General features: G+C 38.0%; 5 protein-coding genes and 3 long non-coding RNA genes across 8 annotated transcripts; 6 read left to right on the top strand and 2 right to left on the bottom strand.

Annotated features, from left to right (window-relative positions):
* The first annotated feature begins 5,616 nt into the window (after positions 1-5,616).
* On the top strand, positions 5,617-6,588 carry LOC105675603 (uncharacterized). The gene has a single exon (XM_012372880.1). The coding sequence runs from the start codon at positions 5,617-5,619 to the stop codon at positions 6,586-6,588; it is 972 nt and encodes a 323-aa protein (XP_012228303.1).
* A 4-nt stretch (positions 6,589-6,592) lies between these two features.
* On the top strand, positions 6,593-7,815 carry LOC105675596 (uncharacterized). Its single transcript, XM_067353848.1, has 2 exons — positions 6,593-7,254; positions 7,338-7,815. The coding sequence occupies exons 1-2, from the start codon at positions 6,593-6,595 to the stop codon at positions 7,813-7,815; spliced, it is 1,140 nt and encodes a 379-aa protein (XP_067209949.1).
* An 11,685-nt stretch (positions 7,816-19,500) lies between these two features.
* On the bottom strand, positions 19,501-21,969 carry LOC136999613 (uncharacterized). Its single transcript, XM_067353993.1, has one exon. It carries the CDS (start codon positions 21,888-21,890, stop codon positions 20,160-20,162), a length of 1,731 nt encoding a protein of 576 aa, XP_067210094.1. The 5' UTR covers positions 21,891-21,969; the 3' UTR covers positions 19,501-20,159.
* Positions 21,970-49,808: 27,839 nt separating this feature from the next.
* On the top strand, positions 49,809-51,892 carry LOC136999750 (uncharacterized). Its single transcript, XR_010890069.1, has 2 exons — positions 49,809-50,800; positions 50,915-51,892. It is a non-coding gene; the product is annotated as an uncharacterized lncRNA (long non-coding RNA).
* On the bottom strand, positions 50,896-52,516 carry LOC136999752 (uncharacterized). The gene is made up of 2 exons (XR_010890071.1): positions 52,383-52,516; positions 50,896-52,308 (listed from the first exon to the last, which is right to left on the bottom strand). It is a non-coding gene; the product is annotated as an uncharacterized lncRNA (long non-coding RNA).
* LOC136999751 (uncharacterized) lies at positions 52,302-53,800 on the top strand. Its single transcript, XR_010890070.1, has 3 exons — positions 52,302-52,894; positions 52,979-53,156; positions 53,310-53,800. It is a non-coding gene; the product is annotated as an uncharacterized lncRNA (long non-coding RNA).
* A 2,563-nt stretch (positions 53,801-56,363) lies between these two features.
* LOC136999749 (uncharacterized) lies at positions 56,364-60,805 on the top strand. The gene is made up of 5 exons (XM_067354395.1): positions 56,364-56,564; positions 56,742-56,868; positions 56,990-57,211; positions 57,843-60,210; positions 60,700-60,805. The coding sequence occupies exons 1-4, from the start codon at positions 56,553-56,555 to the stop codon at positions 57,875-57,877; spliced, it is 396 nt and encodes a 131-aa protein (XP_067210496.1). The 5' UTR covers positions 56,364-56,552; the 3' UTR covers positions 57,878-60,210; positions 60,700-60,805.
* LOC136999748 (uncharacterized) lies at positions 60,161-61,438 on the top strand. The gene is made up of 3 exons (XM_067354394.1): positions 60,161-60,461; positions 60,575-60,986; positions 61,107-61,438. Exons 1-3 carry the CDS (start codon positions 60,256-60,258, stop codon positions 61,296-61,298), a joined length of 810 nt encoding a protein of 269 aa, XP_067210495.1. The 5' UTR covers positions 60,161-60,255; the 3' UTR covers positions 61,299-61,438.
* Positions 61,439-72,089: the final 10,651 nt, after the last annotated feature.

Below are 72,089 nucleotides of genomic sequence, written 5' to 3'. Positions count from 1 at the left end.
TATGCGAATATTATTAATAAATATAAACTATTATGTTTTAAGCAAAAAAAAAGATTACTTGATAATTTACACTGTTAGAAACAAATGCGGAAAAAAGAAAAGAAAGTTGCGAGAAGCAAATCTCGAACACGGGATTTTTCATATTCCAGCCACTTGCCTTAGAAACACTTACTTCTTAGCATTTATCGTCTGTTTCGTCGGCTCGGTGGAAGGGAGACGTGCGTTCTCTTCCATTGGTCGACCGGGTCGAGCTTACACGGATAGGGTGACGTCATCGGTTCTCGGTTGAATTTGTGTGATGCTGCCGCTCGTTTCTGGCAGCACTGACGACACGGTGCCGCTGTTTGATGGCGCGTATTTGGATTTTTGTGTTCTAGTAATTTTCTCTTTTTTCTTCTTTTTTCTTACAGTATTTTTTATATAGGAGGAAATAAATTAATAATAGGGAGATAAGCATCAGGTAAATAATCCGTGTCGTTTTGATTGGTAAGGCTTGCGTTTTCTCTCAACAAGAGAAATTATATCATCTACTGTGGTGTAGGGAATGTGTCAGAATAGACAAAAAAATACAATGGTTACAAATTACTACATAAAAAGAACCTAACCATTAAAGCTAAAATACAACCTATTAGATATTTCTATAATCGGGATCGTGACGTTGAGCATAATAACAAATCTGTATTTGAACTTGGCCTTTGCAACATCTCTAATAACAACAAAATCTAGGTCGATATTACGAGCGACTCCTTCCAAGAGAGTCTTCTCACATTGGAAACATCAAAGAAAATTGGTTCGTCAATCTAACTATGTTAGAATTCCCTAAAAAAGTAAAACTTCTTGTGGACAACTGGGGGACAGATTTGGGATGCCCATCACGATCTCTAATAAAGATAAATCGTCTATACATCTTATTAAGAGCTTAGAAAAAAAGTTATATGAATTTGATGAGGAGACTTCTTCTATCAGAAATAAATGCATTCCGATAATTGAAAGATTTTACAGAAATGGACTCACTTATGATTTCAATGATATAAAATTAATTTCATGGTGGTCATCTACCAAACAATTTTTGAAACTAAATTCGGATGTCATTATTACCCGGGCAGATAAAGGAAACATCACTGTAGCTCTTGATAAGAATAAATATATTCACGATTTAGAATTGATGTTATCCGATTCTGACACTATTCTCTGCACAAAAAAGATCCTTGTAAAATATTTACTCGTAATTTACGCGAATTATTAACCAGGTGGAAAAGAAATAACTTTATTGAAGACAATACTTATAGACATTTTATGACGAGTGATTGTGCCCTGCCTAGAGCCTGTGGGCAAAAATTCACAAACCCAGTTGCCCTTTGAGAATAATAGTTTCTTCCATTAATAGCCCATTATACGCTGTTTCTCTTTATTTCCATAAAATCATTTACAATAGTTTACCTCTTCCAGCTAGTCATATTAAAAATAGTTTTGATTTTGTCAAGAAATTGAAGGGTCTGGAGATTAAAGATGAATTTATATTAATATCATTAGATGTAGTATCCATGTTTACGAACATCCCCATTGAATTAGCGATTAAAAGCATTTCCAAAAGATGGAATCTAAATTCTCTTAATACCGCCATCCCTCTTAATGAATTCATAAGGGGGATACATTTTATTTTGAACTCCACATTTTTCAATTTTAATAACAAAATTTATAAACAAACATTCAGTACTCCCATGGGCCTCCTTTATCTCCATTAATTGCCGACCTTACTCTTCAGGATCTGGAAGCAAACGATTGATAGGTTGCCTTTCAAGCTGCCCTTTTATTACCGATTTGTAGATGACATAATTTTGGCTGCACCTATCAATTCCATAAATTTAATCACTGACATTTTTAATTCTTATTATAACAGACTAAATTTTACAGTTGAAATTGGGGTAACAATCGCATAAACTTCCTTGACGTGACCATAATTTTAGAAAACAATAGAATCATTTTTGACTGGTATCAAAAACCTACTTCGTCTGGAAGATACCTAAATTTTTATTCCCACCACCCTACTTCACAAAAGAAGGGGACTATCATAAGTCTGACTGATAGGATCTTTTTACTTTTCCACCCAAAATTTCACAACAAGAATTTTACATTGGCGATTAACATCCTTTTAAATAATTGTTATGCTTTAAATTTTATTTATTCGACTATACATCAAAGAATAAAGTTCTAATCCACAATTAAAAAATTGACAATAATTTAATAGCAGTTGATTCCAACAATGACTCTGACAAGAATGACTCGAAGACTTTTTTAACTATTCCCTACATCTCATCTATATATAAAGACTTTAATTCTATTGCTAGAACCTTCAATTTTAAATTAGCCTGTTCAATCCCGAACAATTTAAAATGCTTCATAAAAACAGGCAAAGACAGTCGAAGCAAACTTTCACATTGCCAAGTAGTTTATATGATTCCGTGTCGTGATTGCAAGATGACTTATGTTGGACAGACTAAAAGACAGCTTAACACCAGATTAAAAGAACATAAGAATGACATCAATAAGAAAAGCTGTTCTCCTTCAGTCATATCTAAGCATAGAATGGATTTCTCCCACGACTTTGATTGGGATAAAGTAAAAATCTTAGACGGTGAACCTTCTTATTCAAAAAGATTGATCTCTGAAATGACCTTTATTAAAAGACAAAACGCAGGCCTTAACAATCAAAACGACACGGATTATTTACCTGATGCCTATCTCCCTATTATTAATTAATTTTCTCCTTTATAAAAAATACTTCTCCTTCCTTTTCCTCTATCTATTCCTTTTACCCCCACCTTCTCTCCTTCCCTACTTACTTCTTTTTTCCCTCCCTCCTCCCTCCTTTCCTACCATCACTCTAAATTTTATAATTTCTGTATCAAATCACTATCACTAAGATCTCAACATTTAAGATGTAAAGATTATCTGTTTTTTGCTTTTCCACCTCGTCCCCTTTACGTGGACAAGCTTTTTATCAACACGAAATTAATACAAGTATGTATATAACAGTTCTCAATCTCCGGTCCACTTACTTTTATTTAATCTGAACTTTCACTGTATTCTATTGCATTTATTGCAGTCCTAATTTATTTGTTACCGAACAACAATTTGATTGGAAAGGATTATCTATACGTCTTCCACATCTTTTACTTTATGTTAATTTTTGCGAGCGAATTTCTCTTTTTATTTTTATTAATGTACACTGAAAAAGGCCTGATGGCAGGCAGAAACGTTTGATTTGATGTAAACAATTTTAAACTAATATATTATAACCTTCGCACGAAGAACTAGCATTGTGGCTCTTTACGCTCCTACTGATTTTAATTGATTTTGTTAATCACTAGAGCCTTATATATTTATTAATTTTAATCATTTATATTATTGTAATTGTAGTTGTAAACTTCACTCATACTTAAAATTAGAACATATAGATAAATTAATAACATACATAAAATATTAAATATTCCTAAGCTTATTTTTCGCAATTAACTCATGTTAATGTTTTAATAAAAAAAATTGTTTTTTTACTAAAATTGTAGAAATGTTACTTGTTTTGTTAATATATTGCGATACATATAATTTTTTATTATAATAGAAAATTTATTAACAATATGTAATTTTTATTAGTTTATTCTTATTTTATACATTAATATAAAAATCATATTCGTATGCTGCCAACGCTGCCAAATCTTAACAGGAGAAAAAGTCGCGCGACGTCATCTCAAAACCAGTTTGCTAGACTTGGTGGGAAGAAAACGCAATACTTATGTCCACTCGCTCTACAAGCCGAAAGCCGAGCGCACACGGATACGTGACGTAAGCAGTTCTCGGTTGGTGAGAAATGGAAGCCAAAGTGTACAAATCTCCCAACACTGACGCAGCGTAATCCGATACCCCTCTCCCCTCCAAAAGTACTGACGCAGCGTAATCCGATGCTCCCCTCCCCTCCAAAAATGCTGACGCAGCGTAATCCAATACCTCCTCTTCCCCGCACCCCCCCCCCCTCAGATGCCTGAGTTAGAACTCTCCTAGCTATGCTACTGAGACATTATTTATTAGAAAACGGTTTTGGTTACAATTTTATATTAAATTGCAACATTCATGTTTTCATGTTACCCCGTTTTCCTTCTTTTATTCACTTTTAAATGAAGCATTATTTATTAAAATACGATTCTTTCGTTGTTACTAATTATTTTCTAAGTTTTAAGCGGGTTGATCCGTTTATATACACATTTAAATAATTCAAATATGATTACTATTAAAAGAATTTATATACCTTTAATTATTCGTTAAGGATACAGTTCGTGAAGAATATCCAGATAATTTAAATATATTTATTATTAAGAGACTCAAATGGTTCTATACGGTTCGTATAACTTCCCATCCATTGTTATAATTTCGGTTATCTTATTTTTCTTTTATCTTTTACCATTTCATCGGTTCGTGAATCTTACCGATTGAGTCTTGCGTAAAGGTGCGAACACTACGTGTGACCGCCACCGCGCCATGATAATAGGATAGCTTTGCGCAACAACTGACCTGAGTCGAGCGCCGAGAAGGCGTCAAACTTGACACCATGCCCGTGTTGAATAGGTTTGGGAAACCGAGATACATTAGCTATACTCTCTACGCGACACCAAAGCACATGACCGTCATAAAATTGTCAAATTTATTAGACCCGCGACCTAAGACGTTGTCAACCTGTATTCCGCCGAGTTTCAACCCTTCAATCAGAAGGCCTAGAATTAGAACAAACCATCCACCGGTCCATCTTATCGTATACCCTAAAGGCATCGAGATGGACCTCACCAATGCATATCAATACCAACCAGAATATGTAATATTGAAATTGACTCCCACCATATATGAACCCAAAACGATGCTGCTCCTCATTCGTTAGGGCCCTGTTTTCCCCATCTCAATCATAAGAGACATGGTCATCTAACCGCTAATCCTATTAGCTAAAAACGATGCCATCCTCTTACGCATTAAAATTTCCTTGTAAAACTAACTTCTATTTCACCCCCGCCTCGAAAACCTAAGATTTTTTTAAATGGATCCACTTCCATAAAAAGGGTATAAAAACCCGTGTCCGAGTCACTCCGACAAAGTTTTTTACAGTTTCTTATCTCATTTCATCGACATTTCGTCGAGAGTTTTACACCGTTCGTCACATTTCTTCAGTAGTAGTGCGCTTCGTGAAACAAAAATTAGTCGCTATCAAAAATAGAACTTATTGTTAGTAACTAACAGCCCGGGGGTTGAGCTACTCACCGGGCGCGTCTCCAAGGTGGCGGATAGGAGGACGCCCAGTAGGTGTGAGCTCTCTGAGGAGACTCAGTGCTGCTGGGTAGTGGCGGTTATAACCTGGCCCCACGGAAGTAAAACCCTGTGGAGGGTAAGGGAAGACCGTTGCCGCGGACCAGCTCCCCAAGCCAAGTTGTAAGCCATCGTGGCGATGGCTGCATGTCACTGGGGGAGCAGTGTCGCGAACGATGCCTCGGGGAACCGGGCGAAACCCCAGAATATCTAGCCGCATGCGGGACTCTGCGTGGACGGACCGTGTAATTCCCTACTCGTGGGACCATAATGGATATTGACATAATAAATTCAGAGGACAAAATGGGAAATCAGAAGGGCTCGCGTGACGGGTTTCCAAGGAAAGGGGCTGGGACGGCAGTGACGGACGGGACCCTTAAGGACTCCGGAAGTGAAGCCGGCCCGGCTGCGCGGCAGGAGGCTTTACCTCCAGTTAAGAAAAACCGGTGCGGGGCCGAAAGAAGGAGGGCGAAGCGGATGAGAGCAGGGGTTCTGGAAGGGGCTCGCTCTCTTCCCGTGGCTCCCCCTTGTACGCCGGCGGAGGTGGTGAAGGGGCACACCAATGGTAAACGTCGGAAGGGCTCCAATGAAACCCCTCCATCGGGCGGCCGTCCGTTGAAGAGGCAAAGGGCTCATGATGGGCACCATGCCTATGTGAACGCTGCTGACCTTCTGGCGAGGGCGATTGCGGCGGAGAGCTACCCCGAGGCGGAGATCACTGCAGAGCAGTTGACTCTGTTGAGGGGTGCGGTCTCGAAAGAGATCGACGGGATCCAAGAGGGTCCGGTGCCCAGATTCTACAGCACCTTTCTAAGGAGCGGTGCAGCGGTGGTAAGATGCGCGGACGAGGCATCGCTGGGTTGGCTCGTGGGGCGGATCGGCGGCATTATTCCGTGGGAGGACGCCAAGCTCAAGGTAATGGGCATGGACGCGCTTCAAAGGCAGCACAGGGCGATGGTTTGGGTCCCGGGACCTCCCGAGGGCGCGGCCACGGTCTTGAAGCGGCTGGAGAAGCAGAACCCGGGTCTTGTCACCGGGAGCTGGAAAGTGTTCGCGGAGGGAGTAGGGGCCACTAAGGAAGGTGGGAACCTAGTCCTCGGTGTCCCAGAGTCTAGTGTCCTCAAATTGAGGATGCTGGACTTCAAACCATTCTTTGGGCTCGACAGGATTGCCTTTCGAGTAAGTGGGGCCCAAGGGGGGGTAAGGGAGGATAAGGAGGAGCCCCCTAAAACGGTCTCGTAGTTAAATGGCGGGATCGGGAGGGGTAGCCTTCACCCAGATTAATCTGCATCACAGCAAAGGGGCCTCAGCTGTTTTGGCCAGGCAACAAGCTGGGAAGCAAACATGCATATCACTAATGCAAGAACCCTGGGTAATCCGGGGTTGCATCAAGGGCTTGGCGGCTTGCGGTAGGCTCTTGAGGGCCCCATCAGTGGATCGGTTCAGGGCTTGCGTGGCCGTCAAGGGTATGGAAGCCCAGCTAATACCTCACCTGTGTTCCAGGGACGTTGCGGCTGTAGAAGTGGATTTCACTGCTGACTCCGGTGACAGAAAGAAAATGGTTGTGTGCTCGGCCTACTTCTCTCATGACAAGGGGGAGGCGGTGCCACCTGCACCGGTAATAAAACTGGCAGAATACTGCCAAGAGAAACGGCTTTCCCTGATCATGAGATGTGACGCTAACGCGCATCACACTGTGTGGGGAAGCTCGGACACCAATGAAAGAGGAATGAAAGTGTTGGAGTTCCTAGCATTTACGGATCTGGAGATTCTTAACACAGGAGACGAGCCCACCTTCTGCACTATAGCGAGAAGAGAAGTGCTCGACATCACTGTCTGTTCCAGGCAGTTGTTACAGGAGGTAGTGGAGTGGAGGGTCTCGACGGAGCCCTCGCTCTCAAACCACAGGCAGATCACCTTCAGGATAACTAAGGCTAGAAGGAAGGAGATCAATTCAGAAACCAGAGGAGAACCAAGTGGGACTCTTATAGGGAAGACCTGGCCAGCAGTCTCAGAGGCTTCCCTAAGAGGCACGGGACAGAAGAAGAACTGGAGACCTGTGTGGACTACTTGCAGAGGTCTCTGGTAAACTGCTACGAAAGTAATTGCCCCGAAAGGGCGGTTACAAATAATAGAGGAACTTCCTGGTGGACCCCTGGACTGCAGGGTCTCAGAGTGGCGGCTCACAGGGCCTGGAATAGAGCTAGGAACACGGGCCGCCAATCCGACTGGGAGCTCTCTAGGAGGGCACAGAAGGAATATAGAGACTTTGTGGTTAGGGCGAAACAGGAAAGCTGGAGGAAGTTTTGCGAGGAAGTGGAGGGAATGCCCGAAACGGCAAGAATCTGCAGGATCCTCGCTAGGAACCCGGATGTGACCCTGGAAGCCATCGCACTCTCTGATGGGACGGTGGTGACTGGAGAGCAATGTCTGGAGCATCTACTGGAAGTGAGCTTTTCGGGCTTCTAGGGAGCCGGGAGAGCTATTTGCATATAAGGAGCCGGGCTCACTCAGAAGAGCCCGACAAGCGGATTGGCAAATGGCGGCCAAGATTGTCATGCCCGAGAAGGTCAAATGGGCAATTAACACCTTTAAGTCCTACAAGTCAGCGGGACCGGATGGCGTCTTTCCGGCTCTTCTACAAGAGGGACTGGAACAGATCATGGGCCCACTGACTCGAACCTTAAGAGCATGTATCGCGATGGGCTACGCACCCAGCATATGGAAACTGGCCAGGGTAGTGTTCATCCCAAAGGCGGGAAGAACGAGCTACACCAAGGCAAAGGATTTCAGGCCAATTAGCTTAACATCGTTTCTCCTTAAGACATTGGAGAAGCTGGTGGACGCCTATCTGAGGAAGACAACTCTGTGGAGGCATCCTCTCCATAAAAATCAGCACACGTATCGTCCGGGCTATTCCACCGAGACTGCTCTACTTCAAACGGTAGCGTTTATTAAGGAGCTGCTAGAAAGGAAGGGGGTGCTTTCTTGGACATAGAGGGCGCTTTAACAACACACCGCACGAGGTAGTGTGTGAGGAAGTCGCCAAAAGAGGTGTCCCGATGAAGCTCGTAGAGTGGATCCGGGGCATGCTAGGAAGGTGTGTGATGACTTCGCTGGGAACTGCGAAAGTTTGTGGTTGGGTGGGAAGAAGCTGCCCGCAGGGCGGAGTACTTTCCCCACTTTTAGGGTACCTGGTAGCAGACGGATTATTAAAGGCACTGGACGATAGAGGCTTCACTGCACAAGGCTACGCGGATGTCGTGGCAATACTTGTGCGAGGCCCCTTTCTAAAGACGTTTCTAGAGGTCATGCAGGGGGCACTGGAAGTCGTAGAAAAGTGGTGTCAGAGGACGGGTTTAGCGGTGAATCCACTGAAAATCGGTCTTACTGTCTTCACTCGCAAATACAACGTGGGCACCATTGTGGGACCCACTCTTGGAGGAGTAAGGTTAGTTCCGACTGAATCAGTGAAATATCTGGGAGTTATCCTGGATAGGAAACTGCTTTGGGAGGAGCACCTTCGTAGCCGGTGCAAAAGCTTGTGCCAGTATTTTTGGATGTGCAGAAGGACCTTTGGTCAGACTTGGGGTTTAAAACCAAGTATGATACATTGGATCTACACAGCCATACTTCGCCCCAGACTCACATACGCAGCCGTAATATGGTGGACTAAGGTGCGAAAGAAAACAGCCAAAGTTGCGCTGGAGCATGTCAAGGCTCTGATTTTGAGAGGGGCCCTGGGTGCTGTGGTTACAACACCAGTGGCGGCGATGGGCATAATGTTCAACATCGAGCCGTTTCACCAGGTGGTGGTGGCTGCTGCAGCAATGGCGGCATACGCCGTTCAGTATATAAAGACGTTAGGACTGTAATCAATATAATGAAATCAAATGAGAATTTGTGTTATAAAACGTAAGTTGACCGGAGATTGAAATAATTTGTACATACTTCCCAGCAAACGCACATGTAACTGATATTTCCTGTTATATAACCAGAAAATATCAATAAAGTATCATTGATATGTAACTTATTTATGTATATGATACGTAAAAACGCTTCTGTCTAATACATCTCATATATTATCTGTGGCGGCTCACCGCCACACCGCTACACTGACGCGGCATAATACGCCGCGGCGCCGCTACGCGCCGCAGGGCTCCTGCCAAGTTACGAGCTTGCGGATACACCGCCAGGTTGCGCAGGCGGTGAAAAGCTTTCTCGCGATCAAGCATCGATCGAAGCTGTATAAAAGAACTTCTCCGCAGATTTTTCTTCACTCACTCCAGTGCTGCAAGATCGAGCATCCTGCAACAGAGCAACATGAGGAAAACGGCCCCCACCATGCGGGCACTACACAAGCGAGAACCGCACGTCACGCGTCCGTGTGCGCACGCGTCAGCGTAGCATGCTATTTGTCACTTCCCTAGCCCACGAAAAATGCTACGTACGAAAAATGCTAAGAAGCCAAGCGTTTTTAATCGAGTAAGGCGAATCGCTTGAATAATAAAGATTCCGTCTTCTAGACCTGTATCTTGCAACTTGTTTTTTTTTTTTTTTTCGCATTTCTTTCTAATGCACAATCTAATGCACAATCGAGTAAATAATTAAATAAATTTTTTTTCTAAACAGTATTATTTTATATTCATTAAAAATATACGCATAAGTTAAATTATTAACTGTTGAAAAAGATATTAATTTGCTATGACTTGTCAATAGAAAAATAAAATATAATTTTACAATTTTTCAACAAAATGCAACTTTAACATATGCCAAGATTATTAATAAATATAAAATAATACTTTTTTGTCGAAAACATTATTAAATAATTTGATTGATTACTGTTAGAAACTCATGTGCAAAAAAAGTTGCAAGAAGCAATTTCCAAACACAATATCTTCAACATTTTAGCTAATCGCTTTACCCGTTTAGCCACGCTTGCTACTTGACATTTTCCTCTTTAAACTTAAAAGAAAGATATATTAATAATTTATTAGTAGTTAATAGTGGCTTTCCACGCCACCCATGAGGTGCCACTAATAGCGCACTAGATTTTTTTAAAGTGGAGATCTTCGCCTGTAGCTCTATTATACCACATATTATTGCAAAATACCACAAAAAATATATTACTATGTAAATATTATGTATATTACAATATAAAAATTATATGTATATTATAAACATATACATATATATTAGTATCATATTCACGTATAAATAATAGATGTGTATGGTACGCGCGCGCGCACATACACGCACATATCTATTACTTATACTTGTGGTCTGACATATATAATGCCAGACATGAAGTTTAAATGTTTAAAATATTATGTCTGTAATAGACATGATTTTCTAAACATTTAAAAGTACGGTCTGATATACATGATACCAGACATAATGTTTAAATGTTTAAAATATCATGTCTGTAACAGACACGATTTCCTAAACATTTATAAGTGTGGTCTGATATACATGATACCAGACATGATGTTTAAATGTTTAAAATATCATGTCTGTAACAGACATGATTTCCTAAACATTTAAAAGTGTGATCTGATATACATGATACCAGACATAATGTTCAAACATCCACTTTCATCTGTCAGTGTCAATGCTACATGCGTGCTTAAGTCAGCATTGAAAGCGAGAGGGAAAACAGCTGTAGACATAGAAATTAAAGAAAAGCATTTGTCTCTAATGTCCGCGGACAAATTGTATTCTGCATGTCCTAAAAAAGATAAAAGTCGTCTAACACTATATGCTGCAGATATTAATGAAATTGCTGGTCCCTCCTCGTCTAATGATACGCAATAATAATGTTTAAAATAAAATTTATTATTGCATTGCTCATTGCTAATATTTGCTTTGTTCAGATGTATAGAATATCATGCCTGATGTCACAGGCATGATATTCTATACATCTGAACAAAGCAAATATTAGCAATGAGCAATGCAATAATAAATTTTATTTTAAACATTATTATTGCGTATCATTAGACGAGGAGGGACCAGCAATTTCATTAATATCTGCAGCATATAGTGTTAGACGACTTTTATCTTTTTTAGGACATGCAGAATACAATTTGTCCGCGGACATTAGAGACAAATGCTTTTCTTTAATTTCTATGTCTACAGCTGTTTTCCCTCTCGCTTTCAATGCTGACTTAAGCACGCATGTAGCATTGACACTGACAGATGAAAGTGGATTTCGTTTTTTCGTTTTTATATCTGGCAGCAAGGAAAAGATTTTTTCTGAATCGGCATTAGAATTTGGTAGCGATCTTATAGCATTCAAAAGACACATTAAATTTGGATATTGATGAGTGTGTTAGAAAATTTGTTTCCACATGTCATCAAAATTCAACATTGATAGAATATCTTTTTCTGCTTCTGTAAAGCTTTGATGTAAAGCAAACCATTCTTTTCTTAAACCGTTTTTGTTAAACCCGCCAATAGTCTGAGCGACAAAAAAAACATCATTAAATGAAGTTTCTCTATTAATATCACGTAAAGCTGTGTCCGGTTCAAAAATTTTTAATTTTGATAAAAATTTGTCATTTATTGGTAATCTTTTACAAATTTCTTGGGCAGCAGTTATGTAAAATTGCAAACAGTTCTCTCGAACTATTGTAACTACGTTTGCGTGTCCCTCTGTTATCAACTCGTCAAGATATTTTTCACATTTATTGCCTAAATATACTTCGTTAAAAGATTTTTGATTTTTTTTGTTGGAAAATTCAAAATTATTATTTATATTTTGTAAAAGTTCTGACTTTAAGAAATGTTTACAAATAATGGTTAGGAACTGAAATAATTTCGGCTGCAATAACTGTATTCTTGTTTCTAGAGCTTGGAAAAATGCATTAAAAGCATTAAAAAAATGTAAAATATGTTTTAAAAATAATAAATATGCTTTTATATCAAGTTTTTGCATTATAGATAATAAATTTTGTCCAGACTTTGTTCTTTCACTCATTACCATTTCTTTTAAAAAATGCTCGACAGTATCCCAATACTCTAGAAGTCTTTCAATACATGAATGCCGAGAAAGCCATTGTGTGTCGGACAACTTTAAAATTTTTCGGTTTGCTTCCTGAAAACATTCACAAAATTCTTCAAAAATAGCTGATCGTTTTGGACTACTGTTAATATAACTTGCTATTTTTTTTACGAATTTCTCGCAATAGTCTGGGATTTTACCACATGCAGTATGTGCAACAAGTGCAGCGGAATGACGTGGGCATGAAAATGTTAACAAATTTTTACATTTTTTTTCAAGTTTTGTTTTAAATAATGAATATTTACCCGTCATGACGGGCGCATTGTCGCATGACAAGGCAACAATATTTAAAAATGGAATTTGCAGTCTATACATTTCTCGTTTAAAAGCATCAAATAATTTTTCCGCACTGCTATTCCATGCAACAATATCTATTAATTTGACTAATTGCGAGCAAATGTCTAATGTTGCAGGATCAACATACCGAACATGAAACGTCATCCATTTTTTATTAGAAATATCAGACGTTTCATCTATAAAAATAGTAAATTTAGTATTTTGAATAATATCGACTACACGATCCGTTTCAACCGGACACAACACGTTCGAAATAATTTTTTGACATTTAGTCCGACTCATTTTTATGTTTTGCATTACGTCAGAATCTTTTCCTATTTGTTGGAAAAAAGTGAGAATGTCTGTCGCAGTTTGATGCAAAATGTTTTTCTCAGCGATGAAAGCAGCGTATCGAATTTCTGCAGCTTTCTTTCGCTTATCGAACGACAAAATTGATTCGTCCGGCATATTGACATCTTCGTCTGTATTTTTCGTTTCCATATTAACATTTTTGGTAATTGTTAAATGTGCTACTGATTGTGCATGACGAGAAATACATGACATTTTAGCAGTTATATATATTTCACAAAACGAACAAAAACATAATGTTTTATCGTGTGATACTTCGCGTAACCATGGTTGAAAGTACTCTATTTCTAACCATTGTGGTTGAAATTTTAATGTCTTAGAAATATTTTTTTCTACAGTAATATAATTATTATTTAATAACAAAGATGTGTCTTCTTTAATATTATTTTTGTGATACGTAGAATTTGCATGTCTAGAAATGCTCGTGTTGTAAGAAATATTTTTATCACATATAATGCAATGAAACAAACTGTCATCTAATGGTACTTTTTGTATCCAATATTTATATCTATCATCGCAAAGCCAAGCTTCTGAAAAACTTCGCTTGCATTTCTTTTGTAATAAATCACACATTTTTATAGTAAATATAAAGCAAAACTATAGAAAAAAAAGAAAAACGAAGATTCAAAGAAAAAAAAAATTAGGAAAGAGAAGAAAAATTACGTAAATATACAGAAATGTTTAAAAAACTTACAGTCGAGACTGCCTAAACTTTTTCAACGGAAAGAAATAAGCGGCATATAAAATATTACTATTAAAATTTGCCGTGCTCTTATATATACCACGCAATGCAGACGTGGTTTACGCGCAGAAACAATTGAGAATCGCAAAAATGCTGCGCATTTAGTTTTCCTTAGTTCCTTAGTTTTCCACAAATTGTGAAAAAAGCGGCGTTTGAAGAACGTAAACGCCGCTATTTTCACAATTCGTGGAAAACTAAGCGCAGATTGCCATGGAGAACGCTTCGTCCGGTAAGTAATTAATATTATAAATTATATTTTTGCTAAAATTAACGTTTTACGTTTTAAAAGTAACTACGTAAAGTTATTATTATAATTGTACACATAATATCTTTGAAAAAAAAAATATATATAAATATTTTTTTCTTTTTACAGAAAACGTAATGCAAGTAGAAGCTCCACATTTGCAGCAACTGCTGCTGCAAATGCAGCAGCAAATGCAGCTGCAACATGAGAAGGTTGTGAGGCTGCGCCTCCAAGTGGAGCAGCAGCAGCAGCAGCAACAACAACAACAGCAGCCTCAACAACAGCAGCAACAACAGCAGCAACAACAGCAGCAACAACAACAACTGCAGCTGGAGCGGATGCCGGAGCAACCGCAACAAAAAAAATATAGTATGTAATAAATTTCGAATTATTACATTATTAAACCCATATACAATTATTTTATTTTATTAATTATTTATATCAATATTTATTTTGTAGGAAAAAAAAGGAGAGGAGCCGGCCGTGCACGAGTCCGCTGGTACGTCCAGAGGGCTATTCGCGGGGCCAAAAGAGGCACTTCAGCCAGAAGAATCGGAGGCGAGAGGGGCGGCCGTGGCGGGAGAGGTAGCCGCGGCGGAAAACCATACATTCAAAATATTTTTATTAATTACTGATTTATTTATATATATTGTTACGTCCTGATCAGACTTCACGATTCTTTTCTTTTCATTAAATACCAGACCTAGTAAACGCGGAACCAACAAAAACTCTTAAGAAATATTATAACGCCAGAGCTGTTTTTCTCATGAGACACCAGGAGCTCAAATCTTCTCACAGAGAAAAATAGCATGGATATTTCAAAATACCTTGGCCGCTCAGCGTGCCTATCGTCGCCAGAAAAACCGTAAAAGTCAAAACTTCGCGGTAGCTGGAGTCCTTAACCGACTCCAGACGGTTAGAGTAAGAGAAAAAAAGAAAAACTGGCACCAGCTAGTCATATTCTTGGATTCCACCTACGGGAACTCTAGCTAGTAGATAGAGTTTTACCGAGTAACGATCGGGAAATGACTGCAGTCGCATGCCGAGAAGGCGCGACACCTGATACGGCGCACGTGTTTAGTAGGTCTGGGAAACCGAGATGCATTAGTCGCACTCCCCACGCGACACCAAGGGCACGCGACAGTCGTAAACTGTCAAATTTATTAGATTAGTGACCCAAGGCTTTGCGAACTTATATACCGATTCTTAACCATCCAATCCGAAAGCCGAGAATCGGGGCAAGCACTTCTATAGACCACCCATCATTCCATCGTATGGTCTAAAGACTACGCCCACCCAGATCTTAAGACACTGAGATGCACCCCACCTATACTAATTAACACCAACCGGGTTACGCCACCTCAAAAACCTACCCCCATCATATATGGACCCGAAACAACGCTATTCCTTATTCGTTAGGGCCTCTTTCTTCCTATCTCATTTCAAGTAACCTAATCATCTAAACCCAATCCTATTAGCTAAAAATGACGCCATCTTCCCCCACATTAAAAATTTTCTCGCAAGACTAATTCCTATTCAATCCCCGCTCCAAAAACCTAAGATTTTCCAAAGGGATCTACCCCAAAGAAAAAGTATAAAAACCCGTGTTCTGGTGGCTCCGGACACAATCACACACAGTTTTTCAAACAGTTTTGCGCAGTTATTCCGTTTAGCTCAGTTTCTCGAAACAGTTTTTCGAGTAGTTCGGGGGCGCGAATTAAAGAGTAAAACCAGTTGATACTTTGTCGCGACCATCTCGTGGTGCATCTCAAGTAGAGGGCCCATCACCCTGACGACACCATCCCGCAGCAGGGTGCCCACGCGTTTACAAAAAAAGGGGTCCGACGCTCATATAACACCTTCCCTCAACGGGGCGCCTGCTCAGAATCACCGAACATAGTCAACCCGACCTGAAACTATCCTACAACGAGTAAGTTAGTTCATTTGTTTTTTTTTCTCCTCTCTTTAGTATTCTCTTCATTCCTTTTATGTGATCCGTCCCTATTTCGGTTAAAAATTTTTTTTGTGTTATTTGTCAGTGAGAACTAAACATTCGCCGCGACCCAACAATCGTCGGAACCGCTCGGATCTTTCGTCATTTGCTCTCTGTTTAGCTATATTTCTCCCACCATACGTTAGATACGCTGCGAGGGTCACCGTAAGACCCATTAGAATTAGGCGACACACCCCATTTAATAACGCCCGTACAAGCACTCACACGCAAACAGACCAACCTCCTGCATTACCACCGATTCCTCAGGAATTTCCTCAACCACCTCCTCAACCCTTTCCCGTGTTCGACTTTCCTCTACTTCCTTCTCCTAGGTCTATCTCTCCGTCTCTTGAAGAGTTCCTGGAGTACAGACCCCCTTCGCCTGTCCGCTTCTATCCTCCTCCAGTAGAGGATCAACTGGAGGAATTCCCACAAAACGATCCGGAGTTCGACAACATATCCGTCAACTCCGAAGCCACCACCATCGAATACGTCGAGGCTCCTCCCCATCTTCCTATCCCTGAATTCACAGGGTTTGATTTCCTAAACTTAGTCCTCTCCCCTGAGGAATAATCCACACACACACACACACACGCACGCACGCACGCACGCACGCACGCACGCACGCACGCACGCACGCACGCACGCACGCACGCACGCACGCACGCACGCACGCACGCACGCACGCACGCACGCACGCACGCACGCACGCACGCACGCACGCACGCACGCACGCACGCACGCACGCACGCACGCACGCACGCACGCACGCACGCACGCACGCACGCACGCACGCACGCACGCACGCACGCACGCACGCACGCACGCACGCACGCACGCACGCACGCACGCACGCACGCACGCACGCACGCACGCACGCACGCACGCACGCACGCACGCACGCACGCACGCACGCACGCACGCACGCACGCACGCACGCACGCACGCACGCACGCACGCACGCACGCACGCACGCACGCACGCACGCACGCACGCACGCACGCACGCACGCACGCACGCACGCACGCACGCACGCACGCACGCACGCACGCACGCACGCACGCACGCACGCACGCACGCACGCACGCACGCACGCACGCACGCACGCACGCACGCACGCACGCACGCACGCACGCACGCACGCACGCACGCACGCACGCACGCACGCACGCACGCACGCACGCACACGCACGCACGCACGCACGCACGCACGCACGCACGCACGCACGCACGCACGCACGCACGCACGCACGCACGCACGCACGCACGCACGCACGCACGCACGCACGCACGCACGCACGCACGCACGCACGCACGCACGCACGCACGCACGCACGCACGCACGCACGCACGCACGCACGCACGCACGCACGCACGCACGCACGCACGCACGCACGCACGCACGCACGCACGCACGCACGCACGCACGCACGCACGCACGCACGCACGCACGCACGCACGCACGCACGCACGCACGCACGCACGCACGCACGCACGCACGCACGCACGCACGCACGCACGCACGCACGCACGCACGCACGCACGCACGCACGCACGCACGCACGCACGCACGCACGCACGCACGCACGCACGCACGCACGCACGCACGCACGCACGCACGCACGCACGCACGCACGCACGCACGCACGCACGCACGCACGCACGCACGCACGCACGCACGCACGCACGCACGCACGCACGCACGCACGCACGCACGCACGCACGCACGCACGCACGCACGCACGCACGCACGCACGCACGCACGCACGCACGCACGCACGCACGCACGCACGCACGCACGCACGCACGCACGCACGCACGCACGCACGCACGCACGCACGCACGCACGCACGCACGCACGCACGCACGCACGCACGCACGCACGCACGCACGCACGCACGCACGCACTTGTAAAGAATACACTAATAGAAATATAAAATACGTGTGAATAAAGGTTAAGTTTTGTATCGTAATTATAAATTTAATCGAATTAAAATTGTAACATGGGTTAAACCCATGTTACTAATCGCGCGATCAGCCGCAACGATCTTCCGCGCATCGGGCCGCCGGCCGCAACATGTCATCGGAATGCGGCCGCCGAGTGGGGCGAGCGGGTATATAAGGCCGTCGCTCCGGCCAGTAGAGACCTTACCCGGTCTGCAGTGAGCACGCTGCAGACCTTCCGAGCCATCAGGGCGCACTCTGACTTGGCTCTTCCTTTCCTAAAAGGAGCAGGGAGCACTCTGTCTCCGCCGGGCGCACTCGGCATCCTTACTCTTTCCGTTCCTCCAGGAGCAGGGAGCACTCTGTCTTCGCCGGGCGCACTCGGCATCCCGTACACACCGTCCGTTCCTCCGTAGGTTTAAGTATTATTTAGTTCGCGCTTCTTAGTTTAGATTCTCTAGTTTGTATTCATTTAGGTTTTCCTTCACTAGTTTATTTTCCGCTAGCATGTATTCTTTCTAGCTTGTATTAAATAGTTTATATCCTTTCGCGGTAAATTCTGTTCTCACTCTGGCGTTACGCTTGCACGCCGCTCTCGCTTGCGCACCGCTCTCGCTTACACGCCGCACTCGCTTGCTTTATAACTACCGCTTGCTCTTCATAATAATTACTGTGTGAAATGTATCACTAACTCTGTGCATAAAAATATATTTATTTTTACCTCCTAATCTGGTCTAAGTTTATTGGAGTCTCCCCGTCTGACCGCTTATACCGAATCCTGGCACCGGCGAGCTATTCCGCGCTTAGCAATAGAATCGCGAGATAAAAACGCACCGTTACAAAATGTTGTCTTTAGTAAATTAAACTTGGTTCTTTTTCATTTGACCACACCCTCCTCGTTCGTCACCCCCTCACCCTTTCCCTCTCAAATTGCGCACAAAGGTTCCGTCCCGGGTAATAGGGATTCAATTCCTTGACCCAAAAAGGGAACCACGAGCGGTTGACTTGTTGACGGAGTAAAAACGACTCTTCCAGTCGCTGACCCGTCGCAAGTCCTAAACGTGCCGCTCGGCTCGTGCGGTCAGGCCCGTTTACGTCGATCGCCGAGCCCAACGAAAAAATTCTACATCTATCAGGACGTAACAATATATAAGTTTAAAAATAAAAAAAATGTTAAAAAAACAAAAATTTTATGAATATTTTTATTTTTAGTTTTTTGAATGCTGTAATCGTAGCTAAATTCGAATAATAGATGTGTGTGTGGATATCTGTGCGTGTGTGTGCGCACGTACCATACACATCTATTATTTATACGTGAATATTATACTAATATATGATACTAATATATATGTATATGTTTATAATATACATATAGTTTTTATATTGTAATATACATAATATTTACATAGTAATATATTTTTTGTGTATTTTGCAATAATATGTGGTATAATAGAGCTACAGGCGAAGATCTCCACTTTAAAAGAATCTAGCGCGCTATTAGTGGCACCTCATGGGTGGCGTGGAAAGCCACTATTAACTACTAATAAATTATTAATATATCTTTCTTTTAAGGGGTTACACCACAGTAGAGAGCGAAAATTTAACGTTTTTTTGCGATTTTTTTTTAAGTGGAAGGAAAAGTAAAAGGGTAATTCTTTTTAAGGATGTTGTTAAGCATGTTTTGAAGTTTTAAAAAAAATTTTGTTTATTAAAAAATATTACAAAATGGCTGCCCAACAGCCGTTTCTGCGGAACGGTTTTTTTTGGAGGGGCTCCGCGGCACGCAGTAGAAGTGTAGCAAAAATAAATCTGGAACAAAATAAAAAATTTTTTCTTAAACTACATTAGTATAGCTATAGAAATACGTAGGGGATTTTGAAAATATTCATTTTTGTTAAATTGGCGAGCATTTGAAAAAAAAAGTTTATTTTACTACCAAAAAACGGGCACTTATTTGTACCTAAAAAATCGAAATATTAACTTATCGAAAATCGGCTACGTATTTCTATGCGGAATGTTGTTTTAAAGATGTGATATTAATTTGGAGTAAAAAAATAGAAAATTGTTTGAGTTATGCTGCGTGCCGATTTAAAAAAACGTGTTTCGAGAAAAACGCGTTTAAAGTTTTGACTCGTGTTTCGAACATGATAAAATAAAAAATTTGATTATTAAAAATTTTTTACCTTTAATCTGCTATTCCAGCACCGTAAAGCTGACCTTCCAGGTTGCTAAGCTCCTCCTCGTTTTCTTTCCTGGACGCTTTTATGCTGGAGCGAGCCTCTTTCGCTGCGTCCGTCAAAGAGCGCTCCGCGCATTGTATTCGAGCAGCGTCCATCTCTAAGCAAAAGTTGTAAGATTGTGGTCCAATGTTCATGTCCATCACTTTCATTATTCTTAAAACGTTTGTCAGTCCATCATTAAAATTACAAACAGCAATGTCACTTGCTATTTGTAATATTTTCTTTCCGCTTGAATAATTTTTAGGAGCCAAGTGCCAGACTGTAGAATTAAAACTTTCGTTGCTGTTCTGCGTATAGCCTCCCAAGCAACGATTCAGCAACTCGTCACGGCTCAAATCCTCGTAGATTGGTCTGATGGCTTCAAAAACTTCGTTCGATAGTGCCGGCTTATGATGAAAGGAGTCTAAGGAACCCGTTGCTTGCGCCTTCTTCCATTCGCACCAAGACTCTGAGCATTTTTCGTGCTGTGGATTTTCGTCAGTTGACATTTTATGAAATAATGTCGCCCAGATTTCATTTCTCATATTTTCCAACGAGTTTGAATTCCGTCGAATGGCCAAGCCATAATAAATTGTTAACTGATCAATTAATTTCATAGTTAATTTTCCTTTTCCTCCAAGATTTTTTGTTTTTTTTCTCAAATTTCTCAACCGAGTGCCCATTCGTTTTTGTACATGATCAATACATTCTTTTTTTGACACTTCAAAATTTTCATACGGTTTTGCATTCAATATCCCCTTGAAAGTTTTACTGTCACCATCACCTATATAATTTGCGTATTTAAGTCCGTGTAAAGCTTCGGAACGTTGAAACATCTCGATGACAGCATCTACCTCCATTTTACCCGATGAGCCTTCATGGTTCGACTGACATTGATCGGCATGAGTTTCGAGCCATTCTTCATACTCAGCAGTATCTAATTTATTTTTCCAGTGCTCGCAAGCTTTACAGTATTTCGATTTCACTTCAATGTCAACAATTTTCCCTGTAAACCATCCGATCAATGATGTGATCCCGAAAAGAGACGAAAATCTTCGTTTTCTCCAGGAACCATCACCAGATACAGTTATTCCTATATGCAATCCATTTTCTTCACTTTTCTTCTTCTCATCTTCTGCTGCCTTTTTCATACTACAGTCTCGCACGGCATTCGTAGCGATCAAAATTATATTTACTGCACGGTCGTAACAACTTTGAAATATAGGCCGTGGCAATTCCATAAATGCGCAGAATTTCATTATTCCAGCTAGCCCCACTCCTAATAGTCGCATTGTTAGTACAATCCTACGGTTAATTTCATATCCATTTCGTATGAATGGACAACTCGGGATTTCAACTTTTGGACAATTCGGGCAACAGACGGTTATTTTGAAGTCTAAACCCCGCATACCTGATTCGAGAAATCGTATATCAGAGTTGCACGTTTTGCACTTCACATATTCCGAAATGGCAGAGAAAACGGCAAAAAAGTTTATAATTCGATAACCAAATTCACTTTGTATATCGATATCGTCAGTATCCACTTTCAATTTCTTTGCCGAAGCGCTGACACCGGCCGAATCTTCCTCCGCTTCATATCTGTTCGGCGGTCGTCGTTTCGTCACGTTGCTCCGTCGCCGCGTCTGATACGATATTTTTGAGCCTTTATGGCTTGCATACACTTTCTTTTCACTCATTGTAACTCACATAAATGTCAAGGCTACAAATAACGTGTGAAAAATTAGGCACTGCAAAAGAGAATCGTGATTTCGAATAACTTCCACGCAAAATTTACGTCTTCTCTCAACATCAAAGGACGCTGTACTAACGTACTTTGTGTTCAACATGCTTGAAAATGTTTCTAACGACATCTATTAGTGTATTAGAGAAGTTAGAAATTGAATGGTAAGACATAATGCTGTACCCGACAAGCAGGTGTCGTATTTACCGCAGGTAGTCGTTTCGGAGCAGTCGGGAGGGGTCGAGAAAGAGCTCGAAATTTCAATGAAAACGATTTCTGGCAGATATAAAACCGTTTGTCTCTTATTCTAGAAGGTTCAAAGGATTTTTTAAGCCAATAAAAAAAAAACAATTTTTTGAAATTTCTACTGTGGTGTAACCCCTTAAGTTTAAAGAGGAAAATGTCAAGTAGCAAGCGTGGCTAAACGGGTAAAGCGATTAGCTAAAATGTTGAAGATATTGTGTTTGGAAATTGCTTCTTGCAACTTTTTTTGCTCATGAGTTTCTAACAGTAATCAATCAAATTATTTAATAACGTTTTCGACAAAAAAGTATTATTTTATATTTATTAATAATCTTGGCATATGTTAAAGTTGCATTTTGTTGAAAAATTGTAAAATTATATTTTATTTTTCTATTGACAAGTCATAGCAAATTAATATCTTTTTCAACAGTTAATAATTTAACTTATGCGTATATTTTTAATGAATATAAAATAATACTGTTTAGAAAAAAAATTTATTTAATTATTTACTCGATTGTGCATTAGATTGTGCGTTAGAAAGAAATGCAAAAAAAGAAAAAAAAACAAGTTGCAAGATACAGGTCTAGAAGACGGAATCTTTATTATTCAAGCGATTCGCCTTACTCGATTAAAAACGCTTGGCTTCTTAGCATTTTTCGTACGTAGCATTTTTCGCGGGCTGGGAAAGTGACAAATAGCATGCTACGCTGACGTGTGCGCACACGGACGCGTGACGTGCGGTTCTCGCTTGTATAGTGCCCGCATGGTGGGGGCCGTTCCCCTCATGTTGCTGTGTTGCAGGATGCTCGATCTTGCAGCACTGACTCACTCGCTTTAAGGCGAGCTCTCTACAGGGCCCTTGACTTGAGTCTTACTCTGTTTTAGCAGAGCATAACCAGAAGCAAATTTGTCTCGACGTTTTTCTCACGTTGCCTCGCAAGGCACGTAAATGAAAAACAGAGTCCCAGCATCGGCCGCGCACTTCAACCAAGCGGCCCGCTGACTTATCAGTACCGCCGTCACCTCCTCAGACTCTAGCGTGGAAGCTAATTCCCTTAGAGTTCTGCGTCCGGTTGACTCGGCCACCAAGGAACACTCTCGTTACTGGCGACATCCGAATTCGGAGACCTCTCTCTCCTCGGTACACAGAGCATTCTGTTACGCCGAGAGCCGAAACGGTTGCAGCTACAAGCACACCGGAAACTCGTTCCGTGGCCATCCAGACTTCGCCGCCTAGAGCTTGCTCGGAGAGCAGCTTCCAGACGGAAGACCATTTTCCAAACGGAGTTCCTCCAACACCGGGAAAGGGGCTACAACGAGCCAATTCAATAGAACCGTCCTTTTTAGGACCCGTTCAATATACAAAGACGCGGCCGGTAATTTCTTACCGCGCCCGTCAATTTTTCTTTTAACTTCTCGGTCTTACACACATACCGAGAAGCGCCTCTGGCGCAATCAATTAATTCAAACAGAATACTGCACGTGTATACAGGGTGTCTCAATAACTATTAGCACCTTAATATCTTCGAATTTATAAGGTTTAGAGAAAAATGTATATAACCAAAATTGCACGGTACAAAGGGGGCTATCGTATGACGATAATAATTTTTGTCCAGGTGGAGGCGCTTCAAAGATTTCAAGGTCAACTTTGTGTTTTTAAATGGAATATGTTTTTTTTTACATAATATGATTTCTCTAATTATTCTGCATATAAAAGTAATAAGGTAAGTATTAAGGTAAAGATATCGAAAAATCAATAAGTTACGAGATATTTTACACTTTATTCTGAAATGAAGTGACAACGTTGTAACGGTGCGAGATTATCTGACTCAAGTGACTAGCGCGGATAAACTCGCCAGTGCCAGGATTCGGAGATACGGTTGGGTGAGACTCCAAATAACCAGTCAGTAATTGTCGAAATGACTAAATATATTCTGTTCTCAATTATTTACATATTTACAAGAAGGAAGTAAGCCACAGCTGCGCAACGCAAGAGCGTGGAATAAGCGGCGCTAGTGTTTACAATGCGAAAAGTTGAGCGACGCTGGTGGTTGCAGCGAAAAGAGCAGCGGTGCTGGTAATAATTAAAGAATAAGCGGTGCTGGTGATTACAACAGAAACGAGTTAAGCGGCGCTAGTAGTTACAAAAGAAAAGAGAAGCGGTGTCGCTACGAGCTAACAAATGAGCAGCGCTGGTAATAATTAAAGAATAAGCGGTGCTGGTGATTACAACAGAAACGAGTTAAGCGGCGCTAGTAGTTACAAAAGAAAAGAGAAGCGGTGTCGCTACGAGCTAACAAATGAGCAGCGCTGGTAATAACTAAAGAATAAGCGGTGCTGGTGATTACAACAGAAACGAGTTAAGCGGCGCTAGAAGTTACAAAAGAAAAGAGAAGCGGTGTCGCTAACAAATGAGCAGCGCTGGTAATAACGAAAAAGTGAATAGCAAGAATAAGCGGCGCTGATAAAAAGAATAATGAGTTGGGCACGGATGCCCGAGACTCAAAGTTCGCTGTCGCGGATGACGCGTAAAGGGATGGTCGGAACGGTGCGGGGCGAAGATCGGGACCAGGTGGTAGGGCCGGGTCAGAGAGCGCCCTGAGTCCGGCTCGGAGTGTCCGCTGCGTGCACACAGCAGACGGTGTTCGAAAGTGCTGAATCAGAGTGCGCCCTGATTCCAATTCGGAGTGCTTGCTGCGAGCTCACAGCAAGCTAGGAAATGCCGGGTCAGAGTGCGCCCTGAGTCCAGCGAGGAACGTCTGCTGCGTGCTCACAGCAGACCGGGAATGGTGTCGATTGCCCGGAGTGACGGCCTTTTATACCACCGCGCCCCACTCGGTAGCCGGATCGGCGGCTCGATCTGCGGTGTGCGGTGCGGCGGCTCGGGTGCGGCACGGTACGCGGCCCGGTGCACAATGTGCCTAGTAACACGCACGAAGTGCGTACTTTGTGCGTGTTACAACGTTTATAAAAAATGTTCGAAATGATAGCCATTAAATATCAATGCAACACTGCATTCTTCTGATTATTGACTGGTTTGCTCTTTTAATAGCATCGGGAATTATTAACGCACAGGCTCTAATAATTCGTTGTTGCATGTCTTGAGATGTAGTTGGTTCATCTTTATAGACCATGTCCTTCAGGGTTCCCCATAAAAAAAAATCCAGTGGTGTCAAGTCTGGTGAACGAGCTGGCCATACTACAGGACCCTCACGTCCAATCCAGCGATTTGCAAATTTTTTATTGAGTTTGTCTCTCGCAACCAATGAGAAATGAGCCGGGCATCCATCGTGCTGGTACAACATTATTTGTCGTGTGGCTATAGGCAAGTTTTCTAACAAAGGACCCAAGTCATGCTCAAGAAAATTAGCGTAGCCGTTGCCATTTAGATGTCCGTCGATAAAATGAGGACCAATAATTGTGTTACCTATCAATAATAAGTAAAAAGATTAAAATCAACGTTATAAGATCACAGTAACTAACTGCAAGCGTCAGCGCATAATTTTTTACCTATGATACCGCACCATACATTCAAAGACCATTGTCTCTGGTGTTCGACCTGCCGCAACCAATGAGGATTTTCCACTGCCCAGAAATGCATATTATGTAAATTAACATTCCCGTGATTAGTAAATGTTGCCTCATCAGTAAATAACACGGTATCAAAAAATGAGTCATTGTTTCGAAGCTAATGTTGAGCCCATTGACAAAATCTAACACGACTCACAAAGTCCATTCCATGCAATCTTTGGTAAAAACAGAGATGGTATGGATGAAATTTGTGACAATGCAAAATACGGAATACGCTATTTCGATTAACATCACATTTTCGTTCAATTTGTCGCACACTAATACGAGGATTTCGAGCCACCATTGGGAGGACCATGATTTCATTAACCTTTATGAGTTATTCGTTTTTCACGTTTATTTTTACGGGTATCAAAGCTACCGGTTTGTCTAAGTTTATCGTACACATTTTTAAATGTTTGACGCGCAGGCTGAGTGCGATTAGGATATCGTTCAGCGTATAAATTTTTTGCTCGCAATGAATTTTTTTGACATTGACAGTAAATGACGATCATGTCAATTTGTTCTTCAAATGAATACATCTTGCACGATTAACTGATCTATCAATACTAAACTATCTATGTCTATGAACTTATTATGATGTCCTGCAAAAAGTGTTTGTTTTTATTGAAGTATGATGTATCCATTCAAAGAACAAGGTGACATCAACAAGTTAAAATCAACAAGTTGGCCATCATTTCGAACATCTTTTGAAAACGTTGTTTAAGTTTGCTAAACGATATTTTAATCGCACTCAGCCTGCGCGTCAAACATTTAAAAATGTGTACGATAAACTTAGATAAACTAGTAGCTTAGATACCCGTAAAAATGAACATAAAAAGCGAATAACTCATGAAGGGAATGAAATCATGGTCCTCGCAATGGTGGCTCGAAATCCTCATACATACATATACACTAATATTAATGTGCGACAAATTGAACAAGAATGTGATGTTAATCGGAATAGCGTATTCCGTATTTTGCATGCCCGGCTCATTTTAGAATAAAGTGTAAAATATCTCGTAACTTATTGATTTTTCGATACCTTTACCTTAATACTTTTATATGCAGAATAATTAGAGAAATCATATTATGTAAAAAAAAAACATATCATTTCATTTATAAACACGAAGTTGACCTTGAAATCTCCGAAGCGCCTCCACCTGGACAAAAATTATTATCGTCATATGATAGCCCCCTTTGTACCGTGCAATTTTGGTTATATATACATTTGGTTTATATACATTTTTCTCTAAACCTTATAGATTCGAAGATATTAAGGTGCTAATAGTTATTGAGACACCCTGTATACTCATTTCTCTGACAAGGAAAATAAATTATATTTTCTAACAAAATTGGTCTTCATAATCTTTAACCAAGTCGAACACATCCTTTGGGCAATACGCCCATATTATCAAAATAGTATATAAATGATACATAATTGTACTACTATCTGATACGTATCATTATCTGTGAAACGATATGTATCGCATCAATAACTGATATATGTATAGGTATGTAAGCACTGACGAGATACTCATAGTCAGTCTTTGGATGCATTCAAAAAACACAACATAGTTGATCTAAAATCTATAAATAAGGTAAAATATATTACCTTATGTATTATCTTATGTATTATCATATCTAATTAAGTAATATATAGTTTCGAAGTGCATAACAAAATGTCGAAAAGGAAAGATTTCTGTAATTTATCAGCTCGTCAGCAACGTAGACGTGTTGTTAACCTCACATATGTGGATTTACTCAGTCAAATGTAAATATGAATATAAATATAAATGTAAATACGAATTTTGATAATGCTGCTTTCATGTCTAATCCTAAAAATAATAATAGTGAAACTGAATATGAAAGTAAGAGTAATAAAGATACGACATATGAAAATGATAACAGTAATTTCGAAACAGTAAATGATATGCACATTAAAAACAAAAATTTTGGTGTAAAAATACAACAAATTTCAACAAATAATATCACATATGATTTACGTTCATGGATTTTAAAATATAATATAAGTCATGCAGCAGCAAATGATCTTCTACAAATTTTGAGAAAACATGAACACAAAAATTTGCCAAAAGATGTAAGATCCTTAATGAAAACACCACGAAATGTACAATCGAATATCATGCATATTTTTCAACAAGGCAAATATATACATTTTGATTTAGAAAAAGGTATCAGAATTTCTATATATAAACATTATGTCAATTTGCCACAAGAAATTTTTTAAAATTTTACTACAGATGGATTGCCTATATCCAAAAATTCTTCTAGACAATTTTGACCTCTTTTAGCTGCTATAGTGGACAACGCCTTATACACAGAGCCATACCCAATTGGAATTTATTATGGTACAAGAAAACCAGAAGATGTAAATATTTTTTACAGCCATTAGTTACAGATATGTTGCATATAAAGAATCAATGTGGAATATATGTCGATGAAAAACTTATTTCTGTAAAAATAAATGCCTTTGTGTGCGATGCACCAGCAAGAGCTTTTATTGCTGGCATAAAAAATTATACAGGATACTTTGGCTGTACAAAATGTGTATGCAAAGGTGAATTTATTGAAAATAGAGTTGTTTTTCCAGAGTTAAAATGCTCTTTTCGAACAGATGTATCATTTAAAAATAAGATGCAGCCTGAGCTATAGAAATATAAAAATTTTATATTCTCATTATTTTTTTGTTAAAAAACAACGATTAGAGATATAAAGAAAGTTATTGCGTTTTTTATTTGTTAACTCGAACCGACCCCTGACTCTAAAAGTTCTACACCTTTAGAGTCAGGAGTCGGGTCGAGTTAATAAATCGAAAACGCTATTAGATGAACATGCTATCTGCTATAGAGTTTACAAAAATTTCATTTTCTTATTATTTGTTTTATTTTTTGTTAAAAAACAACTATTGGAAATATAGAGAAAGTTTTAAATGACCACATAAAGAGATGTTAGAAAGTTATGTAAGTTAAATATATAAATGTATTATTAATTTCTCAAACTCAAAAGATTTAAGCCTATTAAATAATCCTCATCTTTTCATTATCCTATTAATTAAATCCCTTTTGTATTCATTAAAGATTGAAGATTGAAGATTGAAATTTGACCAAACAAGATAAAAAAGTACTTAACTTAAGTAGCTAAAATTTCTTTGTCTTGTTTGGTCAAATTTTTTAAATTTCAATCTTTAATCTGAATTTTTTAATTAGTCGAATACGGATTTTACGCATTTAAAACATATATGTTATGCATTTGAAATGTATGTTACCTAACGTTCTATATCTGAAATGTATCTGTTATGTGATATATAATGGCACAATTATATATCATAAATATAATATTTAAAGTATAGTGATACATATCTCTGATATATCAGAGAAATGCTTTTGTTACTGACATTCAGAAATACATGTAACATACATGTGTGTTACTTACTATGTAACTGGTTACTTTATGATATTTAATGTTATGAATCTGAGATATATATATATTATATCGCTGCGTTTGCTGGGTTGTAATAAAACACATGTAGAACGTAAGCTCATCCACGCAGAAGGAGCGAGGTAGAAGAGAAATGTTAGACTTAAACTGTATGATAGTTGAGATCTTAATGATCAAAATTAAGTAAAGAAATTCCGAGTGATGATAGAAAAGAGTGGAAGAGGGGGGAAGGAAAAACAAGGAGTTGGAAGGATATGGAAGGGAACATATGGTGAAATAGAGGGGATGAACGAATTAGTATAGGAAAGGGAAAACAATACATTTATAGAGGAGAAAATAAATTAATAATGGGGAGATAAGCATCCGGTAAATTTTCAGTGTCATTTTGATTGTTCAGATCTGCATTTTGTCTTTTTATAAAAACCATTTCAGATATCATTCTTTTGCTATACGAAGCCATCCCCGTCCAAAATCTTTACATTACCCCAGTCGAAATCGTGGGAGGAATCAATCCTATGTTTAGAGATAACAAAAGGGGAACAGCTCTTTTTATTAATGTCGTTATTGTGTTCTTTAATTCTAGTATTGAGCTGTCTTTTAGTCTGTCCCACGTAAGTCTTATCACAATCTCGACACGGAATCATATACACAACTTGACAATGGGAAAGTTTGTTTAAATTATCTTTGCCTGTTTTTATAAAATGTGTTAGATTGTTTGGGATTGAGCAGGCTAATTTAAGATTGAAGCTTCTGGCAATAAAGTTAAAATCTCTATATATCGATGAAATGTAAGAAATAGTTAGAAAAGTCTTAAAGTCATTATTATCAAAATCATTATTAAAATTGGCCCCTGTTAAATTATTGTCACTTATTTTGTTGTGAATTAAAAACTTTAGCCTTTTGTTGCGCTTACTATGGTGGCGGTAGGCGCTGCGTATAGATTCGGGATTCGCCGTGCTGGTCAAGGGGGCTTTGGCTCGGAGAGTTTAGAATAATTAAGCACTTCTGAATATATATAGAATAGCTTTTATTTGGTATCTTCTTATTACACTTGTCACCTCACTTATTCGGCGACCGTACTACCGTGGTTACGCGTGTACGCGACGTGTCGTGCTTCGTCCGGAACTTTGCTGATAAAAACCCGCGGCGCCTTGTGTGCCGCCTTAATTTATACGGATCAGTATTCGGAACACAATGAGACTTGAACTATATCGATCCATTGTGTTACCAAAATGCTGATCTGTTTAACCTACTTTAGACGCAAGTGACACTCGGGCTTCTAAGAACGAGTGCTCGCGTCAGCGCCTAATTGTTTAATAATTAAATAACTTTTGTCACAGGATTCTCGAGAAGTGGCCTCGATTAATGGCCTTCTAAATGTTTATTATTGTTATTGCCTAATTAACCTATAATTATTACGTTGTGGTCTTTCGACACACAACATCCCTCCCCCGTTAAAAGAAGGAAACGGAGGTACGAAGTTTTCGTTTGTTTAGTGCAGTTGTCTCAGTAGTAACCTGAGTAGTGCATGTTATAATGATTTACAATTTTACGCATTCCGGGGTTGCGAGAGTTCTCGAGTTTCCCTTTTTCTTTTCGCTAGAACAATTACCATTCCTATTAATAGGGTTAACACAATAACTACGATGGCTACAGAACTAGTGACCATAGGATAAATAAATATTGGCTTTTTAAATTGCACAACATTACTTTCTTCTAATTCCTTGTTAATTTCTTTTATTTCTCTTCCTAAATCCATGAGTTCCTTAGGGCTCTGGATGATTTTCATTAATTTTATTGGTCTGATTGCCTCCTCTGGCTTATTTATGACCGTCTCTTTTATTAGAGTTAAATTAAATTTCGGCAAAAAGGCTTGAATGCTAGTGTCGCTTGTTGACGTTAAAGTCCTGATGGTCATGTCCGTCGTAATTATTTTACAATTATTTACTAATGTAATTTTACCGGTGCGTTCGATTTTGATTCGCATATTCCTTTTATTTTTGCACTGTATAATTATTTCCTGTTCTTTATTAGTCGAATACAGCCATGAATTTTCTTTGCTTAGAGCTATCCAAATCGTTTGGTTAGATTTAATATATCTAACGTCGCACGCATTTTCTTTCGCTAGTCCCGCGTACAACTATACTTCACAGAGTGCTCTCGGATTTATAGAGTATACTGGACTGTCTGGTTTACAAATATACTGATTTACGATTTTTACACACTTAAATTTTCTACCGTCATGGTTACATAGGAGGGTAATTCCAGATTAACGGCAATTACATGTTGGTTTATTTCCGTAAAGGTAAATAGTTCGCCATGGTTATGGACAGGTAGAGGAATTATCTTTATTAACTTATATTTAGGATAAGATACAAGTGGAAATTTTAATATAGTGTACACAGTGTCGTTCGCATAATATGCGTTAACAGTGGTCAATTTCTCTAGTGACGGCCATCCACTATTTTCGAGGGCAAAGGGGAAGTGCGTCCCTTGAGGCAAGTGTGGCGTTATCGTTCGCAATTCACTAAAAATTTGCTCTACCGGAACTAACCTAGGGTGTATAATTCCGTGTGTAGCGTAGGACAAGTAGTCATATACGTTCTGTACGTCACGTTGTTAATCGGTTAACATTTTATTAATAATAGTATAATATTCGTTTATTTCTTCGCTTTTGATAATTAACAATGTTCCGCTGTAGATACGCTTATCTAGATCGTATAATCTTTCGTTATTCTGTTCGATGGTTTCTTCTAAATCACTGATATGCGCTATTGTAGTATTTAATACTTTTAATTGGTTATGCGTTACGTGTGTAAGCGTCTTCTGGTTACTTTGTATTAGCATCAGTTGTTCGTTTATTTGTTTTTCATCGTCGGCGTCCATAGTGCCGAATAACGATTTAGCTAGCGAACCTATTCCGTTAATCAGTCCGCGCTTTCTATTTGATGAATCCTTATAGATACTGTTTAATCTGTCTATTAGTGCAGCTAATCTAACTTCATCTTTCTTTATTAATTCTAACAGATTCGCGAATTTGCTTTTCTCTGGACGATTCGGATGTATCGTGTCCCTCGCGCTTTCGGCTCGCTCGACCCATTCTCTGATATGCTCATGACGCTGACCTAACGACGATATTTCGAGTTTGATTACTAGTTTCCAGGTAGAGTCTATAATGTTCAGGTCTCCAATCTCCTCGAAATATAACCCAGGCTCTTGCTGGAATCGGTCCACGGTGACGGGTAGGTTTGTCTCAGGTTGCGTCGCAAGCGCTTCCCGGAGAATTAGATACCTGTTATCAGGTGGTTATAAAGTTACATTGGATATGAATGAGCATTTTTTTTTTTTTTTTTTTTTTTTTTTACCGGTGGGTCGTTATAGAGCGAGTGGCGCGTAGTTTAGTACTGTTTCGATTCGCGACAATGAATGAGACCTTCCTCGTTGAGTCTGATACGATCGCGGGAACGCGGCGCGTGTTTCGCCTCCGTCTACCGCGGAAGCCTTTCCCGCTTCGCAAGGATTTAATAGACGTGACGGCGAAGTTCGAGGGAGAGTTGCCCCCAAGTTTTCTCCGGGGGTTTTTCCGGTTTGGCGTGCCGGTGGCGCATATGATAAAGTGCATGGAGAAGCAAGGAGAGGCGAAGAGGTAAGTGTTTATTGTTCCACAAATAATTTTAAACGATTCGCATGAACGACCATGCTTTTCCTCCCCGCTTTTATAGTGTAATTCACGTCGGAATTTTGTTTAATTATTATATGCGGTCCTCTCCATAAAGATTCTAATTTCTTAGAGCGTCCACGGCGCAGTGTTTCATCGTATAGCAATACCTTGTCGCCTGCTCTAAACGTGCTTATATTAGCCTTTTTGTCGTAGCATTCTTTTGATTTTGCTTTCTCCTCTTGCATGTTCGCTTTCGCTACCTGGTGTGCTGCGCGCAATCTTTCTTTGAACTCGGATACGTAGTCATCATACGTATACGTTAATTTCGGAGGACATGTCAGGGCCGTAGGGAGCGTAACCTGGTGTCCGTACAACAGTTCAAATGGCGTATAGCCTGTCGCTGTATGTGGTGTAGTATTGTATGTGAACATCGCGTAGGGCAGCCATTCGTCCCAATCGGTCTGATCTCCGTTTATGTAGTGTCGCAAGTACTCTGCTAGTGTCCTGTGCGATCTTTCGAGCGCGCCGTTACTTTCCGGGTGGTACGCGCTTGTACGAATCTTCTCAATTTTTAACAGTTTGCAAGTGCTCTTAAACACTTCGCTCATAAAATTCGTTCCTTGGTCGGTGAGAATTTTATCAGGCACTCCGTATTCCAAAATTATTTTTGTAACGAATGCCTTCGCTACTGTACCAGCTTCCTGATTTTCGATGGGCATTGCCTTGCTCAGTTTCGTGAAATGATCTTGGAATGTTAGTACGTATTTGTTTCCGGTTAGAGTTACGGTTAACGGTCCTACTATATCTAGTGTGCATTTTTCGAATGGCCTATCCGGAGTATCGGTAATAATCATTGGCGCTTTACTTCGCCGTTTTAATTTATTCTTTTGGCAATGCTCGCATTTGGCAATGTATCGTTCTACGTCTTTTGTTAACCCTCTCCAATTGTGAGTCAAACGGATTCGATTTATGGTGCGTTGCACGCCTTGATGCCCGCCTATCGGTGCATCATGATACTCATACAATATTTGCTGTTTCTCTTCCTCCATGTACCTTTTTATCTCTTTTTCGCTATTTCTTTCTTCTTCCTCTTCGTCACTCTCTTTCTCCTTGTCGATTATATGTATATCGTGAGCGACGTTGCGACTTAGTGCGTCAGCATTTGTATTGTACTTTCCGGCTTTGTGTACGATTTCATAGTCGTACTCTTCCAATTTCAGTCTCCATCTAATTAGACGAGATCCTGGATCTGTCACGTTAAACAACCAAATTAGCGGTTTATGGTCGGTGACAATTTTAAATTTGGTCCCGTATAGGTACGGTCGAAAATGTTTGACCGCCCACACAATCGCGAGTAATTCTTTTTCCGTCGTGTTATAATTTTGTTCTGCACGAGAAAGAATTCTACTAGCATAAGCTATTGGTCGGTCTTGTCCTATCACTCCTTGTGACAAGATACCTCCTATCGCGAAATCCGATGCGTCGGTAGTCAGTATAAATTCATCGTTAAAATTTGGATACTGCAAGACGGGAGCGGTAATTAATTTCTCCTTTAGATTGTCAAAAGCTCCTTGCTGCTCTTGTGTCCACTCGAATTTTACTCCCTTTCTAATCAATTTCGTGAGTGGTTTGACTATTTTCGAAAAATTTTCGATAAATCGTCTATAATAGCCCGCCAGTCCTATGAATGATTGCACATCCTTGACTCGTTTTGGCGTAGGGAAATTCTTTACTGCCTGGATTTTTCCAGGGTCAGGCATAATTCCGTGTTCGGTAATTATGTGTCCTAAATATGCCACTTCTTTTCTAAGAAATTCACACTTGTCCGGCTGTCATTTCAGATTATTGTCGCGTATTTTTTGTAATACTTCTAATAGTCGCCGGTTGAGGTCTTCTAAACTAGCGCCGTATATCACGATGTCGTCTAAATAGACCAGACACCGTATTCCTTGTATGCCCGCCAGAATAGTATTCATTAATCTTTGAAACGTTGCCGGGGCATTCTTTAGCCCGAACGGCATCCGATTAAATTCATAATGCCCGTAGGGCGTTGAAAAAGCCGTTTTTTGCTTATCTCTGTCTGCCATGGGTATTTGATGATAGCCCGATGCCAGATCTAATGTTGTAAAATATTTCGAATTCCCTAGTTGGTCCAAAATATCTGTTATATTTGGCAGTGGAAAAAAGTCTCCGACTGTTAGGTCGTTTAATTTTCGGAAATCGACCACGACTCGCATTTTAGGTTTTCCCGAAGCGTCTGTTTTCTTCGGTACCACCAAAAGTGGTGCGTTCCATTGACTCGAGCTTGGACGTACGATATCGTTTCTTAGCATTTCCTGTACCTGTCTATTTACTTCGGCCTTATGCTTTTCCGGTAATCTATACGGTCGCGTATTCGCGGGTGCCGTACCGGCTCGAGTTACGATCTCGTGTTGCAGTGCCTCGGTGCAGGTCAGGGGTTCTCCGTCCAAATGGAATATGTCACTGTATTTTTCGCAGATTGCCAATATTGCTTTTTCTTCTTCGCAATTCATATGCTCGGTCCTTATTGACTTTTTTATTTTTCCAATACGCGATAAGGGTACTGTATCCTCCTCTTCGCATTTTCCGGTGGTTAAGATTTGTGCTTCCACCTTATTTTCTATGGGCTCAATATCGACGTGTGGGGCTTGTATTTCGATCTCTTCGTCGGTGGTGTTTATTACGCTTACGGGACAGCTATAGTCACTGGCGTTTACTAAACAACCGCCGATGATCACCCCTGGTCGTGTCTCCAATACGTGCACGACTCCTAGAGCGTTTTCGCTTGTCGTGGCCTGCACGACTGTTTCACTTCGTGGTGCCAATGTTATTTTCTTATAAGGAAACAGCTTGAATGTAGTTTCTCCTATGGTTAATCGCTTAGTGGGGTACTCCCAATGCGTCACATGCCGTTTCAAAAAATCTGCGCCCAGAATTCCTTCATGTGTTATGGGGAAATCATCTCCCACTACATGTATCTTGTGTCTTATGCGCTTGTTGCGCATGGGTATATTGGCTTCAATTATCCCCAAAGTTTCCGTTTTTCTTCCGGTGGCGCCGATTAATGTAATTTTTTCGTCATAGATTAGCGTTTCTCCCTTCAGATGTTTTAACTTTATTAATGTTAATGTAGCGCCGGTATCCACTAGCATGGTAGATATTTCTCCTTTTGCTTCTTTAACAGGGATTTTAATCAGATTCAAATCCGTGTTTGTTTGCGCTATTTTATCAGTATGTGCGACTTGTAGAGTTTTTGCTGGTCGAGCTGTTCTCTTGGCAGTGACCTCGCTCTCGTTATCGCTATCGTCGCCCTTGCCCTTATCACTTTTAGTGTATTTAATGGCTCTTGGGCGTACATTATCGTTTGAGTTGGCCCCCTTTTCGGGTCGGCCGTTTAGCAGCCAACACTCGTCGCACAAGTGTCCTGTCTTTTTGCAATGCTTGCAATATTTTTCAAGAGCGTTTACTCTTTGTCCGTCCGCCTTGGGTAAGTTGAATCGGTTAGCGAAACGACTTGTGCGGCATTCGCGTCCGTGGTGGCCCCATTTGCCACATTTTGCACATTGCGGTGGTTTTTCTCGCGTGGTACCTACCGCTTTGTAATTAGGCTTATTCATTACGTTTGGGCCTCTCATTTTTTCTTCTGAGGCAGCCACTGCTATCGCCTCTTGCAGATTGCTGTAGTTCCGCGATCGGACTATTATTTTTATGTCCTCCTGCAATCCTAATTGAAAATTTTGCAGGGCCTGGCCTTGTATTGTTCCCTTAATCGTGTTCTTTTCGGCCACGGTGTGTCCCTTGCCTTCAATCGTTGACTCATAGAGTTTCATTGCGAGCTGATCCACTCGCAGGCCATATGCTTGAGCGCCCTCCCCCTGCTTTTGCTTGAGTGTGTTAAACTCTAACTGCAGGTGAGCAATGCTTTTACGGGTCGTATAGCATACCTCGAGTTCTTGCTTCAGTTCCGCGAACGTTTGTATGTTTCGCGTCTGGAAATCGAGCATGACCTTTCCCTTTAGCTTAGTGCACAATATGGCCTTGAGTAACTGTGACTCTTCTGTAGGATTTATGCTTTCCATTGCATATGTGCTTGCGCTTAAAAATTCTTGAATTTTGTGCTGCGCGGTACCGTCAATTTCCGGTATTATACTCCGCGCCTCTTTTAATTGCATGTAGCTGGTCGCGGGTAGGGACCTACTTCGTATATCGGATGGGCCACGTCCGTATGTCACGTTCGTCTCTGTTACACGTCGTGGTGAAACCTGTGCCCTTTTATCAGGCCCGAACGCGACTGGTCGGATCGTGTTTCTTATATCGCGTTGCTGTTCTTGTAGATCGACGAACTGCTCTTGTAAGCGTAGTATTTGCGTGTGGAAGTGTTCCTGTATCCCTTGTAGTTGAACTCGCATGTCGCTCATAAATTCGACCATTATTTCCATCTGCTCAGTTTCGCGATTTCTATGCGTTCCAGCCTCTATTACGGTCTCTTCGCCCTCGTTACTTAGTTGTTCGCGTAACGATTCTATATCCTCGTCTATCGCGCTGGCAGTTATGTTGCGCGGTGCTTGGGCCATCATGCTCCGGTATCTTATCTCGCGCGGATCGAATATACTGCTATCGTATGAGGTCAGTTCGGACTCGCTATTTGCTGACGCGCGACTCGGTGTTCTACTGCCTATTTGTCTGTTTCGACGCGTTTCCCTATCCTCGCTTTCGGGTATTAGACTAGTATCTATTTCCCCGAAAGAGTAGTGTCGATTTATTTCTATATTCTCGTGGACTTCCGGATTCTCGCTCGCGTTTTCGGTACTAGAACTCTGTGTTTCGAGTTCGCGATTTCCGCGTGTCGCACGCTGTGTTCCCTGACTCGGGTTTATAAGTGCGCTTATCGCTCGTTGGCCCTGGCTGCTGAATAGCCAGGATCGATTAAGTTGCACGTTGGGGTTATCGCGTTCCTCGGACATTAACGCCGCTTAACTTTTAGTGTACAATTTTTGTTAGTAACTTACAGAATTATTATCGCTCGCATGTTGAATCGCTGCTTGTGCCGTTGCGTCGGGCTGTCTTCTGCGTCCGGTTGTCGGCTGTTGAGGCAGGTCGCGGTTCGTCTCTGCGATAAGGCCGCTCTGCTCAGGTTACGCTGATTCAGCTCCTGCGGCGTTCTGCTAGGTTCACGCTGTCCCTCTGCTGCTTGCTGCTGCGGATTGCTTCGGCCTTGTCACTTTCTTGGTCACCAGTTTCAACACTTTAACTTTCGTTTTTGCGTTGTTTTTTGCTCTGGCGCCTGTGCTTCTAACTATTCGAGTTAGGCTTCTTGGTCCAGCTGCAGCCGTGCCCAGGTCATCAGGGTATTCAGAACATCCAGGTAAACGGTAAAGATGGCGAATCCCACCGCTGCCACCAATTTGTTGCGCCTACTATGGTGGCGGTAGGCGCTGCGTATAGATTCGGGATTCGCCGTGCTGGTCAAGGGGGCTTTGGCTCGGAGAGTTTAGAATAATTAAGCACTTCTGAATATATATAGAATAGCTTTTATTTGGTATCTTCTTATTACACTTGTCACCTCACTTATTCGGCGACCGTACTACCGTGGTTACGCGTGTACGCGACGTGTCGTGCTTCGTCCGGAACTTTGCTGATAAAAACCCGCGGCGCCTTGTGTGCCGCCTTAATTTATACGGATCAGTATTCGGAACACAATGAGACTTGAACTATATCGATCCATTGTGTTACCAAAATGCTGATCTGTTTAACCTACTTTAGACGCAAGTGACACTCGGGCTTCTAAGAACGAGTGCTCGCGTCAGCGCCTAATTGTTTAATAATTAAATAACTTTTGTCACAGGATTCTCGAGAAGTGGCCTCGATTAATGGCCTTCTAAATGTTTATTATTGTTATTGCCTAATTAACCTATAATTATTACGTTGTGGTCTTTCGACACACAACACTTTTTTGTATGGTCGAAAAAATATATAATTTAATGGATAACAATTGTTTAAAAGGATATTAATTGCCAATATAAAATTCTTATTATGGAATTTAGGGTAGGAGAGTAAAAAAATTCTATCGGTCAAACTTATAATGGTCCCTTTTTTGTGCGAAATAGGATGGTGGGAATGGTAATTTAAATATCTTCTTGAAGAAGTAAGTTTTTGAAACCAGTCAAATATGATTCTGTTATTTTCCAAGATCAAAGTTACGTCAAGGAAGTTAATGCGATTGTCTAATCCAATTTTAACTGTATAGTGTATTGCTACGTGCGTTTGAGTGTGTTCGAACTGGTGAGAAAAGATAGAGTCAATTTAACAAAAATATATTGTTGCGCCCGTACTATTTCGCCGCTGATGCTGTGTGTATTACAGCTGACGGACCGATCGATAATATCGATCGGTCATTAGAGAGTTGAAGCCAAATGGCATTTATTAATAATCTTTCTTATATTCGTTGTCAAGACAACGAATATTGATTAACAGTTTAAAGGGTCTCTATGACAGTTATAAACAAACTGTCATATGTCAGATCTGAGATAGCTGTCTGCTCGGGCGGACGTATACGACAGCTCCGGTCTTTAAATTATATTTCCGGTTTCTTATTGTAAAGTTCTGTGTTGTTTATTAAAGTGTTCTCTGTTTATTCGAAGTGTTGTGTTGTGTTGCTTGATTTCGTGAGTTTTGTTGTTGTGCGTGAAATACCAGTCCGCGGACGCAACAATATTTTATTTCTTTGTCAGAGAGATTGTATGTACAGTTATGCTTGAGCGTTTAAGGCGCCAAAGGCGCGCTCACGGCAATGTGTAAGGTCGTGAGTTTTAGAATAAAAATTGACGGGCGCAGTAAGATATTATCGGCCTCGTCTTAATTTATTGAACCGGTCCTAAGAGGGACGGTTCGATTGATGGAGCTCGCTGTAACGCTTTTCCTGGCGTTGGAGGAACTCCGTTCGGAAAGTGGTTTTCGGAATTACAACTGCTCTCCGAGCACGCCCTAGGCGGCAAAGTTTGGATTGCGATGGAGCGAGTCTCTGTCGTGCCTAGCGCTGCGACCGTCTCGGCTCTCGGCGCTGCAGAGCGTTCTGCAAACCGAGGAGAGAGAGGTCTCCGAATACGAATGTCCCCAGATACTAGAGTGCCCCGTGGCGGCCGAGTCAACCGGACACAGAACTTTAAAGGAATTAATTTCCAAGCTAGAGTCTGTGGAGGCGACGGCGATGCTGAAGTTGCAGCTGGCCGATGCTGGGACTTAGTTTCTTTCTGCCGTACCTTCCTAGGCACTGTGAGAAAGGTATGAAACTAGTCGCTGGTTACGCTCTACTAAAAGAGAGCTATTACTCAGCTTAAGAGTCCTAGTGAAGAGCTCGCCTCGAAGCGAGTGAGTGAAGTAGCAGATCGAGTCGACGCTCTTTTATAGTGAGCTGATCGATTCTCGATCGCGAGAAAGCCTTACACCGCCTGCGCTACCTCGTGGTGTAGCCATAGGTTTAGATCTTGGCTGAGGGCCTGCTGCGCGTAGCGGCGCCGCGGTGTATTATACCGCTTCGGTGCAGCGGTGGTATTCGGTGCATGTGGCGGTCACTATTATTTGAATCGCGTTTTTTATTGTAATAGTTAATATTTGGAAGCTTGTTATTTTTGTTTCTCAGAAAAATGCCGGCGAGGAACTTTGGAAACGTTTTCAAAAATTCAAAGGAAGCTAAACCGCATTTACATTTATTGGAAAATAATAAAGAAAATACAGTAGAAGTACAAGAGGACGCATTTTCTCTATTGCCTAATTTCCCTCTCACTACTGTGGAGCAACTTGAGACCTTCAACGAGCAGTTGAATGAAGCTAATGTTCGGCGACAATTTGTGAGTATATTGTTATTTACAACTTATGGATAAGTACATATGAAAATCTCGCTTCGTCCATCATAAGAAATTTTATAGTTAATTGTATAAATAATAATAATAATATTTTTTTTTATTTTAAAAAGATTAAAATTCAAATTTTTTGCTGTTTCGTCGGAGACATGTGGATGGCTTCGAAACCATTCCACGCGCCTTTGACTGAACAGAGATTATATTACTCTGTAGCCACGCTTCAAACCATGAAATATGCGGCAAGAAAATCTTCAATTATCATTAAATTGTATAAGTAACTATAATTAATTGAACCCGTCAACTAAATTTATCTTTTAAAAGATGAAGCGACTTTTGCGTCTGGACAACGTCAAATAACAGTACATACGTGCATATATGATATGGGCGTATTGCCCAAAGGATGTGTTCGATTTGGCTAAAGATTTTGAGAACTAATTTCGTTAGAAAATATTATTTTATTTTCCTCGTTAGAGAATGAATATATGTACAAGTGTTGTATTCTGTTTAAATTAATTGATTGCGCCAGAGGCGCTTTCTCGGTAAATGTGTAAGACCGAGAATCAAAAGAAAAATTGACGGGCGCGGTAAGATATTACCGGCCGCGTCTTTATATACTGAACGGGTCCTAAAAAAGACGGTTCAATCGAGTTGGCTCGTTGTAGCCCCTTTCCCGGTGTTGGAGGAACTCCGTTCGGAAAATGGTCTTCCGTCTGACAACTGCTCTCCGAGCAAACTTTAGGCGGCGAAGTCTGGATGGCCACGAAACGAGTTTCCGGTGTGCCTGTAGCTGCAACCGTCTCGGCTCTCGGCGTAACAGAATGCTCTGTGTACCGAGGAGAGAGAGATCTCCGAATTCGGATGTTGCCTGGTACGAGAGTGTCCCTTGGTGGCCGAGTCAACCAGACGCAGAACTCTAGGGGAATTAGCTTCCACGCTAGAGTCTGAGGAGGTGACGGCGGTACTGCTGAGTCAGCGGGCCGCTTGGTTGAAGTGTGCGGCCGATGCTGGAACTCTGTTTTTCTTTTACGTGCCTTGCGAGGCAACGTGAGAAAAAGGCGAGACAAATTGCCTCTGGTTAAGTTCTGCTAAAGCAGAGTAAGACTCAGATTAAGGGCCCTGTAGAGAGCTCGCCTTGAAGCGAGTGAGTGAAGAAAAATCTGCAGAGCAGCTCTTTTATACCGCTTCGATCGATGCTTGATCGCGAGAAAGCTTTTCACCGCCTGCGCAACCTGGCGGTGTATTCGCAAGCTCGTAACTCGGCAGAAGGCCTGCGGCGCGTAGCGGCGCCGCGGTGTATTATGCCGCGTCAGTGTAGCGGTGTGGCGGTGAGCCGCCACATATGATATTGTTTAAAATACATTTGTTACAGATTAAAAAAATGTCACAAGTGGGCGGAGAAACTATGCCCAAACAGGTCAGGAATGTTCTGTCCGAAACTATTGGATATGAAGTTGCCGAATTATATACCTGGACGGGACAGAGAAAAACATTATCTTTAAAACAAACGAAACTTTCTGACGCGATCATTGGTATTTATTTTTTTTTGCAATTTATTAAACATTTTCCAATTCTAAACAATGCACATAAAAAGAGACAATGAGTATATTTATATATATACTTATATCCAGTAATATGGATTTTTTTTGAAACAGTAAATACGTGTTTTTTCAATATTGGAAAATGTACTGAACATATCACATGCAAGTACACGCATATTTACGCACGCACATAAACAATTGACATAACATTGCTGATAGATTTTATTTTGTTATGCTATTTGTAGAAACTATATACAAGACAGAAAAAGCGACGGTTTCCGAAATTGAGAACTGCATCAAGGAATGGTTGCGACGAGCTGGCGACAGAATAAGGGCATTATTATGAAAAAAATAAATATATATATATATATATATATATATATATATATTGTTTCTTATTTATTGTACATCCTTTGCTTTCCTTATTCCTTTCCTGCTAACCCAGTTAACAGATGACTTAAATTTATCAAATAAGGCAATTATTACATGGTTAAATTGTCACACCATTTGAACTTATGGCTTACAACTTAAATATGAATTTATTCGGTGATAAGTTATCATTATTAATAAGATTACCCAAATGTATGACATTCAATTCATTCAAAATTACACAATAAATCGACTATTTTTTGGTTAATCCCTTACAGAAATTAAGTATTGAGGCTGAATATTAAATTGGCCAGTACTTTATTAATTTGTACTGGTCAATACTAAATTGGTCAATATTTTGTACTGGTCAATTTAATATTGAACCTCAATATTTAAGGGATTAACTATAAAATAGTTGACTTATTGTGTAATTTTGAATTTCTATTGATTGGGAAATTATATTGACGCAAAGTTGACTAAAAGATGACTTACCGTCAGACATAAAGTAGGCATAAAGTCGACATACAATCGGCATAAAGTCGACTCTGATGGATGACTTGAAGCCGACTATAGTTGGGACATTTGTCGACTATAAGTCGACTAAAAGTCAACATTCAGGCTGACTTTAAAGTCGACAGTTGACTTCTTCTGTCGACTTATAATCGACTTAAAGTCGACTTCGTGTTGTGTGGGATGCTATAATGGCTGACAAAGATTGAGCAGGGACGAGATAGCGGAAATCTTATTATTAGTAGAAGAGTGCAATTGTAGTGCAATTTAGTATATTATTCTTCGTATTTTGTTTCTACTATTTTTATTATCCATTTATCATGAGTGAGATAGATATACAAGTAGAAGCGGATAAGCCGGTAAGTTGATAAACAAAAATAATGTACGAGAGAGAAAGAGGTAATAAAAGGAAATATTGTATTTTATTGCAGTATGTTGTACTAGAGTTACCTGTACATGATAAAGTCGAATCAAATGTTTATGCAGTGCCAGCTTGTACTGCATGGTTAAAAAATATAAAGATGCATGCAAAAGATGGCAAACAAGTTACATTCGCAACTTTGTGCAAATGGCCTCCTGACAAATCAAAACTAAGTGATTATTTAGAAAAAAAGAAGAAACCGACTAATACTTGGATCACATATAAAAATGTTAAAATTTTGAAGTTTTGTAGTAAGTAATTATATTATATATATATTTTAGCATTATGCATGATTATTATTGTAAATAATCTGTTGGCTTTTTTTTCTTGACTTTTCTTTCTTATACAGAGTGAGGAAAAAGTATCGGGACACCTAAATAACTTCTGAATTTATTATTTGGCAATGAAGATACTGCCATTTCAAGATCTATAGTTGAAAGAACGATAAGGCGTTTCAACGAAACTAGAAGTGTTAAAAATCGTCCAGTATTAGGTAGGCCAAAGTCAGCAACAAATCCAGAAAAATCATTAAATGTTTTACAATCCTTCATCAAAAATCCGCATGATTCAAGCCGTAAAGTAGCTCTGCAACATGACATCAATCAAAAGTCTATTCTTAAAATATTAAAAAATAATAAATTTTATCCCTATAAAGCCCATCTTGTGCAAGAGCTAAATGAGGATGATTTTGATAGGCGCATTGAATTTTGTGAGTTGATGATGGAAAGAATAGACGAGGATCCTAACTTTCTATCAAACATAGTTTTCTCAGATGAAGCAACATTTCAGATAAATGGCAACAGCACAATTGCAGATTCTGGTCTGACGCAAATCCTCACTGGATTGAAGAAACACACACGCAATATCCGCAAAAATTAAATGTGTGGGCAAGCATTCTCAATAATGCCCTCATTGGTCCATTTTTTATCGATGGAAATTTAACAGCTGCGAAGTACGAGGATATGCTAAGACATGAAATAATTCCAGCAATACAGGCTATCGTGGAGGACAATTTTGAGGACACATGGTTTCAACAAGATGGTGCTGCGCCGCATTACGGAAGGAACGTCCGTCATTATCTAAGCACAATGTTTCCTGAGCAATGGATAGGTAGGAGAGGAGCTATCGAGTGGCCTCCAGGATCGCCTGACCTAACACCTCTCGACTACTTTCTGTGGGGTTATTTAAAAGAAAGAGTTTACAAAACGAAACAACAAAATCTGGATGAATTACAAAATCGGATTCTTCAGGAAGCTGCTCTTATCCCTTATAATTACATTCAAAATGCCGTTTTATCTTTTTATCATCGGATAGCCTGTTGTCAAACAGTTGACGGTGCACATTTTGAACAATTGATATAAACCTTCCTATACAACCTTAGTTAATTACATCCTCGGTATTGCACACACACACACACACACACATACACACACACACACACACACACACACACAGCAGAAGTGGTTTGGAGTCATTAATTACTGCGCAAGCACGCACACCCCACATGCCTTCCTACATGTAATTTTATCCACACGTGTATGCAGTTGAATGTTGCAAACTACATATTTTTTCTTGAAAGCAACTATGTGTTTTCTTTATACCAATTGATTCGTCTCATTATTTTATGCATAAAAGTATTAAGGTAAAATTCCCAAAAATTGAATGTTTTACAAGATATTTTGTATTTTATGTCAAAATACTGTAATTTACAAGCCTCATAACTCGAAAAGTACTTAATGAAAAATAACTTTATTATAGTGTTTTGAAAAACTCTTGACACCAGCTATTAGATTTTGGAATCAAAAATAGGGGTTTCTATTTAAAAAACCTAACTTAACCTTGAAATGACCTTGAAGGTCAAGCTCAAAGTCAAATTGAAGGTCACCGTTGAATTCCTCGTTGAAAATTACTACAGAAATGACCTTGACCTTTTTCAAAAATACCTTACATGAGAAAATATTCAGCCGTCCCGGAACTTAATTGACACCCTGTATATATATATATATATATATATATATATATATATAATTTTTAAATAATTATTGTTTATTGTGCTTTTATAGATACATGCATGTCATATGCAGATACCCATAAGAAATCACCTTTCAAAAATAATGGTGAGTTGTTTTTTCAATAGCAAACACAATTTTTTCTTAATTATTACAATATCTCATTCCTTTTTTTCATAGTAAATATATATAATGGATTTTGTATCGTAAGGAAGAATAACCATTAAGTCAACCACGTGTTGCTCTGTAAATAGAGTTTATTCTATAGCTTACATTATATTTACAACCTAATTACACGGCTATTCGCCCTCTCCTTACCTGTAAATAGAGAAACGACAATTAAGGTTTCTACTTCAATGGTCACTTCTCTCTTTACCACTTTCTATCAATAGTTTATCTATCAATCTGCGATTTCTATCTATCTATCTGTCGTGGCAAAGCTTTTCTCCTCTGTCTCGTGCTTAGCCTAACCTTTCTCTATATGCTCAGTCAAGCCCGATAATCCGCCTTACCGACGCTCCTAAAGCGCGGTAAGATCTGAATTAAAGAAATACATTTTCTTTATATCCCCCCCCCCCCTTAAGGAAGACAATAGTTTACGTGCATGTGATCAGTATTCTCTACTACTATAACTACATTCTTCTATTATAGATGTACTATATGCTGTATTTTCTTCGTAGTTGATTGCTTCTGCAGGAAATATCTTCGTTATGTGGAAAAGATTGGATTCCTCTTTGTTGTGTCCAGTATCTATTCTGTATATTGACTTCGATATCTTTTCGGCAATTTTGTATAGTCCGGTTTTTAATTCGTCCAAGTTTTTTCTGTTTAATTTGTTTCCGTTTCCAACATATACCATGTCTCCTACTTCAAATTTGTAATGTAATCTATCTTCATTGAATAATTTTTTGTTGTATTCATGAGATTTTATAGTGTTTTTAAGAGCTGTTTCTCGATCTTGTATCCAGTGATGTTCTGTGACATTTTGTTTCAGTTCCATTGGTAGTGTTGTGGTGTCTGTACCGTCTAGTAGGTATTTTGGTGCAAATCCCGTGACCGTGTGTTTGGTTTCATTATATTTTTGTACGCATTGTTGTGCTATTGTTGTCCATGCTCTTTTCTTTTGGTTTTCATTTATTGCACATCTGATTTTGTTTACTAATGTTTGGTTTAGCCTTTCATTTAGGCCATTTGAAAAAGGTGAATCTACTGCTGTAAAAATTAGAGTAATGCCTTCATCCATTAAAAATTTTTTGAATTTTTTTGAATTGATTTTTGGATATTGATCTGCCAGGATTGTATTTATTTTGTCCACCTCTGAAGTGCTTTTTACCAATTTGATAAAATTAGTAGCATCTTGAGTTTTTGATGTTATTATGTAAGCGTACCTAGTGAAGTGGTCCACCAATAAATGTAGGTATTTTTTTGTTGATCGCGCTCCTCCAAAACCTCCAATTGTATCTATCAAGGTTATTTCAAATGGTTTCTTCGCTGGTCTCAATTGGGACATGAAGCTATATTTAGCTTGTCCTCTTGATTTGTTCTTTATGCATATTGCGCAGTTTTTGCATGTTTGTTTTATGTTTTTTGTTAAGTTCTTTGCGGTATAGAATGGGCTAATTTTTTTTACCATTTGGTTTATTTCTAAATGACACATTTTCGTATGTAATTTTTTTATAAGCTCTATACTGAATGGTTCTGATAAAATTATCTTCTCTTTTTTATTTATTTTCTTATAATGTACATTTTGTTTTGTGATTAATTTCCCTCTGTTTTTATGTATTTCTTCGTTCTTGTCTTGATCTAACATAATATCTTTTAGATCTATTAGATTGACTACTTGTAGTCTCTTTTCATTATTGGTATCTGATTCTAGTACTGGGTTTCGACTTAGAGCGTCAGCTTCTAGGTTATTTTCTCCTGGATTGTATATTATTTGGAAATCGTATTGTGATAGGAAATAAGTTAGTTCCCCTAGCTCCTCATCTGTCCTGGATTTTATGTTTAAATTCTTCAATGGTTTGTGGTCGCAGTATACTTTAAATGATTTTCCAATTAGCCAGAAATGCCAGTATTTTATGGCTTTTTTTATCGCTAAACATTCCAGATATATTGCTTTTTTTCGTTTTTGGAGTTCGTTTAATTTTTTTGAAAAATAAGCCACTGGTTTCTCTTCACCCTTATCTTAAGTTTGTTTTAAAACTGCTTCAATTCCTTGTAACGATGCATCTGTGTAGATTTTTATTGGACGTTTGTGATCGAATATTTCTAAAATTGGTTTGGAACATAATAGGTTTTTAACCTTATCAAATGATTTTTGGCATTCTTTTGACCACATGAATTCTTGGTTTTTTCTTAGTAACTTGTACAGAGGGTCTAGTATTATTGTTCTATTCGGAATGTACTTATGGTAGAAGTTTATCTTTCCTAAAAACTGTCTAATATTTTGTTTTGTTTTTGGAGTAAGGAAGTTCTTAATTGATATCAAATTATCATTTAATGGGCTGACCGTGTTGTTTATAATTATGTGTCCTAGATATTTTACTGATTTTGAAGCGAACTTACATTTTATGAATTTTAGTCTAAAACCTTCTTTTGATAATGCTTCCAATACTAGCGTTAAATGTTTAATGTGTTCAGCAAAATTTTTAGAGAATATGAGTATATCATCTATAAAACTTACTGCGAATTCTGTTAGGTTGTGCTTTCTTAAAATATTGCTTATTATCCTTTGGAATATTGCCGGCGAGGTTTTTAGACTGAAAGGGAGGCACGTCCATTGGTAGTGTCCATTTTGTGTTATGAATCCGGTTTTCTTCCTGTCTTCAATTCGTAATGGAATGCACCAAAATGCGGAATTTATATCTAATGTTGAAAACTTTGAGCAGTCTGTTGTTTGTATTATTAGGTCGTCGATCAGAGGAAACGGTTGGGCTTGTGGTACTACAATTTTGTTTAAATCTCTAAAGTCTATGCATAACCTTGATTTCTTGTTTTCATCTCTCTTGAATGCGAGAATTACAGGGGCCGCAAATGGACTGTATGAATCCTCTATTAGATGTTCCTGTAAAAGTTTTGAAATTTGCTCTTCTATTTCTTTCTTGTCCTCAATGCCACATTTGTATGGTCTTTTGCTGCAATATTTATCGACCAATAGGTCGATATGGGCTTCGTGATCTTTCACCGTACCTACGTCGTATTTGTCCTTTGCGAATATTGATCTGTAGTTATTTATTAATATTTCTAATTCGTCTCTTTGCTGAGAGTTTAGATGATCATCTATTTTTATTTCACAATCTATCTCATTTATATGCTCGTTAAAATTTAGTAAGTTTGCACCAATATTATCTTCTTCTTTTCCTAAAGCTCTTTTTTCTTTTTGTAAATTTGGTATAGCTTGTGTGATTTTCAGGTCTTCATTTTGTATTAGTTTAAACTGTTCTATTATATCTAGTCCTATTAGAAAGTCATAACTAAAGTTTTCCTCGTCTATCACGTGTACATACATTTCTTTTTCAATTTCGAAAATTTTGATTTTTATAGCTATCATTCCTTTAGTTTTTTTCACACCATTAATTGTTTGTAATTCAGTATTGCTATAGTTTTTTTCCTCACTCTTTAATTTCGTTATTTTTGAATTTATCAAAGAGACATTTAAACCAGAGTCGTATATCCCCTTTATTTTCAATGTGTCATTGAGTACTAGTTCGACTTTAATTAATGGTGTGCTTATTCGTTTTTTTGCTGGGATTCGCTAATCAGCTCTGCCTCTATTACGGAATTATTTACCTGTGTATTTGGGTGTCCTCTTTCGTTGTTCTTCTCTTTTGATTTGAACCAACATGTATCTTCCGAGTGATACCGATCTCCTTTATTTAGTTGCTTACAGATTTTGCATGGTTGTTTCGAATTAGTTTTTTCTTTGTATCTAAAACTTGTATCTTTTTCTTTTTTGAGGTTATTTCTTTTTCTCAAATATTCATGTTTATTTAGTTCATTGAACAAGTCTTCGATTTCCTTTAAACTCTCTCTTTCAATTTTGTGTAATATGTAATTTGGTAGGCCCGCTGCGATTAAATCGATTAGGGTTCCCGTATCTATTGATTTTCTTATCTCTAACAAGAGTCTTTCCTTTTTTATGGCATAATCTAACAAGGAACCTTCAATGTATTTAAATAATAGTGCATATGTAATTAGGTTCCATCCCTTATTTACATAAGTTTCACAACATTTGTTTTTCCATGTATTCCAGTCCGCGTTAATTGTAATTTTTAACATCATGGAACTATACCAATCCAGGCTGTTCTTGTCTAATAAATGTCTGAGTGTTTCAATTTTTTTTCTATCTTCTGTGATGCCAAATCGTTTACATTCTTCTTCAAAGGTATCAATCCACTGGTTCGCATTAGCATTCTTAGTTGTATGTTTTTTAATGGTGAATTTTTCTGAAATTTTTTTCAGATTTTGATGTTTGTTAGAGTCTTTTTCGACCAGTTTCATTAATATTTGTTTCAGAGTTTCATCCGCAGTCGTTTCTGTCGTATCTGTTTTCGTATCTGTAACTTCTAAAAAGTAATCAGAAAATTGCATGTTCCCCGATTCGTCTATATGGGTGTTTTCCAACAAGTTACACAGATGACACAGTATGACACTGTGTTCAACACGAACTATTCCAACAGTGACACCATGTTACATTGCTCGACACAATAAAAAGCTAAGTACAACATAGACATAGGAATATAGGGACCGAGCATATCGTTGCGGGGGGGAAGCTACTGCGGGACGGTGCGACGAGGTAAAGTGTGCCTAAATTTGATTGGCTATTAGTTTGCGCAAGCGCGATGTAAGTATCGTGCGACTTCCAGTGTGCATGGACATAGGAATATAGGGTCGGAGTGTAACGTCGCAAGAGGAAAATCACTGAAGGAAGGGGACGAGATAAACTGTGCACATTTTTGATTGGCTACTATTTGACGCAAGTGCAATTGGTCATTATTCGACGCAAAAATATTATGCAATTTGGGCAGATATAATGAGCATTTAAAGTTATATCAAGAAAAAACATTAATTAAAATTGTTATTTTAAATATATTTTGTGAATATAAAAAATGGTGCAGTGTTTTGTACAGTCTTGTAAAAATAGATCCGACTATCAAAATTGGAAACAAAGTAATAGCAGAAATAATGTAAAAATAACATTTCACAGGTATTAAAATTATTTATTCATATTAAAGTTAATATTATATGTTTAAAATAATATTATATATTTTATTTTAAGAGTATAAGAGTTTGTTAAAAATATTGTTTTTTTTTTTCTTAGTTTTCCCAAAGATCCTAAAACTCGTACATTGTGGTTAGATATTTTGGAAATAAATTCATCATCTATCCCAAGTACAGCTCGTATTTGCTCTGTCCACTTTGAAGAGAAATTCTTTGACAGAACATGTTTGATAACTCGACTTAGACGAAATGCATTACCTAGTGTATAATAACAACAGCATACGTATAACGATAACCAATCAGATTCAGGCACAGTATCATGGCGGACCCCCCCCCGCATTTTGGCTTCACTCCCCTCGTCTATCAACCAAGTTTACGCTCCGTCCCTATATTCCTATGTCCATGAAATACAAGCGTATAAAATGTCCCAGTGTTACCAACATTTTAAGAAATCTTATAATTTTAAATGATGGTAATACTTTTGATCATAACCTATAAATGTAATAATACAACGATACAAGAGAGCGAGAGTACAAGATTGCAAATTGTGAAGCTCTATCTCTATAGATTTAATCTCAATGGATCATATTTTGGAAGTTAATGGTAAAATAAAACATTAAAAAATACAATAAAAAATATGCAATACAAATTTTATTACTTATTATTATCAATAAAACATTTGTTACATATTTTATTATATTTTTCAGAATTCACGTGCAAACATTGTAACAACGCAATTGCTTCATTGGATCATTTTGCTAACATTACTGCTTATTGAAGTATCACTATCACTACTTATCTCAGCAGTTTCAGTCAAAGTAAATATAACCTTACGATTCATTATCTGCAATTCACATAAAAGTAAAATTAAAACAAAATTTAATCAAAATATATCCTTATTCAAAATTTGGTTAACTATAAAAATTAATTACAATAATTTTTTGTTATTACAATAATGTCAATCTCTTCTAATTTCGTTGTTACAATAATTACAATAATGTCAATCCCTCCTAGTAATAAAAATGGAGAATTATAATGCCCTCTACTGAGATTTTCAGAAATTAGATTTACACTTTATCGTTCCAACAAAAGTTTCACACGGTGTAACACAGTGCAATTTAGCGTGTTTTAGTTGGAAAACATCCTATATGTATCACGTAGGCCTTCTGACATTTCAATCCACACATTTCTTTTTTGATGTCTTTTTCTTATTGTATTTTTCACTTTTGCAAATGTCTTTGTTTTACATAACTCTATGTGTAATGAGGCTTGTTGCAATTCGTTTGGTATTTCAAACGTTCTGCCTTCAGTAGTCGTTATTGAGGTTATGCACAAGACGTTTGATTTTCCGTCTGCGGCTGGTTTTGCCGTGAATTCGAATTGCAACTTATCCATGATAATGAGTTTTAACCCTTATTGTAGAGTAAAATTGTCGTTTTATAATGGATTTTGTATCTTAAGGAAGAATAACCATCAAGTCAACCACGTGTTGCTCTGTAAATAGAGTTTATTCTATAGCTTACATTATATTTACAACCTAATTACACAGCTATTCGCTCTCCCCTTACCTGTAAATAGAGAAACGACAATTAAGGTTTCTACTTTAATGGTCACTTCCCTCTTTACCACTTTCTATCAATAGTTTATCTATCAATCTGCGATTTCTATCTATCTATCTGTCGTGGCAAAGCTTTTCTCCTCTGTCTCGTGCTTAGCCTAACCTTTCTCTATATGCTCATTGTCAGTCGAGCCCGATAATCCGCCTTACCGACGCTCCTAAAGCGCGGTAAGATCTGAATTAAAGAAATACATTTTCTTTATATATATATAAATTGTAATAATAATAAATTTTTTTTACAAAATAGCCGGTTTCAACGAAAGGACTATAATGGCTGCTATAAATGATTTGAGAAGTCGTATTGATAAGCTCCATGTTACAGTTATAAAAATTTATGCTGCAACGTTATCCTGAAGAAATTGGTGAAAATTTTATCGGAATTCCAAGTCTTCCATTAACTTCCATGGAGGAATTCTACAATTGGGAAGATTTCAATTTAAATGAAGAAAAAAATTAATAATGGTAAACAAATATTTTTTCTCTTCCTTATTTTAAAAATATTATTTATAGTAGTTGCTTTTATGTATATATTATCATGTTTTACAGATTCGATTATTAGTAGAGCATGGCAGAGAAGATTTAAAAGGTTCGGTGTATTGCATTATGCGCAAGCTGATGACAAACAAAGTCGCAGTAAATTTTAATTCAAAAGGAACAAATAGAGAAGAAGCAAAAATTCAGAAAAAGAAATTTCAAGATACAATATCTTATGGTCTTGTCATTGGTAAGATTTATATATTATTAATATTATATAAATATATGGATTAATCTCTATAATCAATCTAAATTTTATAGTTACATCAAGAATATATTGCATTACCTAACATATTTACGTTAAGAATATATTCAATTATATATGATACTGTTTTGTTTGCAGCTGCTTTAAAGAGGCATTCACAAAAAAGAAAAGATAGAGGTCTCCATTTTGTGTATAATAGAAAAACTACAGACTCCCATATTGCGAACTGGTTAAAAGATGCAAAAAAGCGTCTTGAAAATGAAGAGCTTAGATTAAGAAAACAACAAAATGAGCAAACAGAAGGCAATGAAAGTGACTAGAATCTAAAACTGCTGTATTTTTGCTTTTATTTTTTCTTTTCATTTATATGCATATGTATGTAATTAATATTTGTTCTTTAATTACATCTTACATATTTGTTCTGTATTTTATGTACGCACGTACATATATTAGAATGACTTAGTATATGTTCTTTCTTTTATTATTTTATATATGTATACATTTCATATGCCATATATTTTTTTGTAATATTGTAATGTTTTAAAAATAAACACTATGCAATTTACATGTTTCCCTTTATTTTTAGTATAAAATTCATTCGATTATAAAACAAGAATTCATGTGGATATTACGAGGATATGTCTAGAAAATTCGTCGAATTTTTATATGGATTTCCATGTTAAATTGATTATCATATCCACGTGGATTCTAGTACCGTTTGTGAATAGATCATCCACTCGAACATCCATGTGGAATCCACGATATTCATCCACATAGTAGTAACGTGGATTTCACGTACTGTTTTTGTCGGGCTGTTGCTAAGGACTTTTGTTCTAAAAATAGCGATGACGCCTTCTGATACCAATTCTATTACCCCCTCCAATTCTAAGAAAAATAATTATCGCCTTTGTGTAACCCCTGTAATCTGATACCAAACATTACCCTCTCCAATTCTAAGAAACGGCGCCCAAATGCTGCCTAAGAGCCTTTGTTCTAAAAATAGCGATGACGGCGCCCAAATGCTGCCTAAGGGCCTGTGTTCTAAAAATAGCACTGCCTAAGAACCTTTGTTCTAAAAATAGCGATGAGTAATCTGATACCAAACATTACCCCCTCCAATTCTAAGAAAAATAATTACCGCTTTTGTGTAACTTGATACCCTCCCTGTAATCTGATACCAAACATTACCCCCTCCAATTCTAAGAAAACATTACCCCCTCTCCTCCAAAACGACCCCCTCCACTCCAAAACGATGACGTCATTACCCCCTCTCCTCCAAAATTACCCCCTTCCCCTCAAACTCTTTCCCTCTTCACCCGCACCCCCCTTATTGCTCCTGGGTTAGAACCCCCCCCTAGTATATCTACTGATATGCAATAATAATGTTTAAAATAAAATTTATTATTGCATTGCTCATTGCTAATATTTGCTTTGTTCACTTTCAGATGTATAGAATATCATGCTTGTTACAGGCATGATACCTTATACATTTGAACATCATGTCTGGTATCATGTATATCAGACCATACTTTTAAATGTTTAGGATATTACGTCTGTAACAGACATGATATTTTAATCATTTAAACATTATATCTGGTATCATGTATATCAGATCACATTTTTAAATGTTTAGGAAATCATGTCTGTTGCAGACATGATATTTTAAACATTTAAACATCATGTCTGGCATTATATATGTCAGACCACAAGTATAAGTAATAGATGTGTGCGTGCGCGCGCGCACGTGCGTACCATACACATCTATTATTTATACATGAATATGATACTAATATACAGGGTGTTGCATATACATATTGGGCAGTACGACGGGTTGCGCGGCATACTTTGCAGCAATAGGCGCGGTTCAGTGGGTAATGACAGCATATATACGTAGCATCATAACTTATTCATCGAATTGATCGCGCGCATTTTTACTGTTAGCATTGTAAATTTTGATAGAGCGGTAAAGAAAGAAATTTTGTTGTATCATATTTGATTCTTTTAACGTGTTAACTTTCTAAAATTTAATTTTTCATCTTTAATGTGTTTTAGCTTCTCCAATAATAATCGCAACGATTATTCAAGTCCGTCATAATTGAAACGCTGTAAACTCAAAATTAGTAAAAATGCGCGCAATCAATTCAATCAATAAGTCATGATGGTACATATATATGCTGTCATTACCCATTGAACTACGCCTATCCCTGCAAAGTATGCCGTGCAACCCGTCGTATTGCTCAATATGTATATGCAACACCCTATATATGTATATATATATATATATATATATATATATGGGGCATTCTTTCTCAACTTTACACCCATGCTGCCCATTTTCTATTTGATCTAAAAATTTTTGAAAAAACCTTAAAATTTACAGAAAAATGTAAGCTTTCCAATGGCGCGTGGCAAAATTATCAAATTCAATTAGATCATACTTAAAATTTCAGAAAACCAAAAAAAAATAATAAAAACGGTAATTATTCAAGTGTAGCGATTATTCATTCGACGTTTTTCTCTTCCAATTAACACTTTCGAGTACTCTGTTTATCTGTGCACTGTCACATAAGTCTAAACTAAAATGGCGGATCCAATAGGCCGCCAAAAATTTAAAAAATTTAAGAAATTAACTGATTTTTATAAAACTTGGTATCAAAAGGTTTTTCGGGTTACTGTATACGAGTCTAAAGTTATTTTTCGAAAATACAAAATGGCGGATTTAATATGGCCACCAAAACATTTTGAAAATTGTTAGAAATTAACGAATTTTTATAATACTTGGTATCAGGGACTTTTTCGGGTTGCTAATAACGAATCTGAAGTCGCATTTCGAAAACTCAAAATGGCGGATCTAATATGGCAATTAAGAATTTGAAAAATTTTTAAAAGTAAGAGAGTTTTATAAAATTTGAACAGAGTTTTACGGCCAGCTAAATACAAATCTTAAGTCGGATTTCGAAAACTAAAAATGTCAGATCTAATATGAAAATCAAAAATATTGAAAATTTAGGAAATTGACAGATTTCTATAAAACTTGATACTAGAGATACCTCTGATTCTGATGTCGCCTGAGCTCTTACCCCCTACTTTTTGAAATCTTGATATGAAAAAGTCGAACTATTACCAGCATTGGAATATCTCTTAATCACCATTTCTTTGTTGATTGGGACGAAAAGAAACTAGATGGAAAGTAGCCAATCAGAATGATTCCGTTTCAATTCCGTTCCGCTTTTTAACCACTGGGTTCCCCATGGCACGGAACTGTTACGGAACGGAAAAATTTCTAACCTATCGACATGAAAAATTCGCGAAGTGTCCGTTTGTTTATTCGTTTTGCAACGTACGTGCATTTTGGAAGCTGTTGGAAGGAAATAAAAAGCAATGTCGTCATCGGTACGTTATTATTATATAAAAATAAAATATATATATTAAAACACTATATATGTTTTCACATAAATTCAATTATTTAACATGAAACTCATAAAATAGATTAGGTTAAGTTGTTCTTATAATATATAATAGAAATTTAAAAAACAGATACAATTGTATGTAATATATTTTATTGATTAGGAGAAATTCAAATGTGGATATTGTGGCTGGATTATTTGGCGTGATAAAAGTGGACAGATTTCACATGGTTGCTTTGGAAAGTGTAAAGAATTATTAATGGATAAGGATAAAAATCTTTTTAGAAATGGTACGTATATTTGTGCCTACAAAAGAGGCAATATATTCAACAAACTATTATTTATTTTTTAAGAACTGTCATTCATTTAATTAATTAAGAACTGTCATTAATTTAATTAATTGGCATGTAGAGAATGAGACTGGTGGAAATAGCACTATTGAAGAAAGTACCTACGAGAAAGAAAATATTGATGAAAATCTTGAGGAACACATTGATATCGATAAACTAGATGAAGATTTAATAAGTGCAGTAAAAGAAAGACCAGCATTATATGATTTTCGCATACCGGTGAAAGAGCGAGGAAGGAAACAAAAAGACAGCTTATGGCGAGAAGTCAGCGTACGTTTGAAAGGTAGTATTTATATTTATTTATTTATATATTTATTTATATTTATTTACTTATATATACAGAGTGTCTGGCAATAATCGCCCCACCGGTCATATACAGGTAGAGGAGGTCAAATCGAGTAGAAAAGTCCTTTACCATTTTTTAATTTTCATAATAAGTATTGAGTAATTAACGAAAAAAGATCGGCGAATCCGCGCGAGTAAAGCGCGCGCGGTGAGAAGGACGTCCCACTGCTACGCAATCACTAGGCGCGCGATGAAGCGTTGGGAGGAGCGCTCTACAAATGACAATGGCAACATACGAGCGGCGCGTAACGCTAGATCCTTGTGTCCTAGTGATCGCGTAGCAGTGGGACGTCCTTCTCACCGCGCGCGCTTTACTCGCGCGGATTCGCCGATCTTTTTTCGTTAATTACTCAGTACTTATTATGAAAATTAAAAAATGGTAAAGGACTTTTCTACTCGATTTGACCTCCTCTACCTGTATATGACCGGTGGGGCGATTATTGCCAGACACCCTGTATATTTATTTGCAAGGTTTTCTGTATATAAGCAAACACACACGCACACATATGTATATATAAAACAAGTATTACACATTTAAATATATTTTTTAATTACATTATGTGTTGTAGGTTTATATACCGCTACTGAAGCGGAAAAACGATAGACCTATTTAAAAGATTGTTATAGGAAAGCAAGAAATATATTTAAAAAAAAACAAAGTATTGTGCAAAAAAGTGGTGCGGCTGGTATATCAAAAAAATATGAAATGAAACCGTCCTTTCGTCACTACAATGTAATGAATTTTTTAAATGATATGTTGGAATATCGACAGTAAGTTCAAGAATAGTGGTAGTTTTATTGATAATAATTATATAGTAATAACATCCTAACATTTATTTCAGAAAATTATTAATTAATTTAACGCAAATAAATTTCTTTATATTAACAGATTAATACAACATATATGTATTTTTATTATTATAGATACTTATAAAAATTTTATTATTATACTTATATACTTATTATATTTATTATACTTAATTTTTATTATAGATACTTATAAAATTTTATAATCACAATGTTGCCGCATATTTAATGATCCCTAATATATACCCCATCATATTTGTTTAAAAAAATTATTTTAAGATTTCAACAGAAACATTTCAATAATATTTTATTAGCAAATATTTGAAAATTGTTAACACTTTGTAAATTTTATCATATAAATATTCACATTTGCAATGTTGAAACATATATTACAATTTCATTATTTAAATTTGTATCATAATAAATTTGTGTATGATGCTTTTTATATTATCCTAGAATTGTACTTACATTTATGAATTTCAGTTACAATTTTTTAACAATTTTTGAGGTTTTCACAATTAAATATAAAAAATTAATTTCTTTATAGTATTTCTTTTGTAAATAATGCATATAAACAGTAAATATTATTTTAAAAATAATTTTTAAATATGTACTATTTTTTCTTTTATTTTACTACTTTACAAATGATGTTTTTTGTGTATATCTCCAAATTATATTTTATTTTCATTAATATTACAGTCTAAATACGAGTACAAAGCAATTTGTATTACAAATGCATCTGTTGCAGCGATATTTAACATTATAAACGTTAAATATCTAGCGCTATAATTTGCAATATATGTAATTTATATCTCCTTTCTAATTTACTTTTCAATTTTTATTACGCAATTTCCAGTGCTATCAATATTTTACAAGATAAAAGTATTTTTTCGATAAAAACTCAAAGCATTTCTATATTAAAGGAGCAAGAGAGAAAACACTAAAGCGTGCGAGAGAGACAACTACTGTTTGACGATGAGATCATCATTGCCCCTCTTGCCGCTCGCCCCGCTCAGCATTTGCCCCTCTTGCCGCTCGCCCCGCACAGCATTAGCCCCTCTTGCCCCTCGTCCCTCTTTGCGCATAAGGTAACCTTCTTTCTATAGATCTTGGTGCTGCGTTTCGTTTCTGCTGCCAGTAAAGCCTTGTGTCAACGATGCTAGAACTCAATCCGAGATCTCGGTCCAAGTCCTTGAACAATAATATTTATACTTGGCTGAATATAGTTAGCGTTGTAATCGAGTTACGATTCTTTACGATGATTTTCTATGTTATATTGCCAAGTTGGTTTATAGATATCATCAAGTGATGCACCGCTTGATTTCGAATGTTTTATTTTATTTAGATGGTCCAGATATTGTGATCTTAAATTATTAATTTTTTTTTTGCAATTTCAATTGTTAGTGGTTGTTAGTGGTCTTGTTAATTCTTTGTACTGATTACAGATTATCTGTAAAGCTTGATCTCGTTTCATACGATTATGATAATCAACACTTTTTGTAACATATAAACAAGAATGTTGTTGATATAACATTAATAAAATTTTAACATTTTCCTTATTATCCATTTTTTATTATAAAAGAAGTTTTTTCTGAAAATCAATTTTATATATTATACTTTTCTTGAAAAATAATATGTATATATAGGTTATAATATATTTTTAATGTCTAATCTAATCTGCATTAAAACTAATAATAACTACTTATGTAAATCTTATTAATTATTAATTTTATTAATTTATTTTATTTAAGAATTATATTTCTCTTATTTTTTCAATTCTATAATTACTTACTAAAATATTATTTATATTGTTCACAGTATCTCGTATCACTATAAGTATCTTATATTTTGTCTTGACAGATAGCAAAAGAAACTAGTAAAATCTAATAACTCGCAATAACTCGTTCCGAAAAATGGGACGCAACGCATTTTTTCGTTTGAGCTTCTTATTCGAGTTTTGCATCCAAATTCAGTGTGTACATGATCCGAGTTCTAGTAACTTTCCCTCAGTCCGAGATCTCGGACCGAGTTCTAGTATCGTGGACACAAGGCTTAAAGCCAGTAAAAGTCAGATGTAATAACGTCAAGTCTGAAAAATAATTTTCATTACATATTTAATTTTAAGAAATTGTATGTTTAATTAGTTATTCAGACTAATAATAAAAGGCAGTAATTATGGAAAAATATATTTTACTTGACAATATTCTTTTCGAATCTTCCACTAGTGCTTCTTCGAGTGACAGTGATGACAATGAAGAATTATTAAATATTATAATAAATAATAATAGAAATAGAAATAATAGAAGAGTTCCAAAAATAAAAAATTATTTGGAGCATATTGTTGCACTATACACAGATATCGAATTTAAATCACATTTTAGGTTAGTATATATACACTATATTTGTACATAAGAAATATTGCATATAAATTATTTATATTATTTATATTATTTATATTATTTGTGTTAATAATAGTATATATTTTTTATTATAGAATGGAACGTAATACTTTTAATTTTTTACTATATTTGATTGGACCAAAATTAAACAATATTCTATTCAAAGGAAGAGAACAAATTGATGTTACAAAACAACTATTAATTACTATTTATGTCTTAGCAACACCAGATTCATATCGCTCCATAAGTGAACGATTTGATGTGTCCAAATCAACTGCTTGGTTTAGTGTGAAGAGAGTAGTTAGAGCAATATATAGTATTCGAAATCAATTTATTAGATGGCCTACCTATGAAGAAGCTGAAAATACTTGGACAAACATTCAAAGACTATATGACTTTCCTAAAGTTCTTGGCATTATTGATGGAACGCATATAAATATTCCTCGACCGAAAGAAGATGGCAATAGTTATATAAACAGAAAAGGCAGATTTTCTGTACAGTTACAAGTAAGAATAAAAATGTTACCTATGTTGTATTTTTATAAATAGAGATAGTTAATATAATATATTATACATTTTAATAAATTTTTTTAATTAACTAATTATACAATTAATTGTTCTTTTTAGGTAATATGTAAAAGTGATTTGTCTTTTATTCATGTATTTGCTGGAATGCCAGGATGTGTCCATGATATGCGCGTGTTTCTTTATTCCGGAGTACAACAATATTGTACTCCAGAGTATTTTCCCGACAATAGCCATTTATTAGGCGATGCAGCATACAATATCCAAAAAAAATGTTATGGTGCCATTCCATGATAATGATCACTTAACTAGAGAACAAAAAAAATTTAATCATTGCTTATCATCTGCTCGAATAACTGTAGAAAGATCAATAGGACTATTGAAAGGACGATGGCGATATTTATTAGATAAATTACCTATGACAAGAACTAATTTAATTCCTCATTATATAATTACTTGCTGTATATTGCATAACATATGTTTATTACAAAATGATCGTATTGAAATCCCTATTATTGTTCCTGAAATATTGCATGAAATGGAACCATTAGGTATCACTAATATCTTAAAGGAAGAAGGAAATATTAAAAGGAATAGACTGATGGAAATAATTGCTCATGATGATTTTGAAAGAAGAATTAATAATTAAGATTTGTAACTGCAAAAAGATAAGATATTGTATTATTTATTTATCTTTTATAATAAAATATATGTATTGATATGTGATTTTGTTTTTGTATCCTATTATGTTGAACAATTGACTAACTTTAGCTTAAAAAATAAATGAACACAATATTTAAATTAAATCACAGATGAAAACTCATTTCAGTTTTCTATATAAAACAAAATAATCTCTTCTATGTAAAAAACATAGACTTCTAAAAAAACAAAAAATCTTAATATTTTGTGTTACATTACAGTGCGAATATATTTAAATCTAAATACTTTAACTTATCAAATATGAAAATAACAGTATTAATAAAAAAATAATTTTTTAAAAAAACAAGTATTAAAGAATATGTTATTATATTAATGTTTAAAGTAATGTAAGAAAATTTGTACGTTTAAATATTTAAAAATATGTAACATTTTATTGCTTTTGATAATACTATTGAACTTTTAACTCTTTTAATTCTTGCAAATACATGTTTTTTCTTCTCTTTTTACATTGTTACGCCGTGCCCGTGACTCAAAGATCTCGTCGCGGGCTAACGCAGGATTCGGGATCCGTCGTGTAGGGCCAAGGGGGTTGATCCAAGGGAGATAATTATTGAACGATGTTCAATGAGAAATAAAATATCTTTATTCACTTAGCACTCGCGTACACTTTATTTAACGGCTTCCTCACAATCGTTACGATCGCGTAAGATACGAACTCGGAGTTCGCGATACCGACGTGCAGCTCGTGCTTAGATCAAACTTAAAAACCCGTGGTGACGATCGAGTCACCTTCTTTTATACAGATCAGTATCAAGGTTAGCAACGTCTGCTTTCCGTGAATGCTGATCTACTTCGCTTGTTTGTGAGGCAATCCGCCGATCGTTTCCTTATGCGGTTAACGCCTCAGCGTTTAATTATAATCGATTGTTACTTGTCTAAAGAATAGCATTGGTCAATATCTTTGTTAATTTTAAATACCTTATTCGTCTTTCTAAGAACGTGCTTCGAGTTGAAAGTTTTATTTGCTAATTCTTTAAACAATAGCGTTGCTAAATTAAAATATTTCGTTGTAGTCTTTCGACACACAACATCCTTCCCCCCGTTAGAAAAGAAAACGAAGGTACGGAGTTTTCGCATCTCTTATAAGTTTATGTTTTTAATTTTTTATTTCTTTTCTTAATTAACACTATGATTACGCCTATTGTTACGCTTATTATAATAATTATGAGGGCTACTGAACTTGTGACCATAGGATATATAAACGTTGGTTTATTAAATTGTATCGTCTCACTGTCTTTTAGTTCGTTATAAATATCTTTTGCCTTTTCTCCTAATTCCATAAGTTCACTAGGATTTTGAATAATTTTCTTTAATTTTATCGGCCGTATTATTATTTCATTGTCTTTCTTTGTGGCCGTCTCTTTTATTAATGTTAAATTAAATTGCGGTAAAAAGGCTTGAATGCTTGTATCCCGCATTTTCGAAAAGGCTTTAATGGTCATGTCCGTCGTAATTATTTTACAATTTTTTGTTAATATTATTCTACCCGTGCGACTTATTACTACTTGTACATTTTCACGATTCTTGCATTGTATCGTTATTTCCTGTTCTTTATTCGCGGAGTATAGCCACGCGTTTTCCGTGTTTAGAGCAATCCAAATCGTTTAATTCGATTTTATGAATCTTACGTCGCACGTGTTTTTCTTAGCCAGCTTCGCATATAATTGCACTTCGCACAGTGCTCTCTGATTTATGTTATATACTGGACTATTTGACTTACAAATATACTGTTTTCCGATTATTTTACATTTATCTACATTTTGTTCGGATAGAGTTACATAGGAAGCTAGTTCTAGATTGACAGCTATTATATGCTGGTTCTAATTTTTTCAATCTTCAACAACTTGCATGTATCCTTAAATACTTCGCTGAGAAAATTTGTTCCTTGGTCAGTCAGGATTTTTTCAGGGATTCCATATTCCAAAACGATTTTTGTCACGAATTCTCGCGCTATCGTGCTTGCCTCTTGATTATTTATAGGCATTGCCTTACTGAATTTCGTTAGATGATCTTGGAAAGTTAATATGTACTTGTTTCCGCTTTCCGTTTCTGTCATTGGCCCTATTTTATCCAATGCGCATTTTTCAAACGGTTTATCCGGTGTATCTGTGAGAATCATGGGTGCTTTATTCCTTATCTTTAGTTTATTCTTTTGACAATATTCGCATTTTGCGATGTATTTCTCGACGCCTTTCGTCAATCCTTTCCAATTATGCGTTAATCGTATGCGCTTGATAGTGCGCTGGATTCCTTGATGCCCGCCGATCGGTGCATCGTGATATTCATATAATATTTATTGTTTCTCTCCCTCTGTATATATCTTTCTTTCTTCCTTCTTATCTTCTTCTTCTTCTTCTTTCTCTTCTTCGCTTTCTCTCTCTCCGTCGACCGTGTGTATGCCGTGCGCGACGTTGCGACTTAACGCGTCAGCATTTGTATTGCTCTTCCCGGCCTTATGTACGATCTCATAGTCGTATTCTTCCAATTTTAATCTCCATCGAATTAATCGTGAGCCTGGGTCGGTTACATTAAATAACCATACTAGTGGTTTATGGTCGGTTACGATCTTGAACTTTGTACCATATATATACGGACGAAAATGTTTGACCGCCCATACTATCGCCAGTAATTCTTTTTCGGTCGTATTATAATTTTGTTCCGCCTTTGAGAGAAGTCGGCTAGCGTACGCTATTGGACGATCTTGTCCTATTTTTCCTTGAGATAATATTGCGCCTATCGCAAAATCAGATGCGTCTGTCGTGACTATAAATTCATTATTAAAATCAGGGTAATTTAATACCGGTGCAGTAATTAACTTGCTTTTTAGATTTTCGAACGCGTTTTCTTGCTCTTGCGTCCATTCAAATTTTACTCCTTTTTTTGTCAATTTAGTGAGAGGTTTCACTATTTTAGAAAAATTTTCTATGAATTTTCGATAATATCCGGCTAATCCAATGAATGACTGTATATCTTTTACTTTTTTCGGTGTTGGAAAATTTTTTACCGCTTGGATCTTTCCAGGGTCAGGTTTAATGCCTCCCTCTGTTATTATGTGGCCTAAGTAAACTACTTCTTTTCGAAGAAATTCACACTTGTCCGGCTGTAATTTTAAATTATTTTCGCGAATTCTGTCGAATACTTCTATTAAGCGGCGATTATGGTCTTCTAGACTAGTGCCGTATATAACAATATCGTCTAAATATACTAGACATCGTAAACCTTGAATTCCGGCCAATATTGTATTCATTAATCTTTGAAATGTCGCTGGAGCATTTTTAAGTCCAAACGGCATTCTGTTGAACTCGTAGTGTCCATACGGCGTCAAAAATGCTGTTTTTTCTCTGTCTTTTTCCGCCATTGGAATTTGATGGTAACCAGATGCCAAATCTAACGTTGTAAAATATCTTGAATTTCCCAACTGATCTAATATGTCAGTAATGTTCGGTAACGGGAAAGAATCTCCGATCGTTAAGTCGTTCAGTTTTCTAAAATCTACGACAACTCGTAATTTGGCTTTTCCTGATGCATCCGGTTTTTTAGGCACTACTAAAAGTGGCGCGTTCCACTGACTCGAACTTGGCCTTATTATTTTGTTATTTAGCATTTCTGTCACTTGTCGGCTCACCTCCTCCTTATGTTTCTCCGGCAGCCGATAAGGTCTCGTATTCGCGGGCGCTGCTCCGGCTCGCGTGGCGATCTCATGTTTCATCGCCTGTGTGCTAGACAGTGGTTCTCCGTCGAGATGAAAAATATCGCAATAATTTTCGCTTATTTCCAGTATTGCTTTTTTCTCTTCTTTATTCAAATGGTCTATTCTTAAAAGATTTTTGACTTTGTTTTCACGTGACCTTGGAGTTGTTTCTTCCTTAACAGTTCCAATCGTGTGTACTTCCTCTTTTAGTTCCTCGAATTTTTCAATGTTCACAAAGGGCGTTTGAAAGTCTATTTCCTTGTCCGTGGTATTAATGACACTAACCGGGCAACAGTAGTCCTCTGCTTCCACTATGCAACTACCGATGATCACCCCTGGTTGTGTTTCTATTGCATGCACTATTCCCAGCGCATTTTTGCTTGTTGATGCTTTAATTATTGTCTCGCTTCTGGGAGCTAGTTTTATGTTGTTATGCTGAAATAGTTTGAATGTCGTTCCCTCGACCGTCAATTTCTTTACGGGATAGTCCCATTTCGTGACGTATTTGTTTAAAAAGTCTGCTCCTAGAATACCTTCGTATCCTATCGGAAAGTCGTCTTTTACTACATGCATTTTATGCATTATTGTTTTATCTTTTAATGTTATATGCGCTTTTATCACGCCTAACGTGTCAGCTTTCTGTCCCGTGGCACCGACTAATGTTACCGTTTCGTCATATATGGGTGTTTCTTCTAATAGACTTTTTATTTTAATCAGAGTTAGTGTAGCTCCAGTATCCACAAGCATTGTTGCGTGTTCGTTTTTCGCTTCCACTATTGGTAACGCGATTAAATTTAGATTTGCGTGTATTTTAGCTGTCTTATCTGTATGTGTTAACAACGCTTTTATAGGCCGTGTCTTTTTCTTGTTTGCTGCGTCATCTTCTTCGTCGTTGTCGGCCTTCTTTGCCTTATTCTCTTTAACTGTTTTATGTTGCGCGTTCTCTTTCGCATTCCCTTTTTCGGGTCGACCGTTTAATTGCCAGCACTCTTCCTGAAAGTGTCCGGGCTTTTTGCAATGTTTGCAATATTTTTCTAATGCGTTTACTTTGTGTCCGTCAGCCTTCGGTAAACTGAATCGGTTCGCAAAACGACTTGAACGGCACTCACGCCCGATATGCCCCCATTTTCCGCACTTTGCACATTGCGGTGTCTTTTCCCGCGCTTTATTTGTGATTTTATAATAGGCATTATATTTATTTAACGCTGGGCTTGGTCCTTGTAATTTTTCCTCAGCCGTTGCCACAGCAATAGCCTCTTGTAGCGTTCCGTAGTCCCTTGCGCGTACAATAGTTTTAATATTATCTTGTAATCCTATCTGGAAATTTTGTAACGCCAAGTTTTGTACGGTGTTTTTAATAGTGTTTTTCTCCATAATCGTGTAAGTTTTTCCCTCTATCATCGATTCATAGAGTTTCATAGCGAGTTGGTCCACTCTCGAACCAAAGTTTTGAGCACTTTCACCTTGTTTTTGCTTCAGGGTATTAAACTCTAATTGTAGGTGCGTAACACTCTTATGTGTAGTATAACCTTTTTCTATTTCTTGTTTTAATTGGGCGAACGATTGAATATTTCTCGTTTGGAAATCAAGTAAGATTTTCCCTTTCAGTTTTGTGCACAGTATAGCCTTGAGTAATTGTAGCTCCTCTGTTGGATCTATGCTTTCCATCGCGTAGGTACTAGCACTTAAAAACTCCTGTATTCTATTTTGTGCTGTCCCGTCGATTTCCGGTATTAGGCTTCGGGCTTCTTTCAACTGCATATAATTGTTAGAATGGGTTGGCCTATTCCTTACGTCAGCGGGGCCTTGGCCGTACGATACGTTTACTTCTGGCGCGTTTATCGCTCTACGTGACGCGTTATTTAGTTCACGGTTACTAGTTGATCCTTGTTGCTGCCCTTGTATACCGTATATTTGTGCGTTAAATCGTTCGTGCAAGTTAAGTATCTGTTGGTGTAAATGTTCTTGCAGCACTTGCGTTTGCGCTCGCATCTCGTTTATCGCGTCTGCTAGCACTCTGATCTGTGTCTCTATTAAATTCTCTTGTATGTCGTTTGTGGCATTGGTCACATTCCCGTCTATGTTGATCTGTCGCCGCGGAGGCTCTCCGTCCTCGATTCGTGCGGTTACGTCGTTTGGCGGTTGTGCCATTGTTATTTCGTTGTTTAATTCTCGTGGATCAAAGATACTACTATCGTACGTAGTCGATGCAGTCTCAGTGCGCTCCGATATTCTACTCAATGGCCTCGTGGGTGTAGGCCTATCCTGGCGCGAATCCTCGCTTACTCCGGATATTAAACTGTTATCTAATTCGCGGAAAGAATATTCTCGCGTTGTTTCAACGTTTTCTTCGACGTTCGCGACGCTTTCGTCTTTATCGTTTACTACGAATTCTCGCGGTGTTTCGCGCGGTTCCCTCTCGGGGTTATTCAAAACGTTTATTGCGCGTCGTCCTTGGTCGCTTAACAACCAGGATTGATTCGGTTGTAAACCGGGGTCGTTTTTACTCGGATTACCGCCTAGCCAATATGGAAAACCGTGTCCTTCGCGTCTTTCGGACATTCGCTCTTATTTTACTAATGCGTCTTTATTTCGACTTACATTAATACGCTCGCTCGCATGGTGTTGCGTTGCTCGCTGCTCAGTGCTTCGCGGTGAGGTAAGTCACGTTCCGTTCTCGCTGTGCAGTGGCCCTTGCTCGGATTTCGCTGACTCTGCTTGGTCGTTGTGCTCCGTCGGACTTTCTCAGCTGCTTATTGCTCGAACTGCCTTGACTGGACCGCTTCCTCATGGAGATTTTATTTTTTATTTTTTTTTTTTTTTTTTGCTTTCACTTTTCGCACTTCTAGTTTCCGTGTTATTTTCGGTCACGCTGTTCCCTTGGGTTGATCGTCTTAGTCCTGCTGCCGTGCCCAGGCCACCAGGGTGTCCACCAACAACCGGACTACGGTGAAGAAGACGGATCCCACCGCTGCCACCAAAATTGTTACGCCGTGCCCGTGACTCAAAGATCTCGTCGCGGGCTAACGCAGGATTCGGGATCCGTCGTGTAGGGCCAAGGGGGTTGATCCAAGGAAGATAATTATTGAACGATGTTCAATGAGAAAAAAAATATCTTTATTCACTTAGCACTCGCGTACACTTTATTTAACGGCTTCCTCACAATCGTTACGATCGCGTAAGATACGAACTCGGAGTTCGCGATACCGACGTGCAGCTCGTGCTTAGATCAAACTTAAAAACCCGTGGTGACGATCGAGTCACCTTCTTTTATACAGATCAGTATCAAGGTTAACAACGTCTGCTTTCCGTGAATGCTGATCTACTTCGCTTGTTTGTGAGGCAATCCGCCGATCGTTTCCTCATGCGGTTAACGCCTCAGCGTTTAATTATAATCGATTGTTACTTGTCTAAAGAATAGCATTGGTCAATATCTTTGTTAATTTTAAATACCTTATTCGTCTTTCTAAGAACGTGCTTCGAGTTAAAAGTTTTATTTGCTAATTCTTTAAACAATAGCGTTGCTAAATTAAAATATCTCGTTGTAGTCTTTCGACACACAACAACATTTTCTCTTCATATATGCATATTACTGTTGTTTCTGTTTCTCAAATGCTTTTTTTATTTCTCTTAATATTTGTAACTTTGTAGCTCTATAATTGGCAGTTTCTTTTCTTTTTAGTCTTTTTTCTTCTAATGAAAGTGTCAAATAATTTGCTCTTGCTTCAGTTAATGAGATCTTTCTTTGCTCTATATACAAAATTAATTAATTATAGAAAAGTATACATTTGAAAAAAAAAATGTGAAATTTTTTATAAGGTTTGTTCTTTATTGCTGCACTGGGACTGTATTAAAACGGGATAGTACAAAACAGATAGTTTGGCCTGTACTATCCTTAGTAGTGCAGTCCCAGTATAGTTATAAAGAACAAACCTATAATTAAACCAACGGTACATGGTGCGTTTTTTTTCTGTTGGATTGCTTGCAAACTAGTAAATTATTAAACATATTGTACATTGCATTTCTTTACTTACTAACTGCTGTTTCATTCTCATCACTGTTGTCAGTTAATGGAGAATGTTCAGGTTCTTTAATATTTGATCCTGCTACAGATAATGGTTTTATCCAATGTTTTTTTCGAAAAATATCATCTTATACCTAAAACATAAATATATATATATATATTTGTCAGACTATTACTATTGCTATACTATTGTGTCATTTTTATTACATCTAAATATATCCAATCTTTTCTATCGTTTCCACTTTGAGCATTATGGTCAACAATTTGACGATATCGTCTCTTCAATGCATCCATTTTATTATTGCATTGATTGCCTGTAAAATTATATTTTTTTTCTTTCATACACTTAGAAATGTCTATCCACATTTTTTTATGAGAACCTTTTCCCAGCATATATGATTTTTCTTTATATAAAGATATTAAAAGAAGTACAGCTTTATGTTCCCATTTTTCTATATTTACTTCTAAAATAGAAAAAGTAATTAATATATTTCTTACTTGTCTCCATATTATTATTATTTAAACTTACCAGTATTTAGCGTATCTGAAATGTTTTCAGTGCTAGAAGAAGTATCGTCGTGAACTATATTTTCAGTATTATCAGTATTATCAGAAACTATAGTACTTGTTACATTTGAACAACTGGACTTACTATTCTTTATTGATGAAGCAGAACTATGTATTGTATCTTTAGAATTATGTAACGTTTGTGCTTTCTTTAATAATGTAGTAACAAACATTATGTCTAAACAAATATAAGGTAATATAAATATACATAAAACAAAATTTTGTATATATTTACATAGCTTTAAAGCCTAGGATACTTCAAATACTTTAAGTAATAAAGCTAACAAAGTATCCTAGATTCTAGGGCTTTGTAAATACAAATCAAATAGCACAAAATAATTTTTTTTTTTGGCTTTTCTCGGTTGAGAAAGTGTTACTGCTATTAGCAGCATGCCTTCAGTTCAGATCCCTGAACTATATGACACAAAAAAATAAATTTTATAAAAAACTAGGTTAAGTTAAAATTTGCACATTCATAATTTCAGGGAAAAAATATTAATTTTATTGCTATTATTAAAATGGATTAAAAATGTAACTTGTACCATTATGAGCACGATCATATACTTTTTTCCACTTTCAAAACATATTGTATATTTGTTACTTCATCAAGTAATATTAAATCAATCAATTGGTTATTGTTCCATTCATTTTGAGAAATAGAGAGAGTTTTAGACACAGATTTCTCCATTTTTCTCCAAACTTTGTAACTATATACACAATTTTTTAAATATTAAAATTAACTTATTTTTTAATATAAAAAAATTTTTTTGACTACTTGAAAACTTATTCATTTTATCTAGCTTTTACTAGCTTTACTGGCAGCCACAGATGTCTATACTAGTACTAGATCGCTAACTTTAGGCTTTGACGTATGAAAAAACTGAGGCTGGCAGGATTTCCGGTTTCGGCCATGACACCCTACAACAAAATGGCCGCTTAACAACTGCTCAACAACTGCTCAACAACTGCTTAACAACTGCTCAACAACTGCTCAACAACTGCTCGGCATCTTTCAAGAATTTTTACAATGGCCGGTATTCATAGTCCGTTCTTATATTCAAGATCGTCTTAAGCACGAACTTATATTCGCTCTCTTCGTCAGACACAATCTATGTGTGACAAAGAGAGCGAATATAAGTCCGTGCTTAAGACAATTTTGAATATAAGAACGGACTATGAATACCGCCCAATATTATCAATTTGTATCACCACGCCGGGTATCACATGTGCATACGCACGTACAGATATACACATACACACGCATTGTCGCCATTTTGTTGTGGAGTGTCATGGCCGAAACCGGAAATCCTGCCGGCCTCAGCTCTTTTGACGAAGTTAGCGATCTAGTACTAGTATAGACATCTGTGCTGGCAGCAGAAACGAAACGCAGCACCAGTAATTTTTATTGCTACCAACAGTACTGTTTTTACTGGCAGTAACCAAACCTATTTTCGAACACACTATAGCTTGCTGGAAGAGCAGATCCAGTCATTGGTCAAGCAGGTCGCGGCACTCAACAGGCGATTGGGCCGGCAGGAGCAGCGCCGCAGATCGCGCAGTCGCAGTAGGACCAGATCAACGTCGGAAGACGAAAGCGATCTTTGCTTTTTCCACAGACGATTTGGCAGCAAAGCGAGAAAATGTACAGAGCTATGCTCGTATAAAGATAAGAAGAAGAAAAAAGCGGAAAACTAAAAGGGCCGGAATCAATGGCGGCAGACGGCCCGGACGCGAAACCATGCTGCCTTATAACAGATAGGCAAACGAAAGTTCGGTACCTCATCGACACGGGATCGGACATAAGCGTCTACCCGCGCTCGATGGTACGCGGACGGATGTCCGGAGCAACGCAGGCCCTATTTGCGGCTAATGGTTCACTCATCCACACTTACGGATGGATCGCGCTTCAATTCAACATCGGATTAAGGCGCGCCTTCCAATGGAAGTTCATAGTGGCTGACGTCACACAGCCAATCATAGGATCCGATTTCCTCGGCTACTTCCACCTTCTGCCGGATGTAAGAAAGGGCAAGCTACTGGACGCAACAACCGGATTGGCGACAAACAGCCTCCAAAGCAGAAC

This window comes from Linepithema humile, chromosome 4 (genome assembly GCF_040581485.1).
Source record: "Linepithema humile isolate Giens D197 chromosome 4, Lhum_UNIL_v1.0, whole genome shotgun sequence".
Lineage (NCBI taxonomy): Eukaryota > Metazoa > Arthropoda > Insecta > Hymenoptera > Formicidae > Linepithema > Linepithema humile.
This window is presented reverse-complemented; position numbering and strand designations above follow the sequence as displayed.

Bases quoted from the DNA above. Each gene is read 5' to 3' on its own strand.
- LOC136999613 (XM_067353993.1), bottom strand. From the start codon at position 21,890: ATGAGTGAAAAGAAAGTGTATGCAAGCCATAAAGGCTCAAAAATATCG.
- LOC136999748 (XM_067354394.1), top strand. From the start codon at position 60,256: ATGGAAAAATATATTTTACTTGACAATATTCTTTTCGAATCTTCCACT. The intron at 60,462-60,574 runs GTTAGTATATAT...TTTTTATTATAG, and splicing joins GAATTTAAATCACATTTTAG to AATGGAACGTAATACTTTTA. The intron at 60,987-61,106 runs GTAAGAATAAAA...TGTTCTTTTTAG, and splicing joins GATTTTCTGTACAGTTACAA to GTAATATGTAAAAGTGATTT.
- LOC105675603 (XM_012372880.1), top strand. From the start codon at position 5,617: ATGGATATTGACATAATAAATTCAGAGGACAAAATGGGAAATCAGAAG.
- LOC136999749 (XM_067354395.1), top strand. The intron at 56,869-56,989 runs GTACGTATATTT...ATTGGCATGTAG, and splicing joins TAAAAATCTTTTTAGAAATG to AGAATGAGACTGGTGGAAAT. The intron at 57,212-57,842 runs GTAGTATTTATA...TATGTGTTGTAG, and splicing joins AGTCAGCGTACGTTTGAAAG to GTTTATATACCGCTACTGAA.
- LOC105675596 (XM_067353848.1), top strand. From the start codon at position 6,593: ATGGCGGGATCGGGAGGGGTAGCCTTCACCCAGATTAATCTGCATCAC. The intron at 7,255-7,337 runs GCAGATCACCTT...GGACTCTTATAG, and splicing joins CCCTCGCTCTCAAACCACAG to GGAAGACCTGGCCAGCAGTC.